Source organism: Musa acuminata, chromosome BXJ2-6 (assembly GCF_036884655.1).
Source record: "Musa acuminata AAA Group cultivar baxijiao chromosome BXJ2-6, Cavendish_Baxijiao_AAA, whole genome shotgun sequence".
Taxonomy (NCBI): Eukaryota; Viridiplantae; Streptophyta; class Magnoliopsida; order Zingiberales; family Musaceae; genus Musa; species Musa acuminata.
The window spans coordinates 14,365,283-14,435,475 of NC_088343.1; the positions used below are offsets into that span (position 1 = coordinate 14,365,283).

Sequence of the window (70,193 nt, forward strand, 5' to 3'; positions counted from 1 at the left end):
CCAGAACTAGCCGAGAATGAGTAGGGAGCTTGCCGAAGGGTTTTTTGGAAGCTCGTCAGAAGGTTCGTTAGAAGTTCGCGGAGCTCACCGAGAAAGATCAGAGCTTGCCGAAGAAGCTCGTTGGAACTCGCCAAGATCAAATCGTGAAGTCTAGGAGCTTGCCGGGAGTCCGCAGAATGGTTTCTGAGAGTTTATCGGAAGACCGTTGGAAGTTCGCCGGAAGCTCGCCGGAAGAAGTCTTGACTTATGGGCTTTGTAATAGCTTAGGAAATGTCTTTAAATTCGTATTTAGCATGTTAATTAGGGTTAGGTTTAGGTGTTAATCCTATAACCCAAGTAGGGGCCAATTGGGCCCGAGTTCGGACTAGTTTGTGCCAAGTTTGGAGCCCAACCAGTGAGTTGAAATAGTGTAGGCGGTGGCACCACCTAGAACCCGAGAATTGAGCGGTGGCACCGCCCAGAACCCGAGAGGTCGGGCGGTGGCATCGCTAGCCTCGGGAACCCAAGAGAATTCAAAATTTAGAGCCCAAATTTGAATCCTCTTGGGGCCTATAAATACCCCTCAATTCTCAACTGAGATTACAACCTTTAAGAAGCATTAGATTAAGACAAAAGCCTTTGTAAAGTTTTTGGCAAGCCTTGTTTTCAATTGCTTGAGTGTTCACCTCCTTCCTTTTCGTTGAAGATTTGTAAGAGTGTGAACCATTTGTAAAAAGGTTGTAAGAGGGGTAATTATCCTTTCCCTTCAAAGTGATTTGTTATTAGAAGTTAGGAGCCTTATTGAAGAAGGCTTCGCAAGTGGATGTAGGTCATTTTGACCGAACCACTTTAAATTAGCGTGTTCTCTGGTTTGCATTTACTTATTGCTATTTACCTTACTGTAAACCTTCATACGTGCTTTACTTCCTCATTACTTTTACTGCACACCTTTATGAATACGCTTTCAAGTTAAGCACTTTCGAGTTCGATTTTTATCGTACGAAAGATTTTCCAAAACTGACGTTTTAATCCGCTACACTAATTCACCCCCCCCCTCTCTTAGTGCCGCTCCGATCCTAACATAAACAACTTCGATCAAAACTTAATAACTCTAATGACAATCATGAAGCCTTCGTCATGTTGTCCAGGATCTTTTCCTTTGGCATATTGCCCGATCCATTGGCATGTTGACCTCCCATAACATTCGATCTTCTTGTTGCAATACTCGATCCTTCTGGCTCGATGCCCGAACTCATGGCATGAAGTCTATCCTCCAATATATTGACCAATCCTCTGGTTGATGTCCAACTTTTGACATGATGCTCTCTAGCCCGATGTCTGATTCTCCTGCTTCAACGATTTGCCTTCCGATGGTTCAAGTCTATGATCAAAATTTCTCCTACGTCACTTATCTCAAATGCTTATTAGTCCATAAACTCATTAATTGATTTCATCATCAAAATCCAGGGTTCAATAATAACCATATATATTTAGTAAAGCAACTTACGAAATTAACATAGAATTTAAAATTGTCAAAGGAAGTGGTTAAGATAGGGCCCAAGACATCGATGTAGATAATTTCAGATGATTTAGAGTAGGATATATAAGACATTCTAAAAAATAGTTTATGACTTTTATTACTAAGGCAAGCATTACAATGAATTTTAATTCTACTTGATTTGGAAGCTAAAAGAGAGTATCAAAACATATCTGTTATTGAATGAAGGATGAGGGATAACTAAGGTGATGATGCTACACATCAATTAAAGTAACAACTAAAATAAGAGTGATTGGCTGGGTGATTTGTAAAAAAAACGGTCATTCGGAGATATTATTTTTATTCTAGCCTCAGACCAAAGATGCCCCCATGCTCAAATTCTTTACAAAAAATAAGTAAGAAAATAACTCAATAGATGTATTATTTTATTTACAAAATTAAAAAATAAAAATAAGGTTTCTTTTAATGTAAGGTGCACGTAAAATATCATCGAGTGTAAAAATATTAGTTATTGAATTAAGTGTTATGGAACTAGTGTAAATAATAATAATTCTGTTACCATCACTAATGATGATGTCTTCATTGCCTCCATAGTTGTTATGGATCGATAAGTTCTGCATGTCAAAAGTAATATGATGAGAAGCACCAAAGTTAATAATTCAATTGTTTGGATGAGCAGAGTAGTCATGATGTTTGCTTGATGCCAATTGGGTATAGTAGTAAGCTTGGGTCGAGACCGATAAACTTTTGTTGTGTGTCCAATATTATCATTAAGGTAGCATATGACTTTTTATTGATTATTATTGTTGGGACGCTAGAGTTACTGATAGTTGTAGTGTAGATTATTTCTTGAGTTTTTTGGATTAAAATTACCACCACAATTGAAGGGTTAATAGTGTAATGAATGATGATGGCTTTGCATGTCACCCATGTTTGAGGCATCTTGTTTGATCATTTGTTGAAGTTTTTAGTGCTTTGATTGCTTTTTCTTTTAATTTTTTGACTGAATTGAGTTGTGATAGTTGGTCGTGTCATAATTTCTTCTTTTTTTATATATGTTTCATGATTAATTAATCTGTCATATAGTTCTTCAAATGATATCAGTAAATCTTGTGCCCGAATTGCTGCTACCAATTCCTTATATTTATCTCCTAGGTTATTGAGAGTAGGGACAATGACTTCTTTATCACTTAGGGGATAACCTATTAAAGCCACATCATCTATAATAACTTTTATATTTTACATATAATCAGTAATAGTGCTTCTCTCTTGTGTTGTTTTCATCAGAATATATTAAAAACTTAGCATGCGAGTGCGGGAGCGATTGGCAAGGATGATTTGTAACTTTGACCATACTTCTCTATAACAATTGAGGCTTGAATTACTTATAGAATAAGACGATCTTGTCGTAGCCATAACGTATGATCATGATTTGTTATTAGGTTAGGTTCTCATGGTATTTAAATCTTTTCTAGTGGACAACTAAGGGAGCTACCGATGTAGCCTAATAAATCATATCCAAAAAGGAAATTAGAGAATTGTGCTTACCAAGATGTATAGTTGTCACCTTTGGATAGTTTGAAGGGGATTTGAGTTGTGACATTGATGAATATAAGTCTTATTATATGTTGAGGAGAACTATTATTTCCCGAGGAAATAATAACTGGAGCATTAGATGTAGATGATAACACATACTGAATAAAAACCGATTTAGTAAAGATCGAGGGCACAAGAGCCAATGGTTGAGGATCTATCGTTGTTGATGAGACAAGCCAAGTGTTCAATAGTGATGGGCACAGTCAGCTCTACTATAAGGATGGATTGAGGCGACGGGAGATTTGGAGCACTCGGTCTCTTACTATGCAACTTGCTTCTTCTTGACAATGCTAGAGAACTCAATGGAAGTTTGACCCATGATCGGAGGATCGCAGTCATTAAAGGAGGAGGAGTAGCAATAGTGAGAAGCAATAGCAAATATAAGGAGGCGATGAACAAGTCAACGAAGGAGCAATAGATTTGTAGAGTTGTTGACAATCGAGTTAGTTATTTGATTGTTGTTAATTGGAAGGGGAAAAGGGAGGAAGAGGTTGTTTGGAAGCTGATGGGTGGCCGTAGTGAAGGGGGAGAAGATGCTAGCCGCGGGCATGAATGGATACTATAGAGAAAGTCACCAACATAGGGGAGGGAAAGGGAAGATGCCAACGTAAGAAGGAGAAAGATGCTGTAAGCATAGGGAGAAAGGGGGGAAGACGGTTACAATAAGGCGGAGAAGAGGGGTGCTTCAATCGAGGGTAGTGTGGCCTTCGACAACTAAAGTCGTTGTAATGGCGACAAAGAGAATAAGTTGTTGAGCAAGATGTCATAGTTTGAGAAAGATCGTCGAGCAGAATAGTGAAATTGAAATTGATTGATCTACGAGAGATCTAGTGTAGGAGAAGGACCGCTAAGTAGAGGAGGAAATTGACAGTGATAGATCAGTAGAGAAGAGAGATTATTGTCACCGGACAACAAGAAAGGGAAAGTCTTGCTCAATGTAACAGGAGCTTTGATACTATGTAGAATTAAGAAATACGTTGTGAATGGATTAAATTTTATTCATTTAAGTGATGAGTATTTATATAAGTTTTGAGAGAGATTTCCCTCCATCAAGCACTCATAATACGCAATTAGATCAATTGCTCAAATCTGTGAATGATTGAGGATGTAAGGGATACAAGAATGTCATTATGTGTCTATCTTCTATCATATAGCTCCAACTCAAAAACTGTAATAACAAGGTACAAGTCTACATTTTGGATAAAAAAAAACTTAAGATGATATGAAATCTATCATGATCTTCTATCAGATAGCTCAAAGAAGCCGTAATAACATGATACAAGTCTAGAGTTTGGATAAGAAAAAAAACTAAGACGACATTTCATGCACTAAATGGATGACGAATATTTTGGTGCTTAGTTGTTAATGATGAAGAGAGAGAGAGAGAGAGAGAGAGAGAGAGAGAGAGGTTTCTTTATCTTTTTCTGCATCAGTTGTGCAGAAATTGTAGATCTTTAATCACCATTTCTTGCTGCTCTCATTGTACATCTTTCTCTAGTGCCCAAAGTTACCTTTTAAACAATTCATTTGGTTCGATTATGAGTTCTTGCGAGTCGCAAATGCGTTCGTTTCCAGGCTTCATGATCCATTTCACAATGTATGTTTCATGCCAATGCCCTCTATTCATGCTAATGTAGGGTATGGGGGCAGCATATCTGGCCATGCAAGCTTCTTAATGTAACAATGATAACCATAGTAAACCTGAACGGAAGCATCAACAGATAAGGCATTGAAACCAAAAAAAAAATATAGTGATTGAGATATGTTTTTCAAAGGATCCGATAGTGCCGTAGTAATCGAAAGTAACGAGGAAGGCATTGTGAACAAGATGCTCACCAACTCACAAAATCTATACCAGTTGAAGCAATGCCATTGCGAACAGCTTATTCAGATCCCAGCTCGATAGCAAATCTTAAAGGTAACTAACTGCATCTCGAATGGTGGGAGCTCACCATGTATGTCAGATACAGGCATGTGACACTATCGAGACCTCTGAATGAGGATGATCGAGGTAAACTTCAACTAACATTTGATGTCGGCAGCTGCAAGATCTTTGGTATCCATCCCTGTTGCTCTCAACACAGACACCGGATGGTAGTGTTAATAATCTGTAGATCAAAGGAACCAACTAAACCTCGTCAGCTGCTCCTTGAATCATGGATATTTAGATGAACTGCATAAAAAGGGCTCAGAGAGTAGTCAATGGCTGCAAAAAGAAACGTGGCAGGTTACGCTCCAAAATTTCTAGAAGCTCGTTTGCCTGGCTATCGTCGTCCACCCATCTGCCACCAATCCTACGGGCCGCTTCCACGAGCTGGCCTCTCAGTTTCTGCGATAGCAACTGTCCGCCTGCCTCCATGCACTCCCTATACAGAGGCATATATGCAATGGTGGCTGCCAGGGGTGGTGGCAGGTCCATTAGACAGATGGGTGAACAGCCCCTTCTCAGAATCCTCATGAAATTCACAAAGTGATCCTGTCCAGAACTCAAGCCTTCGGCAAATGCAGCTTCGGACCACTGTTCCAGAAGAAAAGCCCTCAACTCGGGTGCTACAGCCTCATCATTTGACCTTGCGATGCTATCAGCCACAGCATATGTTGCGGCAGGGTCACCAAGGAAGTCACTGCAGAGAAGAAAAGCGACACCATCAAGTGATCCCCTGCTTCGTTCACCTGCGGCCTTTAGGATCTCGATGCTCAGAGCAGCAAGCACATGTTGTGGAATGTGTGGGAGAAGGTAAGCAGAAACACCCACTTGGCTGCTAGAGGTGGCTGCAGTAAGGGCAAGGCAGAGCTCCATGTCTCCACATCCCCTGTTAACAAACCATTGGACAACCTGCATGCAGCCCCTCTCAGATGCTCGCACCAGAGGTCCCAGGAAGTCAACAGCATGGCCCTCATCAACCAAGCACTCCATGGTTCCAATTTTACAGTAGTGGGAGGCAAATACAAGGGCGAGATCGACATCAATATCCAAGCTATTCCTCTCAGCGATCTGGATAAAAAAACAGCAAATTTAAGAGAGGATAAATATGATAGCATTGCATACATGTCCAAGAATTTGTTGCATGATTCTGTATAAATGGAGCTAAAGAGCTGAAGGTATATTATGGAAGATTTACTACTTAATGTAGTAGAACTGCTGGTTCAACAGTATTGTTACTTTTAACATTGGACAAATCGATGTTTGACAGTTAGCACATAAATAAGAAAATGGTATCTCAAGTGAAATGAACAAAAAGCAAAATGGCTAGAAATTATCCTGATTCACTGATTACTAGTAAAAGCACCATAAATGGTTGGTGGTATCAGTCAGATTGAACTGAGATCAATAGGAATGGTGATCGGTCTTGATGATCTGTCAAAGAATCAGCCGTCCAGAGAAAGTTATTAAATTCCTTAAGGAGTCGACAATGGAAATGCATGGTGCTATATATAAGCCCAGATACCCAAAAAACAATAGCTCCAAATAGACAAGTTACTACGATTTCGGATAGACACATAATTCAAAACATAAATCTCAACATTTTGGAAAACGTTAATGAATGTGTAATTCTGGCTGATGAAAACCAAAAACTGATAAGGTGGATGCATTTACGAAAGAAAAAAAAAAGGCCCTTTGGTAAAAGTTGAAGAAAGCAGATCCTAACCATCTTGTATACAACAAAAAGCTTCGGTTATACAAATTATGAGTGCATGCCACTCTTTAAAACTCCCTTGTTAGAGACTACATACAGAAAAATCAGATATTGAATAGATAACGACCTAATTTGCGGTTTCTAAGTTTTCAGTAGTCAATCATCCATAAATATGATTTTCTTTTTCTTCTGTATCCCCTTGTATAACATTTTTGTTACATGATTATAAGTCTGAGCATCATGTTTCTTGACAATCCATAATTTCAAATCTCTGAAATACATCACAGTTCTTGACTAGAAAACAGAATCTTATTTAAATGCATGAGGGATTGATGCTTTTGTCTTTCTTCTTTACACCTTATCATTTGTCCTTTTTGGTATCTATTTGCAAACAATTTATTCTCTCATTTCTGTCAAGATTCAGAAACATGAATCCAGGTAATCAATGTTTAGTGTTGTTCAATCACGTTTTCCAGTCGATTTAGTAAATTATGTATTCCTTGTTTGAGCTATGAATCTAGATTCATGGGTTTCAAGGAAAATTCCTATAAACTATTCATTTCATTACTAATTGAACCAACATTAATTAATTAATTAGTTCTGGGTCACCCATTATTACTTTCCATTTATTTAACAAGGTGTTAGGGGAAAATATCGTTGATGCCTTGATCAACCTGGCATGGTCCAAACTTATGTGCCTAGGAATGTCTAAGATGTCTTAGAGGTGGAAATGTCGTGCTTCTAAGACGTCACCTACATGAAGACCGAGGTCGAGAGAGATTTCTCGATCCGGTTCCTCTAACGCTAAAATTAGTAATCCGAGATCTCTAAATGTGGGTTTGAGTAGTTCCAAAAAGGAGAAAAAAAGAGAGAGAGAGAGAGACAGAGACAGAGAGAGCTTCCCCCTTGTTCGAAATATATTTTTATACCTAAATGATGAGGAGAAAGCTTAGGATTGCCTTCCTTTTCATAAAGGAAGATAAGGAAGCTTGGGATTGCCTTATCAATAATGAATGAGAAGGAAGCTTGTGTTCCCCCCCACCTCTGAAGGTGCTTCGAGGATCTTGCGAGAGTGGTTTGAAGCACGTTGTTTAGTTTATCCGGCATTGGAGCATTCGAGATCTTATTATGCGGGTCGGGTTTTCCCGATTCAAGTGTCTTGGGCACGTTGGGCCTATGTTTTTGCCATAGCGGATTCCTTTTAGCGTGGATCGGATTCTTGACTTATGCGTCTTGAACACATTTTGCTCTGCATCTCTACCGTGACGGATTTATCTTGGCGTCGGTTGGGTTTCCCGATTTACACGTCTCAGGCGCATTTTGCCTTGTGCATCTGCCATGACGGATTTACCACGGCGGCGGTTAGGTTTCCCGACTCACACGCCTCAGGCACATTTGGCCCTATACCTCCGTCGTAGTGGAGCTCTTCACGTGGGTCGAGTTTTCCCAACTCACACTTCTCGGGCGCATTTGCCTTGTGCCTTCGCCGTGACGGATATACCTTGGTGTGGGTTGGGTTTCCCATCTCACACGCCTCGAGCACATTTGGCCTTGCTTCTCCGCCATGAAGGATATACCTTAGCGTAAGTCGTGTGGCACACACCTCGTGCGCATTTGGCCCTACACCTTCGCTTGGCAAATATACCTTGGCGTAGGTCATGTTTTCCAACTCACATGCCTCAAATGCATTTGGCCCTACTACTTTGCCGTAGTGGATCTCTTCACATGGGTTAGATTTTTTCGACTCGCATCACGAACGCATTTGGCCTTGTGTCTCTACTGTGACGGATATACCTTGGCGCAGGTTGGGTTTCCCAACTTACATGCATCGGGTGCATTTGGCCCTACACCTCTATTGTAGCAGATATACCTTGGCGCGAGTCGGGTTTCCTGACTTACATGCCTCGGGTGTATTTGGCCTTGTGCCTCTATCGTGGCAGATATACCTTGGCCCAAGTCGGGTTTCCCAACTCGCACGCCTCGGGTGCATTTAGCCTTGCGCTTTCGCCGTGGTAGATTTCGGATCTTCCCGTTGTAGGGGGCTTCAAATTCTCCCTTCGCCATGGTGGATTTCAAGTCCCCTTTCGCCATGGCAAAATTTCAGGTTCTCGCTTGTTGTGGCGGATTTGAAGTCCTCTCAGTGTCGTGGTAGGTCTCGGACCTTCTCATCGTGGTAGGCCTCTTAGGATTTACCCTCGAAGGGACACTTATTTTGATCGTGGGAGGAGAGATACCGGTCTCCTTATAAATCCTCTCCTCCCATAGGGTGGCATTCGTTCCTCTATCTGAACCCTTAGAGTCTATAGTCTTTGGAGCCTCGGGAGCTCTCGGCCTCTCCCCCAAGGCCTTCTTAGGAGTGTCTCCCCCATCGCACTGATTCCCGATAAGGCGGGTTAGTCTTCGAGTCCTTCTCTCGGCGTCAATTCTACTCTTCTGTCTCAGGTCGGGATGTCTCTCCTCTCTCATACAAGTTCTTCCCGATCCTCTAGCCGTTAGTCGGTCGAGGTTTGTGCTCCGTCTTTGGATAGGGCGGAGGAGATTGGGTCCTCTTCATTGGAAGGGGCCTCTCCTGTGAAGCTAAGGGGTCTTTGGGACTTGTAGTCCATGAGGAGTTCTCATAACTACAATTTGGTGATTAGGTGCACCTCTCTTAGATCGCTTGAAAACTAGGTATTTTATCTCCGTCGAGTTTGACCTGCAAGTTCCTCGACCCAGTCAACGCCGTTTCGATCTTGTCACAAGGTTTTTTTGCTTGTCTTTTGATGCCCTCGAGATAAGCTTTCATCTTCTTTTTCATCCAATGATAGTGTCCTGCCTTTAATGGTTGGGGAATATCGCCTTCCTAAATGACGCCAACTTGTCGACTGAAGGTAGATTCCCTATCACAAAGCACTATTACAGGATCTAAACCGGTAAAAAAGGAAGAGAATGAAAAGCATCAACCACTAGACACTGCTCTTAAAAAATATTTGAAGTATTTAAGCATTTGAATAGGAAATATATATCCCATTTTGTGATGAGTTATATAGCTCAACTCATAAATATCGTGTTCCCTCTCACCATCTGCTTCTATAACAAACCAGGAAATATTTGAAGAGTTGGCCTCTAAAGTGAAAAAGGAAAAAACTTAAAGCATTAACTTGCCAGTTTTCTTCTTTAGTGGCATCTCATAGCAGTCAAACAAAATTTGAGACTTCAAAACAAATGCCCCTAAAAAAGACTAAGCAACTGAATGGGCCATAATTTTCATGCTCCATCCTAACAACATGTTCTTTTACTTAAATGAAATTATTTGTAGAAAATAAAGCATCACAATAAATAAAAAAGTTTTAAAGATGTTTCATCATAAATGCCAATGCACCAAACACCCTAGAAAAGCAGCAAGCATAGCAAAGACAAACTGCAATCGTCACCCTCCATAATGAAATGCCTAGTTGCATTTTCTGCCAGTATTAAAATTGATTGGTATGGTCATATTGCTCGAGGGAAGTTAAATTCCCCATGCGGTTTTAACTCAATTTAGAGAGGTCAAAAGAAGCTTAAAGTCGAGTGTCCTAATATTGTATTCTTAGGTATTTCACATATGTAACTTAGCCAAGTTTTCTAAAGTAAAGTTGCTCTCTTAGAGTATCAATGTCCCATTTCTAAATTAAAAAATGAACCTGTTAGGAAGGGTCCAACATTACATTTAAGACTCAAGCCTCCAACATGTTAATTTTGCCTGCCACAAACTCATTTATAAGCATAATCTAGTAGATATTGCAAATTTAATTAATGAAATTCTAACAATCAACCCCACATACAGGCTTGCTAAATGGCTCAAACCTGATAATTCAAATTGAATCATGTATACAGTAAGGGCCTCATGACTTCACCATTTCATTGCAACTCTGGTTCCATGTTAATTGGGGTGCTGCCCATCTAGAACTTAAGTTTATGCATGTGACAAGGATCAGCCATTTATCATCTTATGTTCCAACAATGTTAACTAACAATATGGTAGCACATGAATGCATTTATCTTCAATTTTTATGTTGCCAACAATCTAGTAGCATTATAAAGGAAACTGAGAAAAGAAACATTATAAAGCAAACTTATTACTATTTTTGATAAATAGCATATGTAGAAGGTAATAAATTATGCATAAATGCATTTTTTTTACTGTAAATAAAAGTATATTAGTTACCTGCAGTAAAATCCGCACAAGCTCTGTACTCCCAAATCTTGAAGCTTCCAGAAAGCACTGGTTTACATTGTCTGCACCACCCTCCACCAGCATCCCCAATAATCCTTGGACAGCAATTGCAGAGATTCCTAGTGCCCAACCAGAATCAAAAGAGCTAGAGAAGAGGGTAAGAGGGAAGCAAGCTGCATCGAAAGCCTCAGTAAAGTCCTTTCCTGTAAGATGGTCACCGGCAAGTTCCAAAAATGTCTTGAAAGCTGACAACTGAAGTTGTACTTCAACAATCATGTTGTTCTTTCTTCCTCCTCGATTCTCCTGGTAACGAAAGTGAAATCCGATGCATTTAAGGGCCCAATCTGTGAATTTCTGAACTTTCATACCAGCCTCTGCCTTCAGAACCTCATCTCCATGACATTCTTGTAATCGTTCATGCAACCTAACATCAAGGCAAAAAAAAGGACTCAAATTCATAGAGAACTAAATTCCACATGCTACTCAACTTCAAAATAGTGAATATACAATGAGCCCAATTGATCATTCAGCCCCTCCACATTCTACAGATGTAACCTGTGATGTCACACACAGAAAACCAGAAGAATCAAGAATCCTAATGTGCAAGAATTGATCTGAGAATATAGGAAGCTCACCTTTGGGCCATGATGCCCACTGTATCAGTCAAATTCATGATTCTGCAATGACAGGCATAGACACATGAAGCAAAGAAGGATGTCCTAAGGATTGCCCTTGTGAAATCACTTCCTCCATAGCTAACAATCTTCTTAATCAGTCCCGTAATGCCATTGAGTTCTCCCCATGTAGTCAAGAACCATATAGCGTCCAACGCTATACAAAGCACATCATTGAGAGTTTGTGAATCGGCCAGCAGAACCAGACTCTCGGCAAGCTCCCAATCATGAGAGCTCACTGCCTCCTGAAACAAGCGACCCAGCTCCATCCGATCGCGCCTACTAAGCTTCTTCTCTTGCTTGTTTTTACCCTGTTCTTTCGTCTGGACAGCCAATTCCTCCAGGGGGTTGGAGGCCCTTGATCCGACCTTCATGCCATCACAGGCATAATCTTTGGAGATTCGATGATCGTCAGCTGGGAGAGGCAATAACACAACATTACTTCCGTCCACCTTTTCACCCTCATCGCCATCATGCACAGCCCTAAGTCCCCCATTTTCATCAAAATCCTTCTCCGGTTGCCTGTCCTGCACCAAGTGCATGCAGTCCTCTCGAGTCATTACGGTCTTGCTCTCGACCTCCATTTCTCGATCACCACCAATAAAGGTAATAGCTGCCTTTTCTTCGATTTTTTTAAAATCAAATATTTGAGATCGAACCGATCACAATCAACAGTCGTTGCAAAAAAAAGTCAACCGCTTCTATCTGTTCGAACACAAAATCACAAGAAATCAAGAGTTTTCGTGCCAACCTGCATGAACAGAATCGGAATGGCACAAAGAGATGACTTATTCCACCAACCTCCGCCGCGGAGGCTTCGACTATCGACAGAATTAACCATCAAACAAGACCTTCTCCGACCATCAGATTTTGGAAACCGACCGCTCTATGACCCTAAGATCGTCGCCAATTTTGGAAGCCAAATCTACAAATGAGGACATGCAAAGTTAAACATCGAAGCCTAAAATCAATAATCAACGCATACCAACAGCCATAGAACCCAATAAACTCATAAAAAAATGATTTTTATTAGGAAAGGAGGAGTAATGATAACAGAGAGAAAGGAAACCAAATTAAAAACCTTTTTTATTGAAGGAATCATGGAGACTGTAGCAGAATACAGCATGAGAGGCAGACGAGGACTGCCGAGGGAATAAAATCAAAAAAGAAGAGTAATAGAAAGAAGTTCGAAGGGACCAAGAAAAAAGAACCTTGAGGTGTGAGATTGAGACGAGCGAGAGGGAGAGAGAGCGAGAGAGTCCCTTGGCATCCCTGGAAGAAATGGATACGAGGCATAATCAAGATTCTTATTGTGACAACTAAAATTGCTACAATAATCAAATGAATAGTGTTACAGAATCACATATTTTCGTCTGTTTTTATTATTTTAAACAATGATTTTATATGACTAATCTTTTTCTGGACCACCTGAGAGGAAATTAAACGAGAGGCTCTTCTTTGTTTTGTCTTTTTCATCTGTATTGAAAAGTTCAGGTAGATAATTACTAAAATTTCCTTTTCTTTTTCCCTTTTTCTGATCCTTCGTGAGAGTTGAGAGTGAGAGTGAGGGTCATCAACACAAGATCCCGCCACCCAAGCGTCACCTTGCTCTCAGATTGGGACCACTCATCTAGCAAACTTCCCCGTGGCCCCCCCCACCTCAATCATCGGAATAGTCTGTCTCTCTCTCTAGGGATAGATGCCATGGATCTCTCATCCAGAGACTTGCATTGGTCTCAGCCAGCATGAATCCCACAACCATCATGGTTCTTGTGGGTAGGATGTGTTGGGTTGGGATCCTCTCCGATTGATCCAAAACCATAAATGTTTTAGACACATGACAGCAAGAGGCCTTCGGTGCATGAGTGGCTGAGATGTGGGATATGGATGGTGTGAATTAAAGGTGAACTTGGAAAGGATCCTCCCTCCACTTAATGGATATATTTGCTCTGTATTCGATTGCCCTTTATCTCTGCATTCTGTACTCGGGCAATGGAAGTGTGATTCTCTTCCGTCTGAACGGGCAAGATGAATGAACAAAGAGAGACTAGACAAAAGCATTGTCAAAGAATTCCAAATTGCTTCTCATTTCAAGAGGAGCTCTAGAGAATTAACATCCACAGTTTTTCTTGCAACTAGACTTCAACAACTTGACATGTGGACCTGCTCAAGCTTAGCAGCTCTGTCCATCTAAACAAGTAAGACAAATGTATAATGAGTTTGTTTTGTACAATCCCGAGTTGAAACATGACCAGTTTCATCTCTTGAAAACAACCTCAAGTTCTACAAGAGCATTTTTTATACATTTACAAGAAATTCTTTAGCGGTATCGAAGACTGCTATTCAGAAACCAAGCAAATCATAAATTCTAAGTTTTCTTCAGAGAATCGAGGTCATTTCTGTATCCTCTGAATGGGGTTTCACATCATGCTTCAGGGATCTGTTTTACAGAGTCATCTGATCGAAACCACCTCCTATATCACATTGCTTGCATTTCCTTGGCTGTTTTTGTCAATCCTTTCAATTTTCTTGGTCTTCCTCTAGTAACTGTCCTTGCAGGAACTACATCGACTGTAGCATCAAATGTTGAGCTCAGCTCCAGATCTAAGGTAGCTTCATCAGCTGCTGGCATGTCCCTTATATGGTTGAGAAGACGGCTCAGATGCCACTGCACATACTCGAAACGATCTTTTGTTATTGAAGATTCTTGAATAATTATAGAGGCAAGCGACCGCAACGCTTGGGTCCGATAATTGTAGCCACTACTTTTAGGGAATAATGAGCTTTCCCGACGCCATCGATGTAACAAGTACTTCTCTGGGACAAGGAAGCAATTCTTCAAAGATAGTACTCGAAGAACATGCCGACACAATATGCCAGAGCATTCGAACCCTTTGCAACTGCAGCTGACCTCTTCATTAGAAGGCGAACAGCTCACTGTATGCCCACCATCAGAACTCAAGTGATGCCGGACTAGATAAGTATCCCTTGATGTCTCAAAAACTGCATATTGTGTTGATGTCATGATTTCTTTCTGAAACATCTCAAAAGCGTAATGTGTTAGAATAGTTGATGCGTGTTCCTCTAGAGGCAGGCATGTTTTAATCTGAAAATTCTGATGGTTTTGCCGTGTGGTTGCTTCTTCACCTGCTTGATTCTGGAAATCAACTGCAACACCAACCTGCATATGTTATCGAAGAAACTGATAAAGGAAGAAAGAAAGTGAAAAAAGAACAGTGAGCTATAGTTTCAAAAGAAAATTACCTGCTCTACAAAATCTTTGAGCCGTGTTTGTAAGTTCACAAATCCTCTGAAGAATGACTTCACTGACAAATCACCAGTTGCCAATAATCCACCAAAAAACCAACTGCGCAAGTAAGGTACAGCCCAGTAGGAACGGTGAACAAAGAGGAGGCTGATATGTCTATCTGAGTTGAGCCCATATTCAGTAACCATCTGGTCCCACTCATGCTCAAATTCCTCCCTAGTCTCTAAATCACGTATTCTACAGAATTCAGCCTTAAACTTCTCATATTGTGCATCCAATAAGACAGAAAACCAACTAGGCAGCTTAGACATTATGTGCCACAAAGAAAATGCATGCTTTGTGTGTGGAAATTCGGTCATTACAGCATCTTTCAGTCCAATATGAAAATCTGTCAGCATTGTTTGTGGATATTTCCCATCCATGAGGTGAAGAAATGCCTAAAAGATAATTAAATGAAGGTACAATCAGGTGATGTAGAAAAATTAAGGCATAAAGATTTTCTCATTGACTTTTCATAACAAGAGATGCAACATCTACAATGACAGAGCTGAACACAGAGAGACAAACCTGCAAGGCCCATCTATATGAATCTGGTTTCTCATCTAACAAGACAGCACAACCAAAGAATATGATGTAACCATTGTTGTCAATACCAAACCAAACCCCAACGGGCCTGTTGTAAGCATGAAGGTGATAAGATGTGTCAAAAAACACCACATCACCAAATACTGTATATGCACGAACTGAACCCACATATGACCAAGCAATGTGTTCGAGTTTGTTGGCTTCAACAGATGTAAACTCATAGCGGAAATCTGGGTTTTTTTCTTTCATAAACTTGCAACTCTTGAGAAGTTCTGATCCTTCATTTTCAGGATTGATACTGACTGAAGCCTGAAGGAAGTTCTTTACATCCTTCTCTGTAAATGTCAACTCACCTGGCTTGACACCTTTATCCATTTCGAGGGCCCTCAGTATAAGATTCACATTGCAACCACCCTTCGCAAGAGCTAATATACGTTCCCGATCAACCGCTGATATATAGCGATAACCAGGAGAAAATTGCAAATTGTTTCTGTCTAACAACTCATGGTTATGGACATTACTAAAATTAACAACCACCCAGTGAGTTGCACCAGCTGTGACATTCTTCTTTATGACCATTTGTGCATCACATCTACACCGTGATGGCTTCTTCTTTCTCACGCGTTTTGAAGCATTTTCTTCTCCAGATTTAACGGGCAGAGGAGGTCCGGCACGATGGCAAACAAGTTCCCTCTTATATACACCCAGTGGGTGCTCTGGGTTTCCCTTTGAGCGTTCTCGCCTGACCAAGAAACCACTGTTCCGTGCAAAGTTGCTATAATACTCCAGAGCCTCATCATCATTTTGGAATGACTGTCCTACATATGGAGGGGTAATGATCTTTGTAGTACCAAATGTCCGGGGTATTCCCGGCAGAAAACTTGGTTCTGCAGGCCCAAATTGCTCAGTAAATTCGTCATCCTCATAGGCTTCTTCATCGATATAGCATTGATCATCTCCGCATGGGCATTGGTGTTTTTGAGTCAGACAAGTGTCTCTTGATGCAGTTTCAGTCATTTTACTTGCTGCCAATCAAATGCATTTCACCACTATATCTAATGTCTGAATTTAGCATATAATAAGAAAATGTTAATGCAAGTACAGGATCAATAAGAAGTAAAACAATGAGGTGCTGACTGCTGAGTGCTCCACTGGTTAAAATAATTACTAGTGCCATCCAGAAAATTGCCATCAAACTTCAAAAATATCCCTCCTAACATTGGTTTTCTCAGCAATCAGAAACAGAAAAGGATCCCAGGTTTGTATATATCGTGTTCAAAAGATGGATAAGAAATGTGGCCACCAAATTCTTTGTTGTGGCCTGGAAACATGACAAAATAGGACGGCAAAAAGAAAGAATAAATCAAAACAAAGCACATGAAATAAAGAAACAATCAGAGAAATTTCCACCATGAGTTATTCGCTGAACTTGTACCCTGTCCTTGTGATCCAAGATCACAACTTTAAAATGTATCGATCACGAATTAAGCGACCAGTGGTCACCGAATCACGAACAACACTATGCACTAACCTTGTTCTTTCTTCTGAACGGGTAAAATTAGCTTAAGATCCCAATACGTTAAGGAGAAATCTACATTTTTTAAAGTGCATAAGGAGATTAGTTACGGTATAATCTAGGTTTTGAAAAACTCGAGATAATTCACCCCGACAGAAGCACCTGGAAAAGGGAATCACCCGGAAAATAACGAGGAGATGGACTGCTCGTGGAAACAACAACAGCAATCAGAATCGCAAGACGAAGGTTTCATAACGGTGGATAGACAAATACCTCTGAGGTTGGGAGATCGGTGGATCTTAGGGTTAGGGTTTAGCGAGGAGCATGTAGGGTTCTTGGCGAGAACCGTGGAGCACCGGCGACGTTTGATATTGGGACCCCCGCTTTTGCGAACTCCGCAGAGCGACGAATGTGGCCGATCGATGGATGTCACGGAGGCGAGCAGAAGAATTGGTAGGAAAGAAGGGGTGGAAATATCTGATAACGAAGTCCCAACATTTTTTATAATAGCAACGGGTTTACATAATGCTTGAAAGCGTAAATAACTCCTTAATTATGATATATGTCCACTTTTATTTTCTTTATTTTAAATGGATTGTAAAGCTTAAATGATACCAATAACTTAATTTTGATAATTAATTCTTATAAATTTTGAAAAACTAAAAAATAATTTAACTAATCCATTCTATAATGATTCTTCTTCTAACATGATAAGTATCACTTCTATTAAAATTTTATGATAATTAATTATTAATTTTTTGAATAAAATCAAATCATTTTGATAAAAGATTGAAGATATTTTCGTCCAAATAAAAAAAACACTAAATAAAAACGAATACAATGTCCTTGATTTTTCTGTCTTTCTTGATTGTAGAGGAAGGCCACCATGTTTTCTCGGGATACGTATCATATGACACGTTCTTTTTTTTTGCTCATCCTGCAATCACAAACTCTTTGACACAGCATTATTGCTATAGAGGATCCACTAAATTCTTCCATAAATGGCTTTCTAGCAAATCTTCTTTCGAGAGGTCAAGTCAATGACAGCACAACAAAATTGATATGGATATGGTGTCAGAGCACAGGACGTGCTTGATCCTACTCAAACTTCCAGAGAAAGAAGGTTAAGTTCTTATAGTTCCCCTATCAATCTCTCATTTGCTTCCAAGTGATGTTCCTTTGGTCTCGGATCCACTCTGCAATTCGGCAAGGAAAAGAAATGTCAAAGTAAAAATAGAAAAATAATGCACAAACTATATATTAGGCCAGCAAAGTACAGAAAATGATTACCACAGTCAAACTTGGAGAGCAATTGGATAAAAAATTCGAAAACACAATGCAACCAAAGATAAGCACCTACACTATCAAACAACAGTTGCAAGAGAAAAAGGTTGTTGCCAAGAAACACTCAATGTAGTAAGCCAACCGAATAACTTAAAAGTCACACCAGTTGAAGCCAAGTAAAATAGGATCCAATGACGAACTAATTGTTTCTTTACCATTCACAGTTCTCAGAAAGTTGTTTGCAGGCGACGTCAATTTCTTCTTGTGTCATGACGATGGTTTCATCACTGTCAAACCCAGCATCATCAGGCTTAACTTGCTCATCCTCAATTTCTTCCTCCTGATTATGATCAGCTTTCTGCTGTTTTTTCTTAAGGTTATTTAAATGGTCAAACTCTTCTTCATAAATCTCCTTGCACCTGACGGCCAGTTCGTACAGCACCTTTTTCGATGCCAATCCTTTTTTACTGCTGTTCTCAAGTTCCACCAGCTCTTTCACAACACGAGGGACAAACTTCCATTGCTCGCTAACATGCCGAACATCCTAAGCAACATATTAGTAAGTATATTTGCAAAATCAAACCCCAAAGATATGCTTAGGAAGTGTGATGTTGATGCTTGCAGACCAGATAATGGGAAGACAAAAAAGATAATAATAGTGTGCTAGAGCAACACTAGCCAATGCATTGAAAGGAGAGTAAACAGTTTAAGATGCAAATGTTGTATCATTTCCTCTGAACTATATATTCTGAATGATCTGGATGGTTTGGGAATGAAGGAAATAATACTGATTAAAAAGATACTTAGAAAACCTCCAAACTTTAATCTCTGAGTTTTGAATGTCAGCATTGCCTTTAAAAACAAAACTTTTAAGTAATTGTGTAATGCTAGCTAGCCACACACATAGTCAGCCACTATTTGTTGGACAATTCCCCACAATTTTTCTTGGCCAGGTTTCCCACATATAGCATATGATCCTAAATCAAGATAAAAAATGGAACAAACTTACATGGTCTTGCCCAAGGGAATCTATAGAATCTTGCAGACAAGTAATAATCCCTTCTGCAGCTATACCTTTGATTTCACTCTTTTCTGGCTGACAAAACAGAAAAATCAGATAATTGCACTGACATCATAAACAATAATATCATGCATTATTCATTCACCAAGCACTTGCTAACCATTTTAAATTTATGATAGGAGAATCATAATGCACAAGAGTTTGTCCACATGCAATGCAGGTAAGTTAACCTTGACAGGACGCATCATTGCACATTAAAATATTTGAGTTTAAGGTTAAGTGGTTAACACCAAGGTTCGTCGTACCATACCATACCGGTGTTTCAACCCGGGCTTAGTACGGTATGGTACCGATGTACCAGGCAGTACATCAGGGCATACCGAGCGGTACACCCTGATGTATCGAACAATTTTATACTTTTTATACTGTAGCAGTGCTACAGTATAGTACTGTAGTACTACAGTATAATACTGTAGCACTGTAGCGGTACCGGAAGGTCCGCGTACCGGTAACTTGTCGAATCGGTATGTACCGCCCGTATCAGGCGGTACGCTTCGATATGACAGACCTTGGTTAACACAATCCAGCAAGGTAGTAGCAGGGTAGTAAAAATGACCATGAAGACATAGTTACCTAGAATATCGAGAAGTTCTGAATCATGAAGTTGACACAAATTGAGATGTACCATCTATCTATATCGATGTATGTGGAAATTAGTGTAGGTTTGTTCTTCCAGATCTTGGGATACATTCATGATTGAACGATATAACTGGGTCACTTGCTATCCATGTAAGATGCTTTAATTTTGCTGTGTAATTAACTTTTCATTTAACTAAGAACAAAAGCAAAGGTGGTAATAAAACCGTTCTTTTTTATTTAGTGCACTCCGGTTATGCTTTTCTTAAATCCATAATTTAGATTTTATATATATATATATATATATATATATATATATACATAAGCGGACCAAAATGCTTAAGCGGGAGTTATCGTAGTACACTGATCAGGCCCTTATAAGCTAATCATACACATTCCCCACTTCCGATGTGGGACTAATGGGATGTTACATTATCCTCAACTCAATTAGCTTGACGTCCTCGTCAAGGCCAGACATGATCGAACCCTAGCACAGTGCATGTGAGGTTTAACTCAGTGGTGGCTCCACGCTGTGATGTGTTCTCGACTCCATCCACGGGTAGCCCTTTCCTACTCGAGCCCTCTCACCCTGACCAAATGCTAGGTCGGCTCTGATACCAAATGTCACGACCCGAGTCTGATGAGCCAACTGGCCAATAACTCCATTTTGGTCCTTCAACCGCGGACCAAAATGCTTAAGCGGGAGTTAACGTAGTACACTCATCAGGCCCTTATAAGCTAATCATACACATTGCCCACTTCCGATGTGGGACTAATGGGATGTTACAATATCCCCAACTCAATTTGCTTGACGTCCTCGTCAAGGCCCGACATAACCCAGATCGAACCCTAGCATAGTGCATGTGAGGTTTAACTCAGTGGTGGCTCCACGCCGTGATGAGTTCTCGACTCCATCCACGGGCAGCCCTTTCCTACTCGAGCCCTCTCACCCTGCCCAAATGCTAGGTCGGCTCTGATACCAAATGTCACGACCCGAGTCTGATGAGCTAATTGGCCAACAACTCCATTTTGGTCCTGCAACCACGGACCAAAATGCTTAAGCGGGAGTTATCGTAATACACTGATCAGACCCTTATAAGCTAATCATACACATTCCCCACTTCCGATGTGGGACTAATGGGATGTTACATTTATAAAAAATTGGGTAAGATCCGCCGAAGCGGGTAGCCTCAACCGTATGTGTTAACAGGTAGACCCAGAGGTCGTTCCCGTCCCTGTCAGGGGAGATGCCAATCCATAATTTAGATTATATATGTATATGTATATGTATATATATATATATGTATATGCGTACATATATATATGCATATGCGTACATATATATATATATATATATATATATATATATATATATATATATATATATAGAGAGAGAGAGAGAGAGAGAGAGATTAATATCTATCTATTTTCAATTTTTTGAGGGTGTATGATCCTACGGAAATTGAGGATTAACATTTTTTTAGGGCTATTAAAGAGGTGGCGGTTAGGGTGAGCTGTATAAGGGACGAAAAGATGATGGTTAGCAGTAATGATGAAGATGGAGGTTTGATGACAATATGATGAGAAATGGTAATATCAAGAAAAATGAAGAGAGAATAAAGGAGTCCAAACAGCTGTAAATAGAAAGCAACAATGGTGGAAATGGTGAAATGGAGGATATGCAGGATGTTGTAAGCAGTGGCAGCAGATGATTGTGAAATGGCTATGCTAGTGAAGGTAGAGGTTGGGCATTAGTGATGATGTTAATGGTGAGGAAAATTACATGATTTAATAATATATATCTAAAGGGTACTCAAGAAAGGGAAAAGAATGATAAAAAATGAGATGGGCATAAAATTGGTGCATAGATTTAATATCTCTAATTCCACCTCTTTAATCATTGCAATAGGGATAAGTAGGTTAGACATAAAATGTCATAAATAGATCCCTCCATTTTTAAGTTTGGCTGGCAAGTTTATTCCAAGCCTAGTTCCACTTTTATGCCCAAACCAAAGAAAGCCTTTATGAAGTTGCTCTAATTCGAACATTTGGAAAACAACAATATCACTGTCAATGCCCAAATAAACAATTGCAACTAAGACATGCAATGATGTAAAGACACAAATATGTTATATCAAGGGATAAAGGAGAGTGAAGGGCTAAATGTAACATAGATTACTACCATCATTTATCAACTCCTAAGAAATCACACCATATCTACTTGATGGGTGATCTTGCTGTAATAGGATAAAAGTGATAGGAACTCACCTTTTCATCTTGCCTCTCCAACCATGACATTGTTCTATGCAAATCATCTACAGCCCACTGTTTTATCTTGGAAGGAGAAAATTGAATGTCAACATTAGTGGCAAGTTCTCCCTGCAATTAAAACCAACACTAACACAATATAAGCTACAATTCCAGGAAGAATCTTAGGTTTCAAAAGGAAAATATCTAGTTCTTAAATATATCAACCTGTCAAGATGCAGAAAAGCGACAAATTTGGTGTTTTTATATTGGAATGAATACACCATAACATCACAAATTTCCACACCTGCATTATGATTGTAATGTACTATATATAAATTGCAAATTGTAGACTAAATGTAACTTGTTAATTTTCAGTATAACTGCCAACTGATAAAGCAAAATGAGACAAACTATTGACATAATGCATATGCAGATCTAGGCTATTTTCTTCTAGTTTAAGTTCTTTTATCTGACAAGTTTGACGACTTCAGTGTCCAGATTATGAACAATCTAGTGACCTAATAAGTCAGATATAAAGGAAGAACCACAATCTCCAAAATGCTTAATCCCGAGTTACTCCTAGTAGAACAATTAGCTGTATATACCAACATAATCCACATGTGCAGCTAATCGGCCAGTCATTCAAAGGCTCAGCAGCTTCATAATGAGTCCACATAAAATTCAGGAACCACCTCTAGGGCACCGATGTGGTCTTAAAATTTTCACACCTTGGCATGTGTGCATCAGGTAAATTTCATCACTGTAAATTTCATCAGGTAAAGCCAAAGGTGTTTCATACCATTGCCACAACCAAAGGCACAAAAGACCTATTGGCCTTATAATTTTGGATATAACAAGCCTAGAATCACATGATCTAAAATGACTAAGTCTAAGTTATTAGTATCAGACCTTTCTAACCCCATGTATTGACACCCTAACCCTACCATCATCTTACAATACATGACTACTCAGCACAAAATAGTACCTAAACCAAATATAGAATTCTTATGTAGAATAAAGAGCTAATACTCCAGTATTATATTTAAAAACCACTTGAAAAGAAATTCCAAACATAGCTTATGTCTCACTTCACTTCAACAAAAATATGCCACTAAAATTTCCAAATCAGGACTCTCACATAAATGGCATATATCCTTTTTAAATGTCTAAAGCTTTTAGAGCATTTATACTTTGTAAGCGAAATGAATCACTTATGCAAGATATTGAATAATATCACATACATCTAGATTTACATAAGCATTTGTACAACAAGAAGACATCTACACAATAATTATAGCAATGTATCTACAAAAAATAATTTGTCCTGTATTTAGAATTATTAGTATCTACTTTCTAAGCTTCAAGACCCTATTATTCACTACTTAACAACATTTAAGGCAATTATGAAACATCATTCAATTTGGAGATCTAGTTGAAAATGAACTCCTTTTTTGTATTCAAAGCATGTATATATATCACATAAAAGGTAAATTACTTAAGACACCTCCACCAAACTTTCTTGCACTGAAATTAGCTACCTCAATTATCCAAAAGAAATTCATCTATGTAGCCAAAAAATATTTGACATAAATAACTTCATTAAAACATCTATATATACCGAGCGGTACGTTTTGGTATACCGCTCTCTGCCCGCGTAAGGAGGAGGTTTCCTTCTCCTTGTGCAAAAAAAAAAGGAAAAAGAAAGGCGACGTCGCTCGGTTTCTGCCTGCATGGGGAGAAGAAATCATTTCCTTCTCCCCGCGCAAAAAAAAAAGAAGAAAGAAAGGCGACGTCGCTCGATTTCTGCCCGCATGGGGAGAAGAAACCGAGGGTTCCTTCTCCCCGCGCAAAAAAATTAAAAAATAAAAAAAAACACCTCGTTCCTTCCGCCTGCGTGAAGAGAAGAAACAGCTTCTCCCCGAGACATCACCGAGGCTTCTTATCTCCCCGTGCGGATGAGGAGAAGTCGTCGACGACACCGAGGCCTCGTCGCCTTAGACGAGGAGGCAACATCATCTACGACGTCCAACGACGGATCGGGATCATCGAGGGAGAGCGACGCCGGATCTTCAGGTTTTCTCTTCTCTTCTCCCTCTTCTTTCTTCTCCCTATGTCGATCGATTTAGGGTGATAACGAAGCGGAAACAGCCCCAATCGACCCTATTGCTCGGTAGCGAGCGGTCCGCGTACCAGTCTACTGATGGACCGATACGTACCGCCCAGTACGGACAGTATTATTCGAAATTAAAATCCTTACTATAAGTAACACTACATTCCAAACAAACCATACTACACTATAAGGAAACTATTAGATAAAAATTATTATAATAAATATAATTTTACATTCCAAGCAAAACACAATTGAAAACAATCATTATACTACATGCTTCCCATGACATGAAAAAATTATTGCAAGAAAATCAACTGTATGCCTTTTCAGCTTTATGTACTAGTCTTTGTGATCTTTAGTACTGATTCCAATAGAATGTTTTTAGGTTAAAATGATTACCAGGGAAATAAATTGCATAAGACATGCACATAATGCCTTCCAGATGAAAAATACTAACCGCACGCCTTTTTCTCCCAGAAGATTGTACATCTAATCTTCCAGACTGTGAAAGAGGTTCTTCATGTACAACATCACACTCATCTACAAATTTAATTGCAAAAGATCACCAGGAAAGCAGATTTATATCATTATCTTGCTCATCAAAATAGATTTATACCATAAAATTTCCCTCTTCACATTTTGATTTTTTAACTAAAGGAACATAATCATAAGCTCTAAAAACTATCATGTTCTCAAAAAGAAACCATATTTCCAGTGGCTGCCTAAAACAAATTCAGATTGTTTCTTAATATAAAGAAAATAGTATGCACCATACAATGGCATGACCATCATCAACATCCCAGCAAGATAAGCAGGATTAGATCTTGGTCAGTATCTGGTAAAGTCAAGGCTTCAAGGCAGTCCCATGACTCCTTTTCCCTTCATCTTCTTCTATCTCTCACACTTATTTTGCTTTCCCATCTCTGGGCAACATTGACATTGGGCAAGCATGTTTAATGGAGGCAATTTTTGCTCCTCTTCCCACTACTCTACTCCTCTTTTCTCTTTACCAGAAACGACTAGATCCCCAGCCAATTCTTGTGTGACCAATTTCATCAATTAATTCAACAATAATACCAAATAATTAGTTCAAATTTGACCATGTTTGGCTCATTTCATGAACCATGCATCAACCAATGTTCCATGAGTAGCCAAAGCAGCCACCACACAGAGTATATGGCATTTCAAGGACATAGTAGCCATCACAGCAGGATATGAGTTGATATCTTTTCCACTATGAAATTGGGTCAGAGTGGGCAATTTACATTTTATTTTTACTTTATCAATGTGCCTTTTAGGACCAGGTCGTCCACATGAGTATCTTGACATATCCCTTCTTCAAGACAAACTAATCACAATTTGTTTACACTTTCAGGTCTTGAAGTATTCCTTTCCCAAATTCCAGAACAAAAAAGACAATGCAAGATCTGCCTAGAGTATAGAAAACCCCAAAGGCATAACTCTAAAACTTATCCCTGACAGTCAGCATCTTCTGCAGTATCATCATCCAGTCTCCTTAAGTATGTTAAAGCTAAAATCAATGAAATGTGAGAAAAGCTTATAAATTAGCTCTACATTTGGCCAATAAGCAACAAGCTGGCTTACTACCTTGCTGAAAGTCAAACTGCTTGCTGCCTTTCCGCCATGGTTTTCCAACATGCATAAGGTAAGGCACAATGTCAACAAGACTTTTCTGGCTATGACACTCAGATATCCAGTCCTACAAAAATTAAAGACTATCACTTCAATGTACATCAAAAAGTAAATTAGTTGTCAATCAGCAAAACTAGACGCTTCTATCCATTATAACAGTTCCTATATTGCATGTAGACTTCATTAAAGGTGCAATTGAAATACGAAATTTGAATTCATGTTAGCAAATTTTATGCATCGGACTTATCTTGTCAGTTTCATCATTTAGAAAGCACCACAGTCATCTATTCTTTGTATACATTATTTAGGTAAAATCCAGCTCAACAGCATCTCAGATATGACTATAAAATAAATATTTGTAATTATGTCCATGCTCCAGTGCCGTATATAAGTGTCATATTAACCATCTAATTGATATTCAATGCATATTGATATCTGAAAAAACTAAAGCAGTGAGACACAATAACATTGACTTCCCTGAACATGGAATAGAAAGGGATTATGAAGGCTGGTTAACAATCCACTATTGGGAAATGCATAAGAAAAAAAAAATCCTGTCCTACATAATATCCAAATCCTATACCAAGTATAAGATTACAGGAACAAATCAAATCATCATTGTTTTTTATTACATGTTCATAAAAAACCTATTGTTCATGGAGACAGGTGAGACTGTAAATATCTCTGCAAATTTTTGACATCCAGCTGAGGTAATAATAGAATCTTGCAGGTCAAAGAGCTCAATGCATCCTAAATAAGTGCAAAAATTACTATAGAGCAACAAGCAACACACAGAAACTGAGAAGTGTTTGCGAAAAGGGAACAAGGAGTCAGATTAAAGTGAACAGGAATGACTTCTGGAAAGGGAAACATGCATAAAATGGCTTTGTACCTTAACGTCTCATTTCAGGTGCTATTCTTAGTTGATCATGCAAGCACACCATCTTACAAGGCATAGGCTGCTTAAGTTATCCCAACTGTACTTAGGAAACCTAATTGCAATCAGCATAAATAATGTGACACCACTCAGAATATGATTGATTGATCTAATTAAAGAAGAGGTCTATATGTTCTATATAAATCTACAATAAGAAGATCAGCACAAGTAATAGAGAAGTTAAGTGAGCAATAAGCACACTGAGATCTTTCTTCTTCAAGCACAAATGTTTCCATATCTTCACACTTGACATGAACTATATTATAAAGATGAAAATGAACTATAACCTTTGACACAATTGTCCCACCATCAGACTTGACTTGTCTAAATTTAGGAGTATTCGGAAAGGCACACACAAGAATTGTGCAATCTGAGGTCCAATCAGGTTGGTATTCTGCCCCCATCTCCAATGCCTTTGATCGCAATGTGGCCCTCTCAGGGTTAACAAACCCTGACAATACAAAGACTACACCTTCCTGACAAAACCAAGACATAAGAAGCCCATGAGTACTCAAGCATTGGTAGCCTCAGGCAGATGATAAAAGACAACTTCCACTGTCTTATTCATTACCAAAAGTTTTGAGAAATCCATTTTATTTTGAGAAGTTTCATATAAGCAGGCATTGCTGCTTCCTATGAAATTATCTACTTCCACTTTAGCAGAAGCAACAGCCAGTTTCTTGCCACTGGACTTGTTTTTCATGTCTCTAGAGCCCATTCAGAATGACCCCCTTCGCTGTTATATCATGACCATCATCAGACATGGTGCAAAGAACTTTACCAGGTACCAATTTAAGAAAACAATTCATTTTACTTCAAGCACAAACAACTTGATGATCCTCTATTAACAACCACTTACAGTGTGATGTCAAAAGTGCTCAAGAAGACAAACAGCAATCTTCAGTATCTCTTGTCTCATGTGGCAAATCTCTCTGATTAAAGCAGAAGAATGATAGGATGATATCAAAAGCATGAAAAAATTAAACCTCGGACATGGTTGACAATTGTATTGCACAAAAAAAGACACACCAATATGTGTACACTATTTTTAAACACATCCAGAAGCACAGAGAAACAGCTTCTTGAAGTTGCATAAACCATAAATGAAGCAGCTTATTTCAAGAATAAAAAGAGAACATAAGTACATAACAGAGTAAACACACAAATTTTTATGCAATAAGGAAAAGAAAGTTAAATGAATTTACAAAGTCCAACTTACCTTACAACTGGTGGCATTTGAGGAACACATTAAAGAGTAGAAAAGTTTACTTTGTGCAGTAGGATGGACAGAAGACTCAAATAATCTGTTTGTCATGATTGCTCTAAAAAATTTGTCATCAAGAAAAAAAGGAAAAGAGCTCGCATCTAATTAACTAAGTTGTCTTTTGGACAAATGTTTGCCATGAAATGTTTGTGAAGTGGCATTTTTTTATCTCCATGTTGGTTCTTCCTAATTAACTAAGTTGTCAGTGTCATATCTAATTAAGGCATAGGTTGGGTTTGGTTGAGATGCACTAGCTTTTGCTTGATCTATTTTGATGAGCTGATTAGGTAGATCCAACCTGTTTTAGTTCTCTTTGGTTAAACCAATTTAATTCAAGCTGGGTCGGTGTTTTTTAAGGAAAGAAAATGAGTGTCAGTGATAGCATGAAATGCCTTCTACTGAGTTACCAAATGACCTTGACTTTGCTGAAGCCAAAGTTGAAATTTCCTTTCTGAAAGAAGGTGGAACTCCATTTGCATTCCAACTTTAGTGTCCAACAAAGTACATACATTGAAATTTCTATTTCTCAGTGAAATTCACTTTAGGCATCTGAATAACCACAAACACAGATATCATATAAAAGATTTTAATTGATTGATTTAACATATAGAACAAGTAAACTACATTTCCAATATACTTTACTTTTAGCCATCCTCTTCAATTCAATACAAGTTTTGACTGTTTACTCGACTTTATATCAAATTCTTATCAGACCCATATACTCAAATCTGTACTCCTATACCTTCTTGAGCAATTCAATAATATCATTTTGAACAAAAACAAAAAATCCAAACTAAATCTCAGTGCCTGGATGTCTAGGTGTGGACACCACACATAGTGATTCTGAATGTCATTGCCTTCATATATTTAGATAAATAAATAGTTCTCTATGTTTTTGTTGGTAAGACTGCATACATTGACGTTTCCTAGACTGACAGAAGCCTCATGCAGTGGGTACCATTTTTTTTTACTTTATTTTCTCCAACAACAATAACAAAAAAAACTTGCTAAAAATTCCCACAAGAAATGGCTAATGGAGTTACAAAAAGATCAGATTAAGAAATATCATCATTATGTTACCAAATAGCAAAGATAAGATATTGGTACTTGCATGTCAAAAAGCAGATGTATATGGAATTGCACCAAAAAAGATGTTCTTTAAACCATTGAATTGATTGTAAATTGGCAATTGTTGCACCTCATTAACAACAAAAATTTGAAGGCTAAATATTTAAACTAATCAGTCAAAAAGGTACGAGAGATTTCTGGCGACAGTTAGTCAGGTGAATCACAATTGATAAGTGCAGCTTCACATGGCTGAATTAAAAAGGATTTCAAATTAGAAATAAGATGCATGAGCCTTGCATAGAATTATTTTCTGAAATAAATTATTGGAACATGTAAATATCACTTCAAGATGTGCATCGAGTAAAGAATTTGACGAACAACAAGAAGTGGTCATGTAATATGCCTACAGAATGAATTTAAGTTTCAAAGGTTATTTGATTTTGAACCTACCACAGAATCACTAACCATGAGACTCTGGCATGCTGCCTCTTTCTAAACCTATCCTTCTTTTCACCAGTAATGAGCAGAATTATTTCCATGCCACATAAAAGTTCAATGATTTAGTACCCTTGAAGCTCACTTTATGTCAACATATGTAACCACTACTGATTCACAAGTTAAGGTCTGATAGGTCAAAATCTGTAGAAAACTTGCAGGTGCATCTTCCAATCAGCTCAATATATCTTACAAAAACTCAACAAGTGACCTCGCCCATTGCCATTTTGCTTCACCAAATCATGTCGAATTCAGGTCTCTGAAATGAGCACATCTCAAAGACATTAAATAACATTTTGTGAACTAATAATTCTATCCTACTTTATTTTCATATTATTAACTTCTCGAAGACCAACAAGCCACGAGGTCCCTTCAGCTAATTTTGTTTTATGTTTGCTAACATCTTCATGAAGGCCTAACCTACAGCACCTATCCACCAAATTAGACTTCTTTCTCCATTAAGTCCCCATTGCTCGACAAACCTACATCAAAATCCGTAATTACAGACCATCTAATTGTTTTGTACGATTTCAGGAACCATTTTGCAATACAATCGCAATTACATCGGGACCTCATCTCTCCTGCAGCTGAGTTACAAATAAAAACTACAAAGAGAAGCGCATATAAATTTGAGACGCCGAAGCGATCGCGAAACTAGAAAGCAAACGGCTGTTACCGAAACCCGAGGCGCTTCGAATTATAATGCTTAGGGTTTCTTCAGCAAGAAGCGCCTCGCGACGGCAATACGACCGTGGCATTCGGGGGCGACGACTGTGCCGGTGGGATACCGGTGTTCCAGAGGAAGAGATGGCGGTGGAAGGGCGGCGGTCCGGCGGCGTAGGCTGGGGAGAGGAAGGCAAGGCACAGCGAAAGTCCGTGTCCGAGCCGCCGACTCGTGAGATTGATTTCTTGGCTTTTGATTTGGTCTACCACGTCAGCATAAATGAACCCATGCCTTACCCCCACGAGGACCAACCTGACGTCATTAATGCCTTTCGAATTAGATTTTTATGGTAGGAGTATAGCCCATACCTTAGTTCCGGAATTTGATGATTTCCGTTTCAAAACCGATGATTCTAATTTTGTATAATCATGAATCATAATCAAATTTAATTTAATTGAGCCAGTTTTGAAACTATATATAGTGTAATGATATTCGATCATCCTTTCGATTGATAATTATTTAAATAAATAATATTATATATATATATATATAATAATAATAATAATAATAATTGAATAGCAACTTCGTCTCCTTAGGCACACCAATACATATTTGGGTTGGCAAATCACTATGATCTTAATTTCCAGCATTTCCCAAATATATTTCATGTACCAATCAAACTTGATGGATATTTTTAACCTTGTCAACAAAGGTAAAGATATTATTACGTGCCTTAGACATCGCATTTGAGGATTACAAGTGAAGGTGGAGTTGGAAGCTTTTCCTTAATGCTGAGGTGGTTAGAGTTATTTCTTGATATGTTAATTCTTTTTATTAAGAACAACGGGAGGTGGAAGCCTTTCTCTAATTGTTTTGTTTCCTTGTGAGTTAAGGTGCATACAGAATCAAACTCGACTTATCTTTATCAGAGTTCTACAAAGAGAAACCCCTTTGTTGTTTGAGATGTGGTGAGAAGCATTATTCCTATGGTTCATCCCTTTGTCGTTTGATGTTTATGAGTTCTCTCATGTTCAATTGGTTGGCCAGACCCGCTCTGAGAGAGAAAACATTTCCCTTTTTTTGGGGAGAGGAGTGGCCCTTTGGATTGATCTTTTTGTTTCACTCCTATGTCTATGTTAGAAGTGTTTTTTGTGCTTCGATAAGATAATAATAATAATACATGCTTTTATGTGTGTTTTTTTTGGGGGGGGGGGGGGGGAAGAACAAATACAAGTCAAGAAACGACCGCATATTCCTGCAGTGAAACGATGCCAAACATTTGTATGCCGAATGCTTTATCAACGGACGACCAATCTTAGTCTTTCGGAGAGATTCACTATGTAGATTTTCCTACTCATCTGACATGATTTCAATCACTTTTTGAGTGCAGAAAGTCTACTCGGCATCTCCAGCTTGGGTGCCGTCGTGACTGGCAAAGTGGATGATGTCTCCACTTCTGTGCTTTCAGTTGAGTAGGCCCCTTCAAACAGATGCTCCAATGGCCGCTATATATTCTATACCCATGGATGGTGAACGCTGCTTCCATGTCGTCTCTAGTGCTGCAGGAACATTCTCACGTGGTTTCAGGAAATTATTGACATGATCCAGCAGGGAGGAGAGCTTCCTTCCGTTACAACTTTCTTTGCCTCTGGATCTTTACTACCAGTGTTCCGGTGAAGCATCATCGCCAGTCATTCTCGTGTCACCTTTTAGCATCCTCCTCACTGGTACACAACGCCATTACACACCATTACCTTGACACGAAGCATCGTGAAAGAGTGGAAACATTTGATGTCCAGCCTATCGGAACGCCTGCATATGCGTCGCAGATTAGTTCATTAGGGTATAACACTTCAGATCGATGAGACAGTGTCTGAGCATCTGATTCAAACCTACATTGACTTCCAACACGATGCGTGTGCATTCTGTCGAAGCAGGGAGACTTCGAACTCATGCGATCTCCAGAAGCAAACCTTAGGTTCCGTGCCTCTTTTTGTCTCTCTAGTCCTCGGCTACGGATGAACACACACAATGGTAACAGAAGACAGTTGTTATTCTCTCAAGATGTTGCCAGAGAGACACATCCATCGAGTTCCTAGATGTTGGGGGTCGAAGGCGAGATGGTGTGGAGGTTTTATGTCCAATTCCAGTTGACAGCTGCTGCGTGCATCTGAGAAGTGAAATTTGGGATGCTAAAGCAAGCTTCTGCTAAATATATGGCTGTGCTATTCAGAAGACATGGATAGAGGCGATTCATTTGTTACACAAAAGTGTTGTCAAAGATGAGAAGAAGATAAAATGAATGATGAATTGAAATGTAACAAAGAGCAAAAGGGAACTGATATTACATACATTTATTATTGAAATTTGTGAATACATTGGGAAATTGATGAAAGATGAAGAATGAAGAGACGAAAAGAAGCAACACCTATCTTGTGTATATCTTTTGCTCTACTAAGAATTAGGTAATGCCTCTGTATCATGTGCAACTTATCAAAGGCATTGATCACTGCAAGCATCACGAGACGCTAGGAAGGAAAGATAGATAAGCACAGGCTATTGTCAGGTGTCTAATCTGGACATCTCCAACATGATGTTTTCTAAGCTAGTCTTTTTACAAGTTCAGATCTCTCAAATGCTCTTTAAAGCTGTAAACAAAAAACTATAGCCGAAGACCGACTGGTTGATAGGCTTAATGACACACACACACACACACACACATGAGAGAGAGAGAGAGAGAGAGAGAGAGAGAGAGAAGGGGGTGGGTTTAGTCAAAAGATAGCAAGGTAGGGAATAAAAGGACCACCTTTTTCGGCTGCTTTTACTGAACAAGTGGGTAAGTAAACAAGTAAACAACATCAAATATGTTCCCCCTTCATTCCTCACAAGCTGTTTCGGATGTTTGTGTGGGAATCCAACCAAGAAAAAAGAGTAGGCCCCTGAGTCAAACCCAGTTGAGTATACCAATGGGGGAAGATTTTGATGCATGAGAATCCTATTCCACCGGAATGGGATTCCCCCACCAAGTCCACCAAGAGTTGACCTTGGAATAAATTAAACAAAATCTGAAAGTGGAAACTTTTCTGATCACCTTCTTTTCTCTCCAGCCACAGCACCACCAGTTGTTTTCTTGGTCCAAACAAGTTCATCCACACAAATTCTTGTGAGGATAGTATGAATTATTATACATATTCATGAAAGCAACCAAGCCATGGCATGGTATGATTATTGTCCATGTATTCCTGTGAAACATCCTCTACTTTATAGAGCTTTAGGCCTTACAGCCTCCCACCTCTCTCTCTCTCTCTCTCTCTCTCTCTCTCTCTCTCTCTCTCTCTCTCTCTCTCTTTCTCTGTGTAAAATTCCCATGCAGTATATCTCCCACATCCTGCTCTCCAAGTGATGAAGGTGAAGAGCAAGCTCTTGGCTGCTCTAAGCTCACTTGTGGACCATGCTATTGCTCCGAGAGCGGCGATGGCCGATCGAAGCATCCTCACCGAGATAGAGGCCGCCATAGCACGGTGCACCGACAAGCACGACGTGCCCGTTAACGAGGAGTGTGTGCATGAGATCCTCTTCCGGGTCTCCAACGCTCCTGGTTCCATCACCTTCCTCTCCAGGAGGATCTCCTCCCGGCTCGACGCCACGCGGGACTCGACGGTGGCTTTGAAGACCCTCGTGCTCCTCCACCGTCTCCTGCGTGGCGGCGACCGGTACTTCGAGCAGGACCTGCAAAACATGTGGTCGTGCGGAGAGCTCAGGGTGGATCTCTCGTGGTGCTCAGCTGATAAAGGTCATCTGCACTCCTTCCTCCTCAGCTATTCGCTGTTTCTCGAGGAAAGGTTGGGTTGGATCATCAACCAGGCCGGTCTGCTGGAGCCGATCAGGCCGCCGCAGTCGGCGTTTCGATCGCATAAAGAAGAGGCAGCCGAATGGCTCTTGTACAGATTGTCCAAGAGCCAAATCCTTCTCGATCGGATAATGGATTGCCTGCCTAGTAATCCATCGTTCTCAAGCCAAGTGATGCACTCAGCATTCAACATTATCTTGAGAGAAAGCTTTCGAGTGTACGACGGCTTCTCCGACGGCATGGAGATCGTGGTGAGCTCCTACCCTGAGCTCGACAAGTCCCCCAAAAGCTTAGCTCTTGACGTCCTCAACAAGGCGTTGACGCAGACGCCCAGTCTTCATGATTTCTACGAGAATTGCAAGAGAAGCTTTTGCTGGAAGAGCTTGGACTACCCACATGTTCGAATCATCACAGCCGCACAAGTTTCGTCGATCGAACAGAAGCTGCCCGCTGGCTCCCATTGTCCACCTTCAACAAGTTCCGGTGATAAAGAGGCCACGGAAACGTCCAAACAACATCAGCAGGATGCAGCAGTCAAAGAAGCCGAGTTCGGATTACATGACGCGAGAAACATTCTGTTCTCTCAGAAGTTTGAGACGACGATAAGCACAGTGTGGGTCGAGTTCGACGAAGAAGACTCACAAAATTCCAGCTTCTCTCTGGGGGGTGTGGATGATTGCTTGACAGGTGCTTCCGATGATGTGCTGACTGAAGTTGATGGTTCATGGCAAGGCAGGGAAGCCACGCGATAGCCATAAACCCACTAAGAGATCTTCTGAGGATCCAACAGGGTTGTCTCTTGAGCAATTGAGACTAACAAATACTGGTTTCAAGTTCAGTTCCTTCTGGTGTCTGTCACAGTGTGATGGTTCTCCTGCTGTGGAGAGAGTTTTGTGTCACTGTAATCAAACATTCTTTTGATTGTAACGATAACCTACTTTGGCCATGACAAAATATTTTGGTATTAATTCCGAAATGATTTGATCAACACGCATGCAAAGGCGATGCATGAGACAACTTAAGATGAATGCTGGCAAATCTAATCTCGAGTGTAAGGATTTTCCCAATGAAATTGGTTCTGGCATTTCCTCCCTTGTCAATTTTAGTTAAATTGCAACAGGATGATCAGAACTCCAACCATTTTATTCTCATGGAAACTATCGATGATGATGACGATGCTGACAATGATGATGATTATGGACTTCCTATAAGTCACCTGATCCCTGTAAAACACCATACTTTTCTACCCAATAAAATACCTTCTTCTTGATATATAGTGCTTGAAATATGGAAGTCGAGGCACAAAAACCAACACATTGCCACCAGGAACAAACTCTGGCAATGGCACGCACAATTAGAACATGCACTGACAAAGCATTTTTGTGAGTTGAGCCTCCAAGAAGCAGCAACCAAGTCAATGGAATAAAAGATGTAGTGACCATCAAATTCAAACTTGCGGCTTGGCAAAGTCAGCTCGAGAAATGTGATAAGACTGCTGCTGTGTTGTGATTGCAGAGGGAGATTAGCATCTGGAATAGAATTATGCATCCTGATCCTGACTGATCTGGAAATAAAGAATATGAACATGGATCATGAAAGAGACATTGTATGAGAGACACAATTATAAACAGAAACTGTTGCTTCCACTTTCTTTTGTCTCGATTTTTTCCTGAGTTAGGTGCAAACTTCAAAGAAATTGGCCTGGCTGATCCTTCTAGCATGATTCTTCTTGGTGGGAAGATATTTGTCAATACAGTCATCACAAGGTTCGTTCCAAGGTCACAAAGAAATCTAATGGATTGGTTTGCACAGCCAAAATCCATGTCATTCATCTTCAAAAGATTTCACTGGCATCTCTTTTGCAAATAATGTTTGAGTTGGCTGGAAGTAAAGCCCCCTGGCATATGAGATAATGAACAGACATTAGGACTATTTGCAGTAACTCCAAAAGAACACATATAAAAGCCGTAAAACAGTGTTGCATCTGCAAAAAAATTACTGTGTGAATAAAACAAGCATTACCATAATCATGTCTGCAGATCATGACATTATTTGTTATGACTCATCTGGTAGGGTCACTGGCTCATTGGTTTCAATAGAGTGAAGTTTCAGTCATGTGGAATAGAAACACTAAGTGCAGCTTGTTAGTACCATCACAATTTATATTCCAATGCAACTCATTATCTGCTTCTAATTTGTGCCTAGCTGGGACAATATCTCGTTTCATAAAAATCACATTCACATGTCTTTCACATATATAATTTTGTGAATATCCTTTTTATAAAAAATACAAGTCATTCAACATGATTTACAAAAATTAGACAAAAGAATTCACACATCAGTCAAGGCAAATATCCACACACAAGTTCATCTAGGCAAATACTTAAACATAGGTTGGTCTAGGTAAATGCTCACACACAATTTCAGCGAGGCATTAGCTATCAAATGAACAAATAACTCTGGAAAATCAAAACCAAAAAGCTGTTGCTCAACTAGAAATACATGATATACCGGAAAAGGAAGAAGTTCATTCACTGCTATTTATTGACATTCATAAATGCCTCAAATCAAGTGTATCCTTTATGTTTTTGACAGATAGTGTTTCCTATTTATTAATAATATATATCTAATCAGCAATTATTTCATAATGAGAGAGACATCCAACCAAGCATTGTGAGGTTCTTTCTTTCACACATGCAATTCCTCTTAAAATTCTGAAATTAACTAATATATTGTAGTCAATATGGAAGCCAGTATTCCGTGAGGGCTTCGTTAAGAGGTGCGAAATGAAAACATATTCTACAGAGCAAAAGTGGACTTGAGTGGACTATGAGTCAGAAAAGTAAAGGGTGCTACCATCTGTGCTAGAAATATTGCTAGCAAAATCCTGTATACCTATCTAGATGAACTTTGCAGAAGGATATCCAGTCTGTACTTTTCCAGTGAATTTGAAAGTCACAGCAGTTTGTAGAACATCTGAACTTTTACATATCCTACTGTCCGCTGAATCATAGAGAACAATTTGGTGGGAGGATGTTCATCCTGAGTAATCTACTTTGATCTCCTTTAATAGGAGAGGAGATGGATGTATGTGTTTGAGTTAATATAATATTTTTTTTTTCTTAAAAAATAAATATAGAAATCAATAACACAATGAGAAAGATGAAATATACGGGCTAATTATAAATTACTTTATATAATTAGTTATCTTTAGTATCCTGATCCCTATACTTTTAAGAGTTATATTGAGATCCCTGTACTTATGAAAGTGAAACATTTAATTTTATTTCTCTCACGTCGTCAACTCTACTAACGAAAATATTGCAGGGTTTATCACTGAGCACGTGCGGTATTTCCGTCAACAGAGTTGACGACGTGAGGAGAAATAGGGTTAAATATTTCACCTTCATAAGTATAAAATTTTCAATATAACTTTTGAAAGTGTAGGAATCAAGATGTTAAGATTAACTAATTACAGGGGGTAATATATAATTAGCCTGAAATATACCCACCAACTTCAACAAATGCATAAAAGACTTGCATCGAATTATTTCTAGTTCTAGTATGCTTTTAAAATGCAAATAAAAAAAAATAAAAACCATAAAATATAAAGAACAAGTAGCTTAAAACTTCTTTGGTAAGAAAAGTATAGTGTGCACAAATTGATAATTGACTAATAAGCAACAATCATCTCCAAGGTTCCAAGAAGTGCATGGAAGCCTCTTGTGCTTTGAATTGTGACTAATTAACAATCAACATAAATGATTGTTAACTTAGTCAGTGACCAGATTCAGTGGCACTGATCTTCGACATAAATGGTCACCATGTTTGAAACATAGCAGAATATTACATAAACAATGTTTAAAATCTCAGATATAACATTTCAGGAAGCATTCATTGTTAAGTAAAATCTATGATAAAGAAGAGATACAATTGCATCAGTCATTATCATGGATTTGCCAATATTCTGGTGGCCAAACAGCCATAAGGAGTTGTTATCTAGAAGCAGAATTTGATACCTGAACTTCTATGAATGTCACTGTCAAGTTTAGAGACATAGCTTTTCGTTGACCACAAAAGGAGAGCTGGAATTAGCCAAAAGATTCCTCAAGAATAAACAACTACAACAAAACAATTGGCTTCTCGAATGCACAAACTTTCTGTGATCAGGAAAATAAGGAAGCCAATTGTTTCTGTACCATGAAAAAAAGAGTATGAAGCATTGTAAAATAACCCATATCACACCAAAAAAGAAAAGTACACCTAGAAAAACTCAGAAATAGCTCAAAGAAAAATTATCGGCATGCTTTCTTGTTTGTACATTACAACCAATTAGATCATAAGAAGCAATTAGATGCTTTCAAGTTTCAAAAGCAGTACACAAATGGAATAAGTGCTACCCGTAGAACTGCAGACTCAAGGGCAGCCAAGTCTCATCACACATCTAACATCTTTTCCTCAGACCCTACATTTCTTTCAACCAAGGGTACTCTAAACATGTACACAGGAGTACAATTTATCTTACATTAGAAGAGCATACAGGTTCAATAACATTAAGTAAAGCGTTAAAAGTATAATTGATCTCTCCTCAAAACTCTCAATCAAAATCCTTTCTGATGTGTAACTCAATTATCTTAAACCGAGTTAGAGAATGAAAAGGTGAGGTTAGGATAGGTACATACAGACAATCTGAAATGAGGCTTTAATCAATTAAAAGATAATAGTTGTGAGGAGATTTAGCACATACTATAGAGATATCTGCTACATTCTGGGGTGAATATAGCAATCAACCCATTCCTACTGCTTAATTGACTTGTTCATGGCATCCCACGTTCATCTAGTAAATAAGAAACAAAAACAAGTGTAGCCTGGAACCATACATAAGATGGATGACTCCAAACCTCGTGAAGGGAAGTGCCAAATCTTTCTCTATTTTCGTCTCAGCAACATATGGGGCAATGGATCAAGCCGTTCTCATTGCACCCTTTACACTTCACCTTCTTCTTCTCGGAATCCAACACCTTGCAGCTGCCATTGCAGTCCATGCACATCACAAATCGCAACCCGCCGCAGCCCTCGCACCACTTTGTCGCCCTCGGAAGCCCCTCCAGCAAAAGCCCCAACTCATCTTCTTCTTCCAATCTCACGATCTCCTCGGCACCACCGACATACCTGCCCTTGACGAAGACGATCGGGACCTTCACCTCCTTCCACCCCATCAGCAGCCGTAGTTCCTCCCTGTACCCGGAGTCCATGGAGATGTCCCTCTCCACGATGTGGCCGCCGTAGGACTCGATCAAGGACCTGACTCTGTTGCAATCCTCAAAGGTCTTCCTGATCCCTCTGAGCGTGGTGGTGTAGAGGACCACGGTGTCCTCACCTCCTGGGGGACACTTCTCCTCGAAGGATTGAAGCAGGATAACAGAATCGCAGATCTTGACGTGCACCATCCTCTTGATCTGCTCCCCTTCCTCGCAGTGCTCCCGCTCGAAACGAGCGAGGAGCTCCGGATCGAACAAGGGGCTCAGGCTCCGCCTCGACTTCGAGTTACTGAAATCTCTATTGGAGTTGTTGCTCCGTGCGCTGTTGGGGGTGCCCTTCTTCGAGATTGCCGAAACGAGGTTGGTCCACGGCGTGTTGTCCAAGGAACGGAACGGCTTCGAGGCACGGTAGGCGTCAAGATCCGACCTTTTGGGCTCTAGCCGCAGCGGGGTGTTCTCCTTCCCGGCGAACCAATTCCTTGGCATCACGGGCGACATCGCGGCCCTGACCGCGGGCGACCGGCGCAATGCAGGCGAGGGTTTGTGTGGCCTCTTCTTCTGCGGTGGCGACCGGCTAGGAGTCTCGTCGGCCAGGTCCCCCATGAGCTCCCGCGCGTCGATGACCTCCGAGGGGCGCTCTTCCTCCGCCGCGGCGCTCTTCTTGTTGACATGGGGAGGGGACGGCTGGCCGCACTCCGACGCCGAGGCTGCATCCGGTTCGACTTCCTTCTCTGCTGGCGCCTTGGGATTATTGGCTTTCTCGTCGCCGCGATCGAGGCTGAGGGCGCCGTAGGTGGTAGAGGTGAGGGAGACAAAATGGTTCGGGCAGTCGCCGTCGGGGCCTGCGTCGCCAGAGAAGAGAAGCTCCTCGCCGACTTCGGCGACGGCGAGCAGTTTGGAAGAGATGCAACCCATTTGATTTCCCCCACTCTCCCTCCTTCCTTCTCCTCGAGAAACAAACAAACAAAATAAAAGAGAGTCAAGTTCGGAGTTTAACGGGTTTGAAATGTAACAGGTTCGGGAGTGGCGCCGTCTCTTTCACCAAGAACTCGATACCCGCCGAAAGACCCGCATCGTTTACCATCTAGGTTGCGGGGGCCACTCTCATGGGTTTCCTTTGCGGGGCCCTCCCCTTGGAAGCGGGTAAAGTTTGGGCGGATTCCACAGTAATTATGTCTTCCAACGGTCTCTTTCGAATCCCAATGAATGAATGGGCTTTTAGGGTTCGAATTTGTTGGGCTCGCCCTCTTTAAAGCAATATTCTAAGGTGGGCTTTTTATGAGCCAACCCCCTTTCTGTCTTTAAATCCAAACTCCAATCAATAAAAATAATAATATGACGGTTCACACCTATGAGTTAAATCGATTAAATGTAATAAAAAAATATGGCTATTGTAGCTGAAAGTTGTTGCTGTACAAAACTGAACATTTGTGCTGCAGATGAATTGGTTGCTGCAGAAAACTGAACATTTGTGCTGCAGATGAATTGCTGCTGCAGAAAACTGAATGAATGGAATATGACTATAGCAGCTGAAAGATGTTTAGATGAATTGCTACTGTGGAAAACTGAACAAATGCAGCTATAATTTGATCTGAATAACAAAGCTGCATGTTATATTGCAACAGCTGTCAAAACAACAAATCTGAACTATAACACTGCTGCATTTAATCTGAAATATGAAACTGAACAAATATAAAAGCATGGAACATAAAACTGCTTGTCAAAACAACAAATCTACATGTTATATTCCTCCTACCATCTCCGTGTGAGATAGTCAAGATAACAAATCTGTCAATGCTGTCAAAACCAAGGTTCGTCGTATCATATCGTACCGACGTTTCGATCTGGGCTCGGTATGGTGCGGTACCAGTGTACCGGGTGATACATTAGGGTGTACCGAACGATACACCCTAGTGTACCAACAATTTTAAACTTTTTCATACTGTAGCATTGCTACAGTATACTACTGTAGTACTATAACGGTATCGGATGGTCCGTGTATTGGTACGTACCGCTTAATACGGGCAATACGCTTCGGTATGACAGACCTTGATCAAAATAATAAATCTGTATATTATATTACAGCAGCTGTCAAAGCAGTTCTTGGATCAGAAACTGCTTTGATCTGTGCAGAAATATGCATTCATCTAAGAGATTTGTTGACAAATCTGCATAAATCTGAATTATGAATTTGAACATCACATTTATAGTCTTTCAAAATATTGTACACTATAGTTAATTGACAACATCAAACAAATACAACCAATTTAATTTACATTCTTCCAAAATGACTAAACTGTCAATTTAAGTTATAGTCCTTCAAAAATGATCAAAAGATATCCAAAATATCACTGCTTTTTTCTACTCTGCAGTAAAGAAACAAATTTTAAAAAAAATCAAATGATACTAACAATTGAATCAGAAACAAATACTGAAAGAAAGAAACATGCAATTACTTGTAATTTTTTTCTTTGCATTGGAGGATGTTCAATATCTAGAGTTGGCATTGGTGTCCACTCTAGAGTCCATCCTATACTACACATCAGACAACTCACTTACTAGGGTGGATCAATAGCAACTGGTTGTGCTTCAGTAGCAAGATGTTCAGCCTATGTTCAGCAAAAATTCAGCAGCAAGTGACAATACTATTCTATCTTTTTATCATAGGACCCTTTGGTGGCTCAAGATGACATCTTAATTTTTGCTGTTTTCTAGGTTTTCTTTTAGGAAGATTGAGAAGCTCAAGTATTTTATGATTGTTAATTGGTCACATCTTCTTGTTATCCAAAGGATTGAGGAGATGACTATAGATATCCAAGAAAGTGGCTCTTCAATAATATATATCCACTTCGATCTTCATATTTTTTTGTAAATAATTTAAACATGATATAGTATAGTAACAAGGAATACCAATTAAATCTCATTCCCTACGATTGTAGTTACGACAAGCAATATCAACTGTTTTTTTATATTCCCTCGTTCCTGTAACCTCAAACTTGTCACCACCATTCTAAGCATATATCTAATTAATGGAATCTATCTTATTCGTCTAAAGAATGATCCTAATAGAAGGACAAAGCAACCTATAAAATCCGATCAATGAATCTTATTATATATGGATTCTATCCATTAACTTGACTTGAATCTCAAGTATCGTGATAATTAACTTACGATGAACTTCCAAAATGATTAAATTGAATATCACACTTTATTGTTATTTTGAATCCATTTACTGGTGATAAGAATACACGATCAGCTAAAACTCATTTTCATAGGTTGAAGCATCCCATACATATACTATTAAGAAAGTGTGTCACTGGGTGTTTGACCTAAGCCTTTGTAATATGTGATAATATTTATTATAAGATTTGACTTAGAATTTCATTTGTTAGATGATTTGGCAAATCCTTATTTTTTTTATAAAATAAATTATGAACATTTATATTTAGAAGATTCTTGCTTATTAGGTCTATTGATATGTTTTTATTTTATATTTTTTTTAAATAATCTATTTATAATCATGGATATGAGACTATGATGGAGAACACCTTTCTTTGTCACTAGGTAATGTTGCTAAAAGGTTCAAGCTTTTTTTTCACTCTTAATTCAAGTTGATAAAAAATTGTTTGCTTTGTTTTGAGAAAGACTATATGCCAAAATTGCTTTGACCCTTCAATTGCTTCCGATGAAATCACAATATCACTAACCTCAACTTCGGCATAATCGACATTTATTAGACTTAAACTCTACTCCTTGTATGACCCAAATTTTAAATAATTTTTTAATTGTAGATACTCTCATTCATCTTTAAACAACAATTGCGATGGCAATTGGCATGAACTCGAGCACAATCTATGGCCGGGGAGAGGGTTCCAATCCTAATGTCATTCCTTCTGTTCTAACCGAGAAATCCTTCTCCTCGTTACATTGTCTCTCAGTTTTGTTTACTTTTCACATTACTTGATGATAGATTAGCTATATTTGCTTTGCATTCTCGTAACTGATATAAATGTCTAAATGTTTGTCAAGACGAGCATACTTTTCCGCCTTCCTCCCCTACTACATTAGATTAGAGTAGTTTATTGTTTTTCTTCATTGCGGAGATATGGCGTGGACAATTAGCAGCAAGTGTACAATTGCAAGCAACAATAAACAGAAGGGCAAGGAGGAGAATAAGGTCATGCGTGTCACTAAGTACATTCTAATAGTGTCATGAATATCATGAGTTAGATTCAGTTAATTCATTATCGAAAGTGCAGGCTCATCCTAGTGTCTCCTCCTCATTGATATGGGGTGCTAACGTGACAAGCCGACAAGGGATGTCCGTTGGCGGGATGGTTCGTTGGGGATGATCTGACCTTAGAACAAAAAGGCCGAGTAGATGAATGGGGTCTCCCTTACTAAGGGGTTATCTTTTGGCGACGAGATCATCTCCTGGTCATCGGTAGTCTTGCATAATAGGTTTATACCGAGGAGTTCTTGACTACACCCTTCCGATGCTTAAGTTAGCGCAAGGTAAAGGAGAAGGACAATAGTATGAGCTATGTAATTGAGTGAGTCGAGAGAGCCTCCCAACTTAAGCTGGGGTATTACTTTTATACTTGAACGCTTGGCGAGGGCCAACGAGTCTCCGTCCTTGTCCCCCCCTTATTCGATGGAGCGAATGTGTCGATACGGGTAACTTGCCAGAGCGTGAGCTATGTTGGGAGGACTTTTAAGACCATGCTTGTGGTCAGGTTCCCTTCATTTTTTTATTTATGTCAGGTACAACATTCTCTTTCTTTATTAGGTTAAAAAGTTAAGCGAGGCTGGACTATGCCGTTGACCATTAATGCGAAGCGAGTCATGACGTATCATTAATCCGAATTTTTTTTCTATTTATCAAAATATTTCATTAGAATCTAATTAGTTATATTATATATATCTTATCTAATTATAAAAGGATCACAAGATCTAATGATATTATATTATGCCAATTATGAGAATGATAATATCTCAGTCTCTGCCACTTAGCCATCACAAACTGCAAATATACTATGCATTAGCCATCACAAACTGTTCATGCTATAGAAAACTATAGATCACAACAGCGGTCAAACACTTGAGCTTTTACGTGTAGAATTCAAGTTTTGGAATTGTACATGTGTGCAAATAGATGTGTAACTCCTTAGGTTAATGACCATATCGTACTTCTTGAATCCATGTAAGGTAATGAAAATGGTTGTTTTGTAGAGTAATCCAAGTTCGACAAATCACAAATAAATCACCTTAGTTTAAGAACCTCAAATTTCTAAGTAACCACGAGCGATTAATGTTATAGAGCAACTTTCTCTTTTTGTGGACGAGTTGCATGCAGCACCCAAAGAATTACCATGAGATTTAGTCAGCTCCAATTATTGAAATGGTAAGCTGACATAGCATTTCCTAGAGAAAGACCGACTACATTTGGCTTCGGTTTTGTTACAGCAGACTACGCCTATTTAATCTTATTTAAATTACTACCAATAATGTGCATGTCAAAATAATTAATTAACCTTTTTGCTAGTGTTGAGAAGGAGATGATGATCTTCCAAACCAAAAAATTCCCATATATTAAGAATCAAATAACACATCAAAAAATCATCACAAGTTTAATATGATTTGATACTCACTGACTGTTTGATCATCAAATACCTATGAGAAAATTCTAGAAAATATACAATAGGGTACTATAGATTTTGTAACAGGGCAACCTAAAAAGATATGACGAAATTTTGATGATTATGGATTGTTTCACTTAGTTATTCTTTGTTTTCTCTTTTGGGTTAACAAGAGTTTTTCATTAACAACTAGACACTCAATTAAGTTTTAATGTTCTTTTCATCCCCAAATAGATGATCGATCTTTGAAAGATAATTCAAATGCTATAGGATACTTTAAGAGCATTTGCCTTGGATTTACGTGATAGTTAAGAAAGACATGCAATTTGATTGAATTTGCTTTACAATAAGAGTTGCCATTCAAGTATTCAAATGATCCCTTTTGATTATTTATTTATAGGAGGAAGTGCTAATCACATTTGTATTGTGATGATATTCGATAGCAGAAGAAGTTGATTTAGTGATATTTGCTATTGTTAACAACTCAAACTCAGTTAACTATTAAGAATTCATATGAGATTATTAACAGCTCAAACTCGATTATTTATCGAAGATATACAAATCGATAGAGAAGAATTTATGGAATTTGAATTGGAAATCATATCTTCTTAAAACGTATTTCCAATAAGATGATTTATGAAATTTGATGAGATGGGTAAATTAGCTTCAGATTTATGTACCCTTAAAAAGATCAAATACATGGCTTACTTTTGGCCTGCTTCCAACATTTGCAGACATACTCATGTCTTGATATTTCAAAGATTAATTAGGGATCCATATACTCATAGCAACCTTTGCACATGATATAAGTGGTAGAATACGTTAAATAACACAATCCATATCTTTTTTGGGGAGGTAAAATGTTGGGACCAAATTATTTAAGGGGAATGAGGAATGTAATCATCATAATTTTATTTTCTAAAAAATCCATAAGTATCACTTTACTGTATGAACATAATCAGCTATTAAGGCTAATTCTTTTGTTGAACAAGAAAATATTTAATAAAATAATTATTTGATTAAATATGAAATATCATAATAAAAAAATTATGATTTTTACCTTAAGTAACATCCTTCCTAATCACCTATTTATTTATTTATGCTGAGCAAACTCTCTTTTCATTATTCAAACAAAGATCGAGAAGAGTCCAAAGACAAGCAAAATGAAGAAAGGAACAACACAGATGATTGCGAGGAATAATAAATCCCCATTGTTTCTTTATTAAGTTTAAAATATTTTAATTCATATTGATATTTTTTTTTTGGATTTTGGATATTACTTAATATTAGATTTTCAAAAAATTGGGATATATGATGTAAATATAAGAATTTATTATGTTATTTTATTACCTTGAATTCTTTGTTAATTTAATATATTATTCAGTATTAGATTTTGAAAAAAGATATGCATGATGCAGATTTTACAATATATGATGTTAATAAATTACTATGAATTCTTTATGAATTTCGGATATTATTTAATGTTAAATATACAAACAAATGAGTTGCATGATGCAAATTTTAGAATTTACAATGATATTAAATTACCTTGATTTTTTTGTGAATTTAAGATGGCAATTCCAGCGAGGAGAGAGGTCAGTCTCGGTATTTCACAAAGCAATTATTCTAAATTCCTGTTTATTATAATAATATTTCACAACGAGGACAAGCGAGACGTGCAACAATTAACCCTTTCACGTGCCTTGCAGCTGATCGCTAATGGGTCGGAGCAGAACGATCTTTGTTGATGGCGCTAAATGGTTCGGTCGAAGAGTCCGGTCTCGGAAACAGCAGGAATCAGGCTGGGAGGGAGTGGGAGAGGAAGGGGAAGAGAAAACAAGGAGAGGCAATCATGGGCAACGCCCAGTCGCCGTCTCCCGACCCTCCCCTTGATGCGGCAAGCTTGTATATAATAAATATCTCATCTCATCTCTTTTCTTCCCTTCTAAGTCATCTCATCGATTGAGTCATTGTTCTTCATATGCATACACAGGGCTTTCTCGAAGCAAGAGTTGGAGGATCTGAGGTCGCTCTTCGTGTCTCTGGCTGCTCAATCTGGGAGCAACTGCAAGTTCATTTCCGAGCCCGTGTTTCAGGTTCACCCCCCACCTTCGAATGATCGTTTGGAGCCCTAAATTCTTGATGTGGATCCCAACAACCTGATTCTCATTTTCTTGGACTGTTTTCGCAGGCGTATTTTCGGGTTCCTGGCCCGCTCGGCGCCAGGATGTTTCAACTGGCTGCTCGAAAGCGGAACGATGGCATGCTCACTTTTGAGGATCTCGTTGTTACCAAAGTTGGCTCCTTTATTTTATTCTTTCCACTCCTGACCAATCTTTTCTACAAAATTTGAATTTTTATTCGGTGACCCGTTTCCAGATTGATTGAATGTTTTGTTGGTTGCGTAAACAATAAGTTCCAAACAAGTAATCGTGATTAAGTTGCCTCCTCATAGCTTATCTTATATCTGACTTGTCTAGTTCCAATTTTTGTCTTTTTCCTCTTCAATAACTAATTTAACTGTATTAAAATGTAATAGGAAAGTTAACGTATCTTCCAGCCATGACATACATGAACTTTTGCTCAATTTGGCCTTTGTGTTAGGTACCTAGGAATTATGCAACGATGATTAGGTTCTGTTGATGGATTAGACATTTTGATTACTCTAGTTGTTTTAAAATAAATAAACTGGTGCTGTTCGTTACCTGAATTGTAAATTTTGGGATTCATTTTGGTCGTGATGTTGAGATAGCTTTGGCAGTGAAGTGAGCTTCTCTTACTAATTCTTTCAAGGGCCATTTTTCAGTATTCATGAAGTTTTTTGCTCGTCTTATGTCTCTCTTCCATTTTCTTTTGTGTCAGGCAACATATGAGAAAGGTGCTCGAGACGAAATTGAGGAATTTATATACCAATTATGTGATGTTACAGGAGACAGCATTCTAGGAAGGTAGGACATTGCAGTGAAGTATGCATATACTACACTTGATCTGATGAAGAAAAATTAAAATATTCAAGTAATGCAAAAGGAAATGAATCCTTCCTTTCCTACGTGAGACTAAAGATTAGAAAAGAAAGAAGCCAAGGGTTCAAGTACTACTGGTTGTTGAAAGCATACTGGAAACTTGCTACGTCACTTTGTTCCTTGCAATTTCAATCCTAAAGGATTTGATGAGTTCCCATCTTCATGGTTATTTCCATCTACATAAAATGCTTAGCTTGTGACAAGTATTTAGTGATCTTTATGCTGTAGAATCGGACACCTTGGTGGAGGTAGTATTCTTTTCTAAATTGAAGAACAAGAATACTAGCAGTGAGAATAAATACTTTTTCTATTGGTTACATAAGAATAAAAAATTTATGTTGTTACACAACCTTGTAAGGCAAAATTTTGATAAAAAATCTACTAGCAGATGGTCAAACTCCCTGATTTAGGTATGATGTTCATTACTGAAATGTTGTTTATACTTGTTCATTACTGGTCAAGCAGATAGGATTATGTGACAAAAGAAATCCTACAAGCCTTTTTGTTTATACTTGTACATGTCTAGTGAACCAACACCAGAGTTCATTGGAACTATATTGACAAAAGCTGGGATTGGTGTGTTTATACTTTATATTTCAGAACCCTTCTATGTCTTAGTTGATTATAAGCCATGAGAAGCATGTTATATAGAAGATTTTATGAGATAACATTTGTCAGCTGGAGCCAATAAACTATTCAAGGAAATAATAAATAACTTGTTTACCATCAAAGTAGAGATGATGATGTGACAAGAAAAATCCTAGAAGCCTTTTTGTTTATATTTGTACATGTCTATTGAGCCAACATCAGAGGTCATTGGAACTATATAGACAATGCTGGGATTGGTGTGTTTATACCTTATATATTCAGAACTATGTCTAAGTTGATTATAAGCCATGAGAAAGCATGTTATATAGAAGATTCTATAAGATCTCCGGACAAAAATTTTAAGTTTTTCCTTCTATTTGATTATAACCCATCTTTTGTTTATAACCCTTGTATTTGCTTTAGACCAAGGTTTTAAGTCTTTCCTAGATCTGTACATATAGGACTGTATATAGGTCTCGGGCATGAAGTGGCACACTGATCACCTTTTTCAAGCAGTTCACAGATGGTTCATTGGTTTCTGGGTGGTAATAGCATTGAAGATATATAGGATGATTTGTTGTTTTCTTCAAAATCTGCAGTATTGAAGAAAAATAGGATGATTCCACCATTAAGAAAAACATATTGTTGTTGCTCTGTGTAACTTGACTACCTTCTTTCAGTATAGTCTTATATCCATGAGAATCTGATATAGTTTACTTGACAATTTTCTTCCTGTAAGGTCTTAAATCCTTAAGAATTTAGTATTATTTATATTTAGTTCTATATACTGAATATTTTTTAGCTAACTTGACTTCCCAGGTCTGATATCGAGGCTGTACTAAAGTCAATACATGAAGCCTTATTTTCTCCACAATCTGATGATAATGACTTGAGTTCACAACACCAGGATATTCTAGAAGTGTTTATTAATGCAGCAATATTTTCGGAAAAAGTTGAAGGATTGGCCGGGGAAAGTATGTCTTTGGCAGATTTTAGAAGTTGGTGTAGCCTTCTCCCATCAGCAAGGAAGTTCCTTGCAAGTTTGTTGACACCACCTGATTCAGGTTTCCTATCTCCCTCCTTGATGCCATCTCCTCGACTCGCATCATAACTATTTGAAGCTTTTCTACTTGCTGACTTGTAGAATTATCTTTGTTGTCTCTATGATAACTACTTTATGATTGATTTTTCAAGTTTTCAGTTTTTCTGCATTTTTCTGCTACCATTTTTTACACAATTGGTGGCCTATCTGTAGGCAGACCAGGCTACCAAGTTCCATGTCTACAACGTCCAGAAAATGAATAACTATTTGAAGCTTTTCTACTTGCTGACTTGGAGAATTATCTTTGTTGTCTCTGTGATAACTACTTTATGATTGATTTTTCTAGTTTTCAGTTTTTCTGCTACCATTTTTTACACAATTGGTGACCGACCTGTAGGCAGACCAGGCTACCAAGTTCCATGTCTACAACGTCCAGAAAATGAATAACTATTTGAAGCTTTTCTACTTGCTGACTTGTAGAATTATCTTTGTTGTCTCTGTGATAACTACTTTATGATTGATTTTTCAAGTTTTCAGTTTTTCTGCTACCATTTTTTACACAATTGGTGACCTATCTGTAGGCAGACCAGGCTACCAAGTTCCATGTCTGCAGCATCCAGAAAATGTATCATCTGATATGCTACTCTTGTGGAAAGAATATGCTTGGCATATTGGAGGAGCTCTCTCGCAGAATGAGGTGGAAGAGTGGAAGCTTTTGTACCATAGTGCAGTTAATGGCCTCAGCTTCTCAACCTTTTTGGGCAATATATCGTGAGTATCTCTTTTGTTGGACTTCAATAGTCGGATCTGCTTGACCCAGAAATATGGGAATTTGGCACAAACAAAATGAAGTGAAAATATTATCTTCTGGGTTGTATATTATGTAAAGTGTAAACTATAACATACTTTAGGTGATTAGTTGGTTGAACCTAGTTGCCTTCTCAAATTCTCTATCATCCTATTCCATTTGGTATTTATAGCTTGGTCATCATGGTTTGTGTGTTACTAGTTAACTGGGTATGGTTCTGTGCACTGCAGAAATGGAGATGGACCGACTGTGTTGATTATCAAAGATACTGAAGGTTATGTGTATGGAGGATATGCTTCTCAACCATGGGAAAGGCAAAGTGATTTTTATGGTGATATGAAATCCTTTCTCTTCCAGTTGTACCCAAAAGCTTCCATTTTTCGTCCAACAGGAGCAAATAATAATTTGCAATGGGTAAGGTTAATAGAAGGATCTGTGAAGATTTACTGTATATGAAAATTTCTTCATGTAAATTACCAATAGTCATGGCAAGGGATAGACATGGTTTACATGCCTCTCTTGCTAGTTATTTTTCTTATGTTAGTGCAATGTTGTCCTTCTTACATTATGCTATTGTGGGAATCTGTCAACCAATGTTCTGAAAATCCCATCTGCATGGTAATTTTGACAGATGAGATATTGTTGGATTGCATGAAATGACCTATCACATGCAATCATGATGTTCTGCATTCTCATTTTGCTAAATTAAACCTGTTCTACCCTCCAATGAAGATTTCTTGCCATCATGTTCATTTTGAGCCTTTCATCTTCTTTAGCTTCTGTGCAGCAGGAAATACGTGACACCTGAATTTTGAGATTGGCTTTTGTTCTCTGGGCAATTTCTTTTCTTTCTTTTGCATATACAATCACTTAGTATGATTAGCCATCATCCACTGCCAATATTTGGTTCCAACAATCTTTAGTTAAACACAGGATAATAACTGACACCTGATTTCTTGTTGTGGCAGTGTGCTGTGAACTTTAGCTCAGATAGCATCCCAAACGGCATAGGCTTTGGAGGACGTGCAAATCACTTTGGTCTTTTTCTATCTGCAAATTTTGATCAGGGCCACACCTTTTCCTGCACAACTTTCAACAGTCCTTGCCTATCGAAGACAAGTAAGATACATCCAGAAACAATCGAGTGTTGGGGAGTCCTAGCAAAAGGGCCACAGAATGGAAAGCCTGAGGTATTGAAAGGTACGGTTCTCGAGAGGTTTAAGGAGGATCGAAACATGCTTAAGATGGTAGGCCTGGCAAACTCGAGCGACTGAACATTCAGAGTGATAATTTATCAAGGTAATAACAACTAGAGAAATGGCTTCTTTACAAGATTATTTTCCCCTTCATGCTATGTTACATACAAGAGCACAGTCTCTCCCTTGAATGACTCTCTTATCTGTCTGCTGTCGCGTTGCTGGTTTTATCTAAGTTCATTTCTCATCGTTAGATATTACACATGGATTGGGGACGGTTTCTGTTGTGCTCGAACAATTATAAGTCTCAGAAGATGACTATAGAGAGCCTCATGTATATGGACAGTATGGTAAAATGTAAATGGTGAATGTTACATGCAAGCCATATTATATTTGTGGATATTGACATTCTCAAACTTCAACCTCCCGTAATTTTGTCCAGTAGGTAACCAGTAGCCATCACTTTCCTGGTAGCTTGGACTGTATAATTGTTGAACAGTTGTTCTATCATCTTCCTCAAGTTACCGTCGAGTAACTCCTGGCCACTTGAATTCTCGGGCGACAGAAGCATTATCTGATGCACTTGGTTCATTGTTTAAGATGCCACACTCCAATTCCTAGCTGTGTTACCATGCATAAAATTCCACCTTATGTAAGTGTGGCCAGCTCATAGCCTGCTACGTCCAAAATAGTGGCAGTGAGTAGTGGCTATCAGAATCATCAAGAGTTTGATTTCAATTGATTTCCTGCTGAAAGAAACATGAATCAATCTTGCCACTGTGGTTGCAAGGTGTGCAAGTCTCACCGTCCTGCTCTACTGTCGACTACTGCTGCTAACAGAGCTCGTCAGGTGCACCCAATGATTGGAGTCTCTCACTCTCTTGAAAAGGCGTGGCCAAGTTCGACCGACCATGTCGTTGTTTTAGTGCCCTTCTGCAACATGCCAAGCTCTTTCTCGCTTTCCTCACTGGAGTTGAGACTCGACTTGTTCTTCCATCATTTGGTCCCCCCATTGTCCTGAGTCCTTGTTCCACTAGTTTTACAGCCTGATGCCAGTGAGCATTCTGGCTTCCAGAAAGGAAAAAAGAAGAGAGAGAGAGAGATAGTTGAAAGTCCCTACGAGGTCTTAGTTCATGACCCTTGAGTTATAATATTACTAATCCTTGTCCGCTGGTTCCCTGACAGAAGAAAACAATCAGATTCCTTACAGCTCCATGAATTCTGCAGTGGATACATGGCGTGACCCAGAAGCTGTTGGTGTTTGAGCACATTCCCATGTGTTTTCTTATCTCCTTGTTCAGATAACCCCACGACACATGCAGCAAGGATTAGATATTGTAGCATTACTGCATGCTAATTGAAAGATACCCACTCATTTATGTATGTGCACATGCAAAAAGAGAGTTGGGGATCTGTGGATATCAAATGCAAGCGAGGTGGGCGTACCCATGGTCTACAGGTGTCCCATCCATATGGTCATGGAGAAGAAGAGGCAGGTGGGTTTTGCATGATGGGGAACTGGAGGAGGAGAGGGTGCAGAGTACATTGCACACAACAGCAGGGGAGATGAACGGTTGGAAAGTGGCAGGTGTTGGACTAATCTTATCTTCTTCTTCTTCTCCATCTTCATCCCTGAGAGTCCTAATTCCCTTCCATCAAGTACATGTAGTTGGTCCCCATCAAGCTAAAACCCACATGATAAAATAGCTTCACTGTCCTGCTTTTTGTAGATGGAGATCAAGGAAGTGGCAATGCCTAACAAAATACTTGTTTGAGCTCAGTAGATGGAAACTCTAATATTGACCACAATTCTGATTAGAGCTGCATTCTGACCCAGTACACAAGCAGTCGGTTCTGAACGTTGGTATTCTCAATGGTCAAGTTTAGGCAATCCATCTTTAATGTTATGGTGGAGTTCAACCTACTCTCTCGGTCATACATTCCGGCGATGAGAGTCCTCCAGGTCCCTGCTGAGGTGACTACAGAGAAAGGATTCGACCTGACTCCTTGGATCGACGCGGAGGAATAATCATCTGAAGATTATTGAGCGACTCGGGATGTATTCCAGGTAAAAGAAAACAACCCCGGTTGCCAGGAGTCGTCGATAGACAACACTCCACGTGGAATATAATTGCTTGGGGCTCACACTGGATGGCTGTGATGATGACACAAGCGCAGCACTGGCTTCTGCATACCACCAGCTGACCATTCCTCATCAACAATCCATGGATGTTCTGATCGATCAACCAGGCGTCTCCCTTACATCTGTAGCCAGATGTTGCTGCGTCGGAAGTTATTCTTCGCGGGCTATAAATGCATGGTATTATCACTCGGACACCTTCAGCACCACCAACCGTCCACGGCCCCCGCCATCTCTCTCCCCTCTTCTTTGTCGTCGCTTCCAGACTTGAGCCACTACCAAACACATATGGCACAACATCACCCACAAGCTTGGTCTTGGATAGATCTGCACCACCATTATCAGCATCTCTACCAAGCAGAGGAGGAGGAATCAATGGTTGAGAGAGAAAACATGTTTGAAAAGCCCCTAACCCCTAGCGATGTAGGCAAGCTCAACAGGCTGGTCATCCCAAAGCAGCACGCCGAGAAGTACTTCCCCCTCGGCCGCGACTCAGGCGAGAAAGGCCTTCTGCTGAGCTTCGAGGACGAATCAGGCAAGGCATGGCAGTTCCGGTATTCTTACTGGACCAGTAGCCAGAGCTACGTGCTGACCAAAGGGTGGAGCCGCTTTGTCAAGGAGAAGAGGTTAGATGCAGGCGATGTCGTGCTCTTTGGACGTCCACGGTTCGGGGGAGACCGTCTCTTCATCGGGTGCAGACATCGGTGGGCAAACGAGAGCCCGCCACCGGCTCACGCCATGGCCGTGGCCACTGCTGCAGGGCCACGGCGGGCAGTGTGCCACCCTGATCCTTGCTCCTGTCCAACGAGCACCTCATGCTTCAGCTCGGTGCAGGAGGACTGTCTTCTTCTTCGTGCAGGTAATCCTTTGGGAACATTACAGCATACGGTCTCGTATCAAGCTACTGAATCGAATGATAAAGGATTCTTGAAGTTGAGTCCATTTACAGGCGATCAGAGGGATGAAGCAGTGCAGAGTGAGGCAGTGGCACCTGCTAACTCGAAGCGATTCAGACTCTTCGGCGTGGATTTGGACTATCGGCCGGCGCCTGAGCCGGAGCCTTCGATCCCAATCTCATGGTTTTAGGCCACAGCGCATGCCAGTCCAAGCCGACAAATTCTTCCAGCTCGGTTGCTGCAAAGACTCGACTCACAAGGTTGCCTAAATCGAGAAAATAGGATAAAAGGAGGAAGGCCACGTTCACAAGGTTAGATTCACTTGTGAGTTCCCAGCATAAGACACGAGAACAACAAAAGTTAGGAGAAGAGGAGGGGACAAGAAATCCCCGGTTTTCCGTTTAAATTTCCTTCGAAAAATGCACTGCGCAGGGTCTGACGAATGGGTGAAGTTTCAGGAAACGTCAGCATGGCACTGTGACTCTCTCGTTAAGTGTGTTGTTCTTCAGGAAAGGACTCCAGAAATCACTGGCACCTTCCTCTTTTTAGTTTTTTCTGAAGTGAACAGGAATCGAGTACAGTGTACAGTGTACACTCGACCATCTTTAACTAGGCAATAAACTGATCGATGTGTTGGCACAGATGCGTTCTCCTCTTCATTCCAAAGCGACAGCTTTACATGTATGCCTGTAGTCAATGTTAGAACTGAATCATTGAGAGGTGAATCCATTGACAACGCATATGGTAGTTGGTGAAGTAAAATTTTTATAGTCTTGTTGACTAAGATCACGAGGACTGAAATAAAGTGATCGGTTAGATTCATCTACCCACCTCAAACCCTAAATCCCAAACCCGATGTATGAATTACCTCACAAAGACGAGATGATAATATAATAAATAATAATAAAAAAGTCTCGGGTTAATAAAATCTAAGAAGATTTGACTCTCAGAGCTCCATTGTAGAGGTACTGAGTGAACTAAATCACATCTAAAATCTAAAATATTGTTCTTGATGGTATCTAAGATCTACGTAAGTGGCCAAAATCTCATTCAATGAAGACCGGAGCTAACTTAACTGATTAAAAATTTGATTATTTGATAGTAAGATACAAGGATCGAGTCCACCTTATTATCACTCACTGTTGGTATAAAGAAAAAGAAAAAAACAAAGCTAACAAAGTTACACAAAAGTGCACCCAAACTATTGTACGATTGATACGAGGGATTGAAAACATGCTTAAGAGAGAGAATAGTTATATATTAATAAAACTTGGATTGACAAAATTGATTTGTGAGCTAAACCTAATAAATATATAACTGGCATTGGGTCTATTCAGTCTTACTAATATGAAACTATTCTCTTAATCCTCTATTCTTCTTCATAATTAATAAAAATCCTAATTAGGTTCGTTTAAACTTAAAACCGACCATAATATTTCATAAAACAAGAATAAGAAAAAAAATAACGTAGACATAAATCTTTGTTGCTGAACTTTTAATTGTTTCATTTTTCTCCTTAAATCAATTTTTACTAGTATGTGTCAAATCCTTTATATATATATATATATATATATATATATATATATATATATATATATATATATATATATATATATATATATATATATATATATCTTTTAAACATAAATGAGATCATGTCAAACGAATATGGAGTAATTATTATATGACTCAGCTTTCTGTGTCCGATCATATAGCGTTGAGTTAATCCTCTTATTACTATCACTTTTGTCTGTCTCATAGGTTTTGGCCTTACATGAGATGACGATGACTTAATGAGATCAGCATGTGATGGGGCAGAGGTGATTGACGCGTTGGCTACCATTCACATCTCATAGTTTCGTATCAGATGAGATGGACTTGACATATTTCGGGTGCCTAATCATTTTTGTTGGGCATTTCACTATTTTGTTACTCACATTTGAGGTATATTCTGTTTCTGATCATTTGCTTTTATTTGGTGCAATGCCTTACCTTGTAATATATAAACTATGGTAATTCTTTACATCATGCCCTAATCCAACTTGACGTTGGTGGGTCACGGTTGCTCTTTCGGATTGTAAATGACCTAATTTCGTTAGTAAATGAATATAGTTTAGGAATATTTTTCTTGATTCAATAATGATTTAGTTAATACATGTCATGAGTACGATGATGTGGCTAATACATTAATATCACATGATCCATGCATTAGTCTCATGACAACATGATTGATACCTCAACTTATACAATTGATAGGTCGATGTCATATGACTGACACCTTAACTCTAGATTATTGATATATTAGAATCCACATGATTGATATTGTAATATTATGTGATTGATACATTAGAACCATATAAATCCTAGTAACAATTACGCTCAAGACCAACACTTCATGTTCTCATGAGCAGTACATCGTATAAAGATAATGATTCTAAAAATTTACTATAAAAAGAGATTCTATATGTATATCCATGACATAAAAAAATTAAAATATATTCATTTGACTTGTTAATTTATGCATCTAAAGGGTATTGTGAAGAGTGTCTCGAGTTTTATATGATTCAAACTTTATTAAAAATGTTTAACTTAGATCGGCTCGAGAAAGAAATAGGTTATATCCTAATCAACTTCTACATCAAATAACTAAAAATTGACTTAACAGCATTATAATTAGGTTGATTGCTAGCTTTCCTTTAGATTGTCACAAGTGAGTTTGGCCAATAACTCCATTTTAGTCCTGACCAATAATTATATTTTGATCCTTCAACCATGGACCAAAATGCTTAAGCGGTCAATCATACATATTGCCCAATTCAATTAACTTGACCCAGACCCTAACATAGACTCTATTTTGATCCTTTAACCACGGACAAAAATGTTTAAACAAGAATTAACATAATACACTCATCAGACCCATATAAGTCAATCATATATATTGTCCATTTCCGAGATAAGACTAATAGAATATTACAAAGATAGTCTTCTAATATATATATATAATTCTTTGAAAATGGATATCATCCTTTTTTTACTTATTGATTGTTTTATTGTCAGTCTTTGTTATAATGGACCAGGACCGGTTTCTAGTTTTAGGGTTGTGATGCAATTAACTAATAGCTAGATTCAATTAATTCCATGGCTTTCTCCATCAAAATTGAACACGAAAACATGTGTTCGAATCGAATAGATATGACGATTTGTCAGTTCTAAATTAAACTTAAATAGGATCTAAACGATTCCATTACGATAATTTTTAAATCAGAAAAGATAGTTCTTGATTTTATTTTTTTTATTTTAATATTGTATGTTTTGGTTCTAATTCTAAAATCAACCTTATACGATTTAATTTTTATTTTTACATTTAAGAATCGGAATCAGATCGACTAAAGATTCAGTTGATAAGTTGCTAAATAATTATCATACAAATTAATGAAATAAATATCCGTATGGATTAAACGAACGGCACATCCGTGATTTCTGCCGTAAGCCTAAAGCGGTGATGCGACAACTTTTAGTGCTGGCGTGGGCCAATCTACTGCCAACGTCACCATGCGCGTCATGTCTGTCGAAGAGCCACTTGAATGTCATCTTGGCAGGACACGAGGTTATCCCATCTTGGCTTTTTTTACGTGGCAACACGTGGCAGCTCGGCCACTCCGTTCTCGGGACCCACACATCCGACCACCATCCCCCATCTCGAAGTCACGTTAAGGTTTGCCGCGCCGACCTCCGGCCACCCCCTGCCACGGCTAGCGATCCTTCACAGCCGCGATGGACGGCCGCGATCGTCGGAGCCACCCGAGGCCAACTCGTGGCTCCGACACCTCCACGTACAACCCCCTCTTCCGCACCGTCTCGCCCGAACTCGAACGCGCAGGCGTTGCACCGCGAGTCGGGGGCCCGATTAGCCCCTCCGTGCCTACGTCACGCGGGGCGGTAACCAGGTGGGACTAAGTCTGCTACGTGGCATTTGTCAGCACCGCCTCGGGCGTTATACCCTTTTGTTACTCTGAGGTGGCCGTGTCGAGTACCCATGGCGTCGCCTTCGCCTCTTTCCTCCGCGCGACAGCGACGCGGAGTGGGACATCGTGGGACGGTGGAGATGGAGCTCGATGCGGCGCGGGCCCTGACGGACCTCGCGGGGTCAGCGGCGACAGGGAGTGAGAGCGGCGGGGAAGAGTGGAAGAGAATCGAGAGTAGGTCCAGGAAGCGGAGCAAGAGCAAGTCGCCTGAAAGGGCACAACTCGGGAGCTTCCAGGGTCAGGAGGAGACTTCAATTTTGGGAGTAAGATAACTACTGTACTCTTCTCTAATGGGACCAGGTTGGCAACTTAATAAAAAACACATCCAATTCTTGCGTGCAATGATTCTTCCTTTAGATTAAAGACGGTAGATTTTTAGGCATCTGGGTATGTCCATGTACAGATTATTCTTGACAAGTAGGTGATGTCTTCGCTCTTAACCGGCAACCTATTGTTATGTTTAGCTTTTATATTCCTGTGCTACGTTGTAGGAGGCTAAACACTAAACTTGTTCTTGAAGGGATATAAACAGGAATAACCTTATGAACAAATGCTAGAAGGTCATGATATGCAGCGGAATTAAATGGAAGCACAATCAAACAACACACCAAGATATACGTGAAAAATCCCTCCAATGTGAAGGGTAAAAATCACGAGGCAAACTAGAGATAATCCACTATGAGAATAATGAATATACAAATCTTAATCTCTTGCCCTAAACCCTAGCAACAATCACAAAAGAACAACTAGGATACAAGGATCACGTCACTGCCCACAATATCTAAAACCTCCCCAAGTAATCATAGCAAGAGTCTACTGTAGATTTGATCTAACCTGAGATGATTGAGAACAGCCTCTCTGCTTTGGAATCTCGTGGCTGTATGCTTCTTCCACGTTGCTGCCGTTGCTGTCCTATTTAAGCCTTTTTTTGCCTCCAAAACGCAGCCACCACACCTCCCTAATGTTAATTAGGGTTAGGTTAAGAGGGGGTGTGGGCTGTGGGCTGCCCAAGTCCACTATGGGCTAAATCTGTGGGCTGCCAGCCCAACAACCTCCCCCTTCAACCCATAAGGGAGATTGTCCCATGATTCCTCAATGTGAAGCCATGCCGACCAGTTGTCGGCATATCTCCTGCTTTTCTTTTGGTAAGGTCTTCATTCCATTTGGTAGCAGTACCAAATCATAAGTGTGGTTCGTCTGAAGAGTATCCATCTCTTCCTACATAGCAACTAACCACTTCTCTTTCTGCTCACTTTCAACTGCTTCCTGGTAACTCTCTGGTTCACCTGCATCAGTAAGCATCACATACTCATCTGTAGAGTATCTTCTGGAAAGTTGACGTTGTCTAGATCAACATCAGGCTCAACATGTCCTACAGGTAGATTAACATCAGGCTCTACACCATCTTCCTGCACATCTCCCCCATCACCCTGATATACTGGAGGAATAATTGGGTCACAATCTGCTCATCATAAGCTTTAGCCTGTAACCTGTACAAAGTATGACATTTCTTTCCATTAGCTATAACAAGAGAACCCTTACTAAGTTTTCATTGCCCTTTGTGAAATCTGTTATCATAGTCTTCATCATCTAGCCTTCCAACTGAAATTAAATTCAATCTCAAGTCAACCACATGCCTCACATCCTTAAGCACCAACTTGCAGCCAAGGTTAGTCTTTAAATGGATATCACCCATGCCTATGATGTCTGTTGTGCCATAGTTGCCCATCTTGACAACACCAAAATTTTCAGACCTGTATGTAGCAAAAAACTCCCTCCGTGGTGTAGCATGATAAGAAGCACCTGTGTCAATCACCCACTCAAGATCCTGACACACACAAGAAAAAATATCATCAGAGACAAAATCAAATAGTATTATCCTTTGACTCTATAGACTCCACTTCTTTTCCCTTTTTCTTGTTCTTCTTATGTTGCTTACATTGGTTCTTGTAATGTCCTTTCTCACCACAGTTATAGCAAATAATACATTTTCTTGATCTTGACTTGCTCCTACCCATACATGAACTACTTCTAGACTTTGACATTCCTCTATTCTCTGAGATAAGTGCCTGTGAATCATTCTGAGATGTTGCCGAACTCTTTCTTTTCAACTCCTCATTCAACAAACTGCTTGTTACTTGACTCATAGTGATAACACCATCTAGCGCAGAATCACTGAGGGAAACCATCAGTGTCTCCTAACTTTCTGGTAATGAACTGAGAAGTAACAATGCCTGCAACTCATCATCAAGAGACATTTTCATAGAGGATAACTGGTTAGTAATACTTTGCATTTCATTCAAATGTTCAGCAATAGAAGCACCCTCTCTATATTTTAGGTTCATAAGTTTTCTGATCAAAAAAGCTTTGTTGCCAGTTGTTTTTCTTTCATAGAGACTTTCCAACTTTTTCCAAAGAGAATATGTAGAAATTTCAGTAGAAACATGGTGAAAGACATTATCATCAAGCTACTATCGAATAAATCTAATTATTTTTCGATCTAACCTCTTCCACTCATCATCTGTCATAGTTATGGGTTTTGCACTATCCCCCTGCAAAGGCCCATACAAATCTTTGCAATACAAGAGATCTTCCATTCTTGATTTTCATATCATCCAATTGTTTCCATTTAAACTAATCATGCGAGAAACATTCCTGGCCTCCATGTTCAAATACAAAATTTAAATCACCAAAACCCTTTTTTGCTTTGATACCAGTTGATAGAGATATAAACAGGAATAACCTTTGTATATGAACAAATACTAGAAGGCCATGATGTGCAACGGAATTAAATGGAAGCACAATCAAACAGAACACCAAGATATATGTGGAAAACCCCTCCAATGTGATGGGTAAAAATCACGGGGCAAACTAGAGATAATCCACTATGAGAATAATGAATATACAAATCTCAATCTCTTGTCCTAAACCCTAGCAACAATCACAAGAGAACAATTGGGATACAAGGATCACATCACTACCCACAATATCTAAAACCTCCCCAAGTAATCACAGCAAGAGTCTACTGTAGATTTGATCTAACCTGAGATGAGAACACTGCTAGATGATTGAGAACAACCTCTCTGCGTTGTCCTTGTCTTTTTCACTTTTTTTCTCTTCCTTTTCCACCTTGTTTTCTTCATTTTCTTTGGAATCCCGTGGTTGTATGCTTCTCCCACGTTGCTGCCCTATTTAAGCATTTTTCTGCCTCCAAAACGCAGCCACCACACCTCCCTAATGTTAATTAGGGTTAGGTTAAGAGGGGGTGTGGACTATGGGCTGTTCAAGCCCACTATGGGCTGAATCTATGGACTGCCAGCCCAATAGTTCTTTCGTGATGTTGCCATTCCTTATGTTAAAAGGAACCCTTTTCCCTTTTTTTCTTGGTTTGCTGAGAGTGGATTTACGCGTCAAAGCTATCCTGAAGTCAAGTTTGGTTTCTTCCCGTTCATACACATTGTAGATTTCCTTTCTTTTTTTTGTCCTGCAAAAGAATGTTGAAAGATAGCCTACATAATTACTTTCGTTAGCCGGATTGCCTGAGATCTATTGTTTCTGATGTAATAAACATTGTGGAATTCCCGCGTTTCTCACTCAGAATGAAAAAGATTGTTGAATTTTACTAGTAAAACTAATATTCTTTTTTCCGTCAGAAAAGATAATTGTCATTCACAAATATTTTGACGATGTGATGTTGGCCTTTGCTGAAGGGGACATGCTCGACTGCCGGTTGTTATGGAGATTGCACTGCTGCAGACAATGTAGTGCAAGAAAGAGCACATAGCCAAGTGAGTTCTGAATTGGGTAAATCTACGGTCAAGGTCCCCAGTAATTACTCATCACTATATGGTAGTAGATCCAAACAAAATTTGACGGAGGTAGATTTTTCTTGACCTCATTCGATATGATTTCCCGCTGAAGTGAACACTTAAAAGTTGAGCTTCTTACAGGCTGAGAAAGAACAACGAAGATTGCGCAGGGTCATTGCTAACCGGGAGTCAGCTAGGCAGACCATCCGTCGGCGCCAGGTGAGAGTTGGAATGAATTCTCTCTTCATGGTATTATTCTTTAGGCTAGTCCTTATGATGCTAACTCCGATATGTTCAATGATCTTGTATGTTGAGAGGCCCTTCGCGAGGAGCTAACGAGAAAAGTTGCCGATTTGTCATTGGAAAATGAGAAAATGAAGATGGTAAGCACCACATTTAGCTCTAGAGATTCCATTCCTTCGTGTCTGTCTGTCGAGACTTGATATGCCTCTCCCTGTTCATGACTTTGAGAATGTGTTTTGTCCTAATTATTCTGATGATTCGGTGATTCATGTTTCTAGTGATTCTGATAGATACTTTGAATTGATTGAAGGAGAAGGATATTGCTACGAGGGAATACCTTTCACTCAAGGAGACAAATGAACAACTAAAAGATCAGGTTTGACATCTGCAACCTCTGCGGGAGTCGAAAATTGATTCATGTTCTAACTACGCTTTCTTCGCTTGCATAACTGGTACTCAATCCTGTATAGATTGCCAAGACAGTGAGGCCTGAGGCTGACCAAAATATTAATGCTGCAACCACAGAGATGGAATCACCAAAAACCGGTCGCCGGTTTATCGGATACGGAAGATCGCCTATCGTACAGTTCATGTATCCTTCCTGGCCTTCCATGTGGGGGAACACTCTAGCTTTCTTCGGGCAAGCTAATCCTAGCAATATAAGCGGATCAGTGCCACCTCAAAACATGCCATCTTGCGCTTGGTATTATCCATTTCGTCGTGGCGAGCATGGTCTCGGGCAGTCCTACGGAGAAGCAGACGACACAGAGAGAGCTGCTGTCCATGGCACTGATGACAAGGAAAAACACTCTTTGTTGGCAACTGTTGGAACCGAGAGGGCGAATGCACCTGAAGCTGAAGCCAGAGGAGGAGTATCAGGAAGTATCAACAGGGATGAACAGATCCTCAAGACTCCTGCTGAAGAAACTATCACCAAAGGCTCTTCACATGATGATAAATGTGAACTCCAACATGATAAAGAATTGCCGGAAAAGCTCCAGGGTGCTTGCACTCAGCCTCCTGACAAGTTGTCGTATGCGACATCAGCAACAGCGGCAGCTGAGGCGAGGAGGAGGAGGATGGAACTAAGAAGATTGAAACAATGTCATGGAGGACAGGAAGACATGCGCTGCTAAATCATCAATGCCAGTTCTGTGTTAATAAGTTGTGACGTTGGTAGGAGTGTGTTTTTGCTGTTGCCATCTCAGAAGAGTATTATTATGCTGCTTTTGCCAAACACAAACATTAGTGAGAGAGACAAGAAGCACAAGTCTTACCATCCATTCTCCAGCACTTAAGCTTCTGTTGTATTGCTTCTTCAATTGTTGCCGTCCCGTTTAGAGCAGATTAACATGAGAGAAAATAATTTACCAGTCAATCATTATATGGTTCCATTTTTCATCAAAGTGGGAGTGCGTCTAATCGATTGGCATCTCCTATGGTGCTCATGATAGAATTTCGAGATCTTAGTTCACAAGTTTGATATCTAGACAGAGAAATGGAATATTAGAACAAGAAGAATGTTTGATTGGACATTACAGCCTTGGAAATTGTTTCAAGGTTAAGGTAAAAGCTAATATTAAGTTCATGTTGGTCGTTCTGACAGATTGGCGGAGTGATCTAAGGTGCTAAGATTTATGCTCTGGTCCGAAATTTCACAGCTGTCGAAGTGTTTTTAAATATATTTTATAAATGAAATTTCTATGATAAAATAATAAAAAATTGCAAAGTGAAACGTAGTTAATCATCAAAGAATTTTCTTTTTTTCTTTTTTACTTTATATTTTATTTAGACAGATGACAAGCCTTACCATAATTTATAGGTGAAATTTCTGCAAGGAAAAAAAAAAAAAGTAGAGGCTTATAAAACGAAGCATAATTAAGTATCAAAGTTATTAAAACAATCCTTACAATCAAATTTTACAGTGGTCTTTCTTTCTCTCACTTTATTATTTTTGCATTCAACTGAAACTTGGGGTGATCCAAAACTGGTGGCGACAATGTTGTGGTTGTCTTGCTATTCTTTTGACGCAACCATTCTTTATAATGTAAGCATGATTTGACCATCTGTCGATGAGATATATACCATTACCATGACATCCGATGGCATGAGCCGAGACTGAGAATGTTTGATGGCCATTTTCGTTTAGGAATAATACTCGATCACCTAAGTTCTTCATCTTGATCCAAGTCTTCTTCTCCAAATCGAGTCGAAACAAGCACACATCACAAACGTCCAATTCATATCCTTGCACAAGGAGGCAAACCAACAATATCTCTTTGTAAGATTCAACCAAGAATATGCCATGGTTGATTATGTGAAAAAAATCCATGGGAGGTGGTACATCCAAATTCTTGATTCGTACGGGAAAGACTTGAAAAGTCACTAAGTATCCACTAGGGTAATCTAAAGCATAAAATTGTCCTTGAAAACTAAGGATAGATCTCAAATTTGTACTCACATTTTTCTCTACTATCCATGACTTCTCTCCCGGCCTCCAAACATGAAGATCTTTGAATTGACATCCGAGGAGGATACAATCATGGTTTGTCGGAGATGATGACATGTAAAGGACCTTTGTGCATGGGTGGTTGAGAGATGGGAGGTGCACTCGCTCTTGAGAGAATGGATTCAATAGAGAGATCTTGGTATTCAAGTTGTGACCTAGCACCAGCCAACCATTTGTGGAGCCATTGATAACAAACTTTACTTGATGCACAAAGCTAGGGAGTTTGATTTTGAATGATTTATCATCATCTACTACGTTGCACAAGATGCAATCGACCTTGGAATCTATCATGGTGAACAACCATGGGGTTTTGCTTACTGTTGGGTCGTATAGTGGGGTTGTGACTCGCCACTCTTTGCATGCGGTGCTTAAGCGTACGGCATCCTTGGGGTTCATTTGCATCAAAATCGATCCCACGATATCGATAGGAATATGCTTGGCGATGACCTTCGACCTCCACATTATCTTCCTCTTTTTTTGTTGCTTTTGCTGGTCGTTGCTTATGGCCATAGATCTGTTACTAAAAGGAATAACAATCTAATCTAATATAATAGGAGAGGAAAATAGAAAAGAAAGTATATCTTCGATAAATGTTTATAACACTCTCGAGGATGTGTAAATAAAATGAAACCGAGAGAACGAAGAAAGAAAGAAAGGGAAGGATTACCTGGCTAGAGGTCGAGGAAGGACACTAGCATGAGAATCTCTGGGGCACCCATTAATTGTTGTTTGATCTTGCACTTTCATGATCGAGTTTGTGCCGATTGCCTACGCACACATCGTCTTTGTTGTCTCAGTTTTGCTTGGCAAGAGTAAAAGGATAGTAGAGAATGATGAATATTTCTTACAAGCAAAAAACATCTTTTATCGAGACTAATTTTCGCTAAATACAAAAATTTTCACATTTAGTATCATAAATCCCTGTTTATATATAGAGTAATCAAGAAATTACCTATGGAAGGTCATATTTAATGTGGTGCACCTATTCAAGTGTTCATGTAAAATCCTTATTCAATGCAACCTTTGATTTTTATATACATACCATTTCATGTTGTCTTTTCATAATACAAGAGAATTCTAATTAGTGTTTTCATGTTGTGTATTAGTTGACATGTTGGTGTCTGTTTTGGCATCACCTTCCTCATTCCAGTTGGTACTTCACTATGGTAGCTCTCTAGATGAACAAAGTCATGGCTGAACTGAACTCCATCCAAAGAAACTTGAAGCTTGAAGATTGAAGCTTCAAGCTTGATCGGGCTTTTGTTTCCAACATGTTGCATTTTGGAGCTTCATCTTCATGAATACTGACCAAAAAGTTTATCGGTTTAAGTGAGTCTAAGAATTTTATCTATACCTGCAAAATAGGCATTGTATTTTGAAACAGAACTGAAACTAATACAAATATTTGCAAACAAAGGAAGATATTTACAGTCGATCTTTCTCTAAGAAATCCTTTTTTAGCTTACCAAGTTCAACATGAAGTTGGAGATAGATTAGTCTCTTTGCGAGCTGCATGCATGCTCCTCCTCAAAAAAGAGGGAAAGTTACTAGGCAGCATTAATCTCTCGTGGCTAGTTAGAAACTCGAGGATCATAGACTAAGATGATTCTTGTGATTTATCAAGCTTGGGATTACACTTGGAAAGTAACCATCTTCATTAACTTTCAAATATTCAAAAGTTTTAATATAATCATTGATAGAGGATCTTCTTGTACCACCTAGCCGACAATCACTTCAGACCCTACGTGGCACCCCTTAGTCGGAGCTCGACTTAGAAACAGTTGTGTTCTGAGCGAAGTCACCTAGCTCAGAAGCGATGCAAAGTAAAATTCATATCACTCGAAATCGCATGAAGTGATACCCGAAAGTGAGGAAACAACCTGCACAACACGGGATCAGAACAATCACCTCAAAATAAATGAACCGCTAATTTGAAATATCGGCGAACTCTAACAGACTACAAACGATCGATCCCCGAAGAGATATAAAAACTATCTCTGAGCAGACGCCAAAGGGCTCTCTCTGTCTCTCTCTCTCTACATATTAATTCAGTCATATAGTTTACACCGCTATCTTTTTCCCTTCGCTAATTTAAGCATCGGAGGGGCCATGTCGAGTAACCCTCGACGCCGACCTATCATGCAGGATGATCGGCTGCCCAAAGACACTCGAACGATCTAACCCTTAGGGAGGAACCTTACAGCCAGAAAGATCTTAGTTTGCTTACCCGATCATCTCGAACAAGTTCCTCACCAATAGAACGACTATCGATCATATAGTCTATGCGGTCTCACCTCACTAAGTCTCTCATGTTATCTAGGAAGAGACACCTGAATGAGTCTACACCTTCGGTAGTGGACCAATCGGGCTGACTTCTCAGCCGACGATACCCGTAATACCATCAGTCATTAACCTAAGAAGCTGCCTATCTCTTCGCACACATGTAAACTTCCGAAACTTGATTTCTATTGGAAAACAAAAGCTAATAAAATGAAACATAACTAATCATCAATAAAAAACCTGACATTGAAGTCCATTAATCACTCTCGTTTGCTTCCGGAGAAAGAGAATCTCTAAAATTAATTAGACCTCCATGACTAACTAATACAATTGTTGTGGTTTATTTCAACTCAAAGCATGGTGGAAAATTTGTCAGGTACTTCGGCCACGTTTACACCACCAGTCAATGACATATATAGAGTTATTACAACACCCTATTTCAAGAGTGAAGACATACTCAGAAACAATGCTCGATCATCGAGGCTCTCCATCTCGATTCAAGTCTTGTTCTTCAAATCAAGTCGAAATAGATAATCATCATAGGTTTTGGAGATGCCGACCAACAACTCGTAAGATTCAACTAAATAGATGCCATGGTAACATATGTGAGAAAGATCCATAGGTGGTGGAACATCGGCTGCTAAATGTTCAAGCCACACATTAGATTTGAAGAAAATAAATTATATATATACATAATATAATGCAGTGGGGGAGAGATTGAAAAGAAAGCACATCTTCTTCGATAGATACTTACAACAATTACTAGGATGCAAAACTAGAGAATGATGTAAAGGAGAGAAGGATTCCAGAGGAGGAGGAATGACACTGGGGTGGGAGCCCTTTCGACGTCCTTAGTTTGTGCTAGAGTTCATGCTGACAGCCTAATCACATACATGAAACTTGCCCTCCATTTAGTCAACGCCTTGATTAAATAGGAACAAAGGTTTCCTACAATTAAAAAAAAGATATAAAAAATTGAAGTTATAGAAGATGTAGAGTTGAGTCTCATACAATTTTAGATCCTAGAAACTGCTCTAAAAATAAATATAAACTAAAAACATATCAATAAATATATTGATTTAGAACTTTCTAAATCTAAATATTCATAATTATCTTTACAAAAAATAAACACACAAATATAATATAATTATGTAACAAATGTCCTACAAAAAAAAATCATAAAACACTCAGTATCGTATATTATAAATAACTCATATCATACTCTCAATAGTAAAATTAACCAATATCTCTTATCTATCAAAGTAAAAAAAAATATAATTCACCTAATATTAACAGAGGAACTATCTAGTCATAACATATAATGGTCCATTAATCCTAAAGAAATTCAATTTATTAGTAAAGAAATAATATTCTCAACTATAATTAAATACATCGCATATTCATAGTATAATGTAATTGGGAGGTATCCAACCCAATATGATTGGCCTAAATCAAGATGGAACGAATCTAATTTTAGGTCGAAATCACATTGAATCAAGTCCACTCAAAATGAAGTAATCCAAAAAATTGCCTGAACCACTTAAAGTGACAAAAACAATCAAAAGTCACCCTGAACCAACCAACTTGAATCCATGGAACTGGTTCGGTTTGGCTCAACCACATAGGGCCAGGCGATGTGCCTCGTGCATTGGGTAGTGAGCTTTAGACCACACTGGGCCTGCCTCACTACTGCATCATATTGGACTTGATCCCGGTTGGGTCTGATTCTTACTAGGAATTGACCTATTTGGGTATGGTTTGCCCTACTACTTGGTTGACCTGACTCGAGTAGGATGTGGTCAATGCCAAGCTTATGCCCAAACCAAGCCATGGCCAATTAGACTACATCCAATAGTGGTTCATCAATCCAAATTTTTTTATACAACACCAAGTGAAAAACTTTATCTAATTTACTATACAAAATTTTGTAATATGTGTGATAACATGACTAAACTAACATTGATAAGCAATTAAAATTAGTCTAATGCAACATAAACTTTACAAATTATTTGACATGCTTCAAATTAATTAAATTCATCTAAAATAATATATCGATAAAAAAAGGTATGAATTTTTAATTAAGATTTACTCATATTTATTAACAATTAAGGTTATTTAATATCATTGTAAATTCTAAAATTACATCATAAATCTCTTTTTTTTTTTTTTAAATCTACCACTAAATGGTATCCACAATTCATAAATAATTCAATGTAATATGGTAATATTGCAAATCCTAAATTTACATCACACATTCAAAATTTTTTGAAGGTATACCATTAAATAATATGTTAAATTCATGGTAATTTAATAAAATTGTATATTCTAAAATTTGCATCATGCATCTCAATTCTAAAATTGTAAATAATCGCTATTGATGTAAATATTGAAATTATTATGTTATTTGTAAATACACTATATTTATTGGAAAATACATTTATTTATACTATTCAATTATATAATCTCTTTTTTTTTAATGTACTATTAAATAATATCCAAAATTCATAGATTTTTAATCAAAATAAATTGAATATTTTCAACTTCAAATAATAA

At 39.0% G+C, this 70,193-nt stretch overlaps 7 protein-coding genes, 1 long non-coding RNA gene and 1 other non-coding gene across 13 annotated transcripts; 4 read left to right on the plus strand and 5 right to left on the minus strand.

Moving 5' to 3' along the window:
- Window positions 1-4,802: 4,802 nt before the first annotated feature.
- On the minus strand, window positions 4,803-12,919 carry LOC135615043 (ankyrin repeat protein SKIP35-like). 2 transcript variants are annotated; one of them, XM_065113021.1, is made up of 5 exons: window positions 12,792-12,919; window positions 12,382-12,505; window positions 11,542-12,285; window positions 10,898-11,330; window positions 4,803-6,068 (listed from the first exon to the last, which is right to left on the minus strand). In XM_065113021.1, exons 3-5 carry the CDS (start codon window positions 12,162-12,164, stop codon window positions 5,262-5,264), a joined length of 1,863 nt encoding a protein of 620 aa, XP_064969093.1. In that variant the 5' UTR covers window positions 12,165-12,285; window positions 12,382-12,505; window positions 12,792-12,919; the 3' UTR covers window positions 4,803-5,261. The 2 variants fall into 2 exon arrangements, with proteins under 2 accessions (XP_064969093.1, XP_064969094.1); XM_065113022.1 differs by having other exon boundaries at window positions 12,662-12,802.
- Window positions 12,920-13,640: 721 nt separating this feature from the next.
- On the minus strand, window positions 13,641-17,429 carry LOC135584257 (protein FAR1-RELATED SEQUENCE 11-like). Its single transcript, XM_065113023.1, has 4 exons — window positions 17,223-17,429; window positions 15,416-16,458; window positions 14,845-15,285; window positions 13,641-14,761 (listed from the first exon to the last, which is right to left on the minus strand). Exons 2-4 carry the CDS (start codon window positions 16,448-16,450, stop codon window positions 14,060-14,062), a joined length of 2,178 nt encoding a protein of 725 aa, XP_064969095.1. The 5' UTR covers window positions 16,451-16,458; window positions 17,223-17,429; the 3' UTR covers window positions 13,641-14,059.
- A 485-nt stretch (window positions 17,430-17,914) lies between these two features.
- Window positions 17,915-30,581, minus strand: LOC135615044 (DNA-repair protein XRCC1-like). 2 transcript variants are annotated; one of them, XM_065113024.1, is made up of 10 exons: window positions 30,344-30,581; window positions 27,700-27,772; window positions 27,412-27,576; window positions 27,128-27,316; window positions 25,859-25,970; window positions 24,708-24,790; window positions 22,159-22,269; window positions 19,243-19,329; window positions 18,449-18,777; window positions 17,915-18,145 (listed from the first exon to the last, which is right to left on the minus strand). In XM_065113024.1, coding segments are annotated over exons 3-10 (1,059 nt in total). In that variant the 5' UTR covers window positions 27,559-27,576; window positions 27,700-27,772; window positions 30,344-30,581; the 3' UTR covers window positions 17,915-18,144. The 2 variants fall into 2 exon arrangements, with proteins under 2 accessions (XP_064969096.1, XP_064969097.1); XM_065113025.1 differs by lacking the exon at window positions 19,243-19,329.
- Window positions 21,045-21,146, minus strand: LOC135616028 (U6atac minor spliceosomal RNA). Its single transcript, XR_010488257.1, has one exon. It is a non-coding gene; the product is annotated as a U6atac minor spliceosomal RNA (small nuclear RNA).
- A 3,016-nt stretch (window positions 30,582-33,597) lies between the features above and the next one.
- On the plus strand, window positions 33,598-35,219 carry LOC103988122 (putative clathrin assembly protein At1g33340). The gene has a single exon (XM_009406649.3). It carries the CDS (start codon window positions 33,734-33,736, stop codon window positions 34,931-34,933), a length of 1,200 nt encoding a protein of 399 aa, XP_009404924.2. The 5' UTR covers window positions 33,598-33,733; the 3' UTR covers window positions 34,934-35,219.
- Window positions 35,220-35,663: 444 nt separating this feature from the next.
- LOC135615045 (uncharacterized protein At5g39865-like) lies at window positions 35,664-40,403 on the minus strand. Of its 2 annotated transcripts, none has more exons than XR_010487824.1 (2): window positions 38,201-38,410; window positions 35,664-36,078 (listed from the first exon to the last, which is right to left on the minus strand). XR_010487824.1 is itself a non-coding variant. In XM_065113026.1 (2 exons), exon 1 carries the CDS (start codon window positions 40,355-40,357, stop codon window positions 39,122-39,124), a length of 1,236 nt encoding a protein of 411 aa, XP_064969098.1. In that variant the 5' UTR covers window positions 40,358-40,403; the 3' UTR covers window positions 35,664-36,078; window positions 39,083-39,121. The 2 variants fall into 2 exon arrangements, 1 of the variants encoding a protein (XP_064969098.1); XM_065113026.1 differs by lacking the exon at window positions 38,201-38,410 and adding an exon at window positions 39,083-40,403.
- Window positions 40,404-46,819: 6,416 nt separating this feature from the next.
- LOC103988124 (uncharacterized) lies at window positions 46,820-52,140 on the plus strand. Its single transcript, XM_009406651.3, has 8 exons — window positions 46,820-46,986; window positions 47,075-47,177; window positions 47,273-47,377; window positions 47,944-48,029; window positions 49,512-49,756; window positions 50,316-50,505; window positions 50,773-50,956; window positions 51,511-52,140. The coding sequence occupies exons 1-8, from the start codon at window positions 46,829-46,831 to the stop codon at window positions 51,814-51,816; spliced, it is 1,377 nt and encodes a 458-aa protein (XP_009404926.2). The 5' UTR covers window positions 46,820-46,828; the 3' UTR covers window positions 51,817-52,140.
- A 1,672-nt stretch (window positions 52,141-53,812) lies between these two features.
- LOC103988125 (B3 domain-containing protein Os11g0156000) lies at window positions 53,813-55,415 on the plus strand. 2 transcript variants are annotated; one of them, XM_009406652.3, is made up of 2 exons: window positions 53,813-54,737; window positions 54,828-55,415. In XM_009406652.3, the coding sequence occupies exons 1-2, from the start codon at window positions 54,014-54,016 to the stop codon at window positions 54,962-54,964; spliced, it is 861 nt and encodes a 286-aa protein (XP_009404927.2). In that variant the 5' UTR covers window positions 53,813-54,013; the 3' UTR covers window positions 54,965-55,415. The 2 variants fall into 2 exon arrangements, with proteins under 2 accessions (XP_009404927.2, XP_064969099.1); XM_065113027.1 differs by having other exon boundaries at window positions 53,815-54,737; window positions 54,812-55,415.
- Window positions 55,416-62,498: 7,083 nt separating this feature from the next.
- LOC135613808 (uncharacterized) lies at window positions 62,499-62,992 on the plus strand. The gene is made up of 3 exons (XR_010487382.1): window positions 62,499-62,677; window positions 62,750-62,827; window positions 62,926-62,992. It is a non-coding gene; the product is annotated as an uncharacterized LOC135613808 (long non-coding RNA).
- The last annotated feature ends 7,201 nt before the right edge of the window (window positions 62,993-70,193 follow it).

What these genes read in the sequence shown, in the direction of transcription:
- LOC135615044 (XM_065113024.1), bottom strand. Translation starts at nt 27,558, where the DNA reads ATGGGCTCTAGAGACATGAAAAACAAGTCCAGTGGCAAGAAACTGGCT. An exon ending in GCAGTTTGACTTTCAGCAAG is followed by an intron (nt 24,791 to 25,858) that starts GTAGTAAGCCAG and finishes TTAAATTTGTAG; the next exon opens with ATGAGTGTGATGTTGTACAT. An exon ending in ATTCCCTTGGGCAAGACCAT is followed by an intron (nt 18,778 to 19,242) that starts GTAAGTTTGTTC and finishes TATGTTGCTTAG; the next exon opens with GATGTTCGGCATGTTAGCGA.
- LOC103988122 (XM_009406649.3), top strand. Translation starts at nt 33,734, where the DNA reads ATGAAGGTGAAGAGCAAGCTCTTGGCTGCTCTAAGCTCACTTGTGGAC.
- LOC135615043 (XM_065113021.1), bottom strand. Translation starts at nt 12,164, where the DNA reads ATGGAGGTCGAGAGCAAGACCGTAATGACTCGAGAGGACTGCATGCAC. An exon ending in GTGGGCATCATGGCCCAAAG is followed by an intron (nt 11,331 to 11,541) that starts GTGAGCTTCCTA and finishes CCTTGATGTTAG; the next exon opens with GTTGCATGAACGATTACAAG. An exon ending in TTGTGCGGATTTTACTGCAG is followed by an intron (nt 6,069 to 10,897) that starts GTAACTAATATA and finishes TTTTTTATCCAG; the next exon opens with ATCGCTGAGAGGAATAGCTT.
- LOC103988124 (XM_009406651.3), top strand. Translation starts at nt 46,829, where the DNA reads ATGGCGCTAAATGGTTCGGTCGAAGAGTCCGGTCTCGGAAACAGCAGG. An exon ending in CCCCTTGATGCGGCAAGCTT is followed by an intron (nt 46,987 to 47,074) that starts GTATATAATAAA and finishes ATGCATACACAG; the next exon opens with GGCTTTCTCGAAGCAAGAGT. An exon ending in GGAGACAGCATTCTAGGAAG is followed by an intron (nt 48,030 to 49,511) that starts GTAGGACATTGC and finishes TTGACTTCCCAG; the next exon opens with GTCTGATATCGAGGCTGTAC.
- LOC135615045 (XM_065113026.1), bottom strand. Translation starts at nt 40,357, where the DNA reads ATGGGTTGCATCTCTTCCAAACTGCTCGCCGTCGCCGAAGTCGGCGAG.
- LOC135584257 (XM_065113023.1), bottom strand. Translation starts at nt 16,450, where the DNA reads ATGACTGAAACTGCATCAAGAGACACTTGTCTGACTCAAAAACACCAA. An exon ending in CATATAGATGGGCCTTGCAG is followed by an intron (nt 15,286 to 15,415) that starts GTTTGTCTCTCT and finishes ATTATCTTTTAG; the next exon opens with GCATTTCTTCACCTCATGGA. An exon ending in TCAAAGATTTTGTAGAGCAG is followed by an intron (nt 14,762 to 14,844) that starts GTAATTTTCTTT and finishes TAACATATGCAG; the next exon opens with GTTGGTGTTGCAGTTGATTT.
- LOC103988125 (XM_009406652.3), top strand. Translation starts at nt 54,014, where the DNA reads ATGTTGCTGCGTCGGAAGTTATTCTTCGCGGGCTATAAATGCATGGTA. An exon ending in CTGTCTTCTTCTTCGTGCAG is followed by an intron (nt 54,738 to 54,827) that starts GTAATCCTTTGG and finishes GTCCATTTACAG; the next exon opens with GCGATCAGAGGGATGAAGCA.